The 72,089-nt window shown below is 40.0% G+C and overlaps 2 protein-coding genes across 2 annotated transcripts; both read right to left on the bottom strand.

Moving 5' to 3' along the window:
- Positions 1-22,219: 22,219 nt before the first annotated feature.
- Positions 22,220-27,541, bottom strand: LOC131687764 (uncharacterized). Its single transcript, XM_058971858.1, has 2 exons — positions 27,437-27,541; positions 22,220-27,370 (listed from the first exon to the last, which is right to left on the bottom strand). Exons 1-2 carry the CDS (start codon positions 27,539-27,541, stop codon positions 22,220-22,222), a joined length of 5,256 nt encoding a protein of 1,751 aa, XP_058827841.1.
- Positions 27,542-59,194: 31,653 nt separating this feature from the next.
- On the bottom strand, positions 59,195-69,884 carry LOC131687763 (uncharacterized). The gene is made up of 4 exons (XM_058971857.1): positions 69,878-69,884; positions 66,441-67,543; positions 65,675-66,379; positions 59,195-62,446 (listed from the first exon to the last, which is right to left on the bottom strand). The coding sequence occupies exons 1-4, from the start codon at positions 69,882-69,884 to the stop codon at positions 59,195-59,197; spliced, it is 5,067 nt and encodes a 1,688-aa protein (XP_058827840.1).
- Positions 69,885-72,089: the final 2,205 nt, after the last annotated feature.

Genomic DNA, 72,089 nt, shown 5'->3' with positions numbered 1-72,089 from the left:
TCATGAAAAAATGACACTGTCCAAATTTGAGCGAAATCGGTTAACCCTAACCCCTCCCCCAACGAGTTCAAAGTTTGTATGGGATTTTTGGCCAAAATGTATGGGGAAACACTCACAGTTCACATTATCGCCCCTAGAGGTCGCTGTAAACTTCCGAACACGGTCCTAGGAAGAAATTAAGCTTTTGAAGATATGCCGAACAAGTCGAAGACTACAAGACAATCCAACCAACCGTTAAAGAGTTATTAACGTTTAAAGTTGGATACTGCTGCTTAACATTCGCAAAGGGCGTACTCCGCTTATCTCATATATGTGAACCACATGCAAAGGTGGGGCAAGGTTAGGAAAAACTCATATATCTCTGAAACGACGAGAGATAGAAAGTTATGATGTTCCACAAAGTTGTAGAGAAATAAAAGGACTTTTTGATTTCACTGGAAAGTTTCAGGATTTCTCCGCATGGTAGCGGTAATGAGCCAAGCAATCTAAAGGGAATGCTCCTATCTGTACAACGCTAAGAGATGGAGCATTTAGATGTTCTACAAAGTTGTAGAGTAGCAAAAAATACTTTATTCTTTCATTTGAAAAATGCAAAATTCTACTACATGATGGCGCCAGTGAGCAAAATTAATTCCAACTTCCAACTTAGTATCCAACTTTAAACGTTAATAACTCTTTAACGGTTGGTTGGATTGTCTTGTAGTCTTCGACTTGTTCGGCATATCTTCAAAAGCTTAATTTCTTCCTAGGACCGTGTTCGGAAGTTTACAGCGACCTCTAGGGGCGATAATGTGAACTGTGAGTGTTTCCCCATACATTTTGGCCAAAAATCCCATACAAACTTTAAACTCGTTGGGGGAGGGGTTAGGGTTAACCGATTTCGCTCAAATTTGGACAGTGTCATTTTTTCATGATTTGGAACGACGCTAGGGGGTGTAGATTAGTAATTTCAAAAATGGTCGTTTTATTGTCACCCTAATGGGCATCTTATATAACCGTTTCAAGTATAAAGTACAGTGGTATTGACTAACTTTGTGCTTCGGTTGACTTCATGAAAAGCAAACCAAAAAAAGCAACATTTTCCAAACACATTAGGTACGTTCTTAAGTCCATCAGCACCTCATCGGTATTTTGATGACTTTTTGTTGCGGGAGAGTAAAGCGACGCGCTGTGACACCAGTGTGCAACATAAACAAAGCTTGATTATGTTGCGCGCGCGCGAGAGAGAGAGAGAGAGAGAGAGAGAGAGAGAGAGAGAGAGAGAGAGAGAGAGAGAGAGAGAGAGAGATCATCACATCAGACAGCTCAACAATCCACCATACGGTGAGGACCGATGATTTGGTCAACAAATGGCATCGAGAGGAAAGAGACTTTTATCGTACACATACCAATACACCAGTTATTTTGCATGCGCTAGTATTGAATTGCTGGTGAATAAGTTTCACTTCTGTGATTAGCACTGCGTGTCAGTCGAGTAAGCAGTTTAGAAACTGATTGGACTTGTGCCTGTCGTTTTTTCCTATTTTCTTCTTGGGCAACTTATGCACATCTTATGTACAGTTTAGTTAATAAATTGCTTATCCTAAACACTAGTTGCGCACGCTGAAAATAGGAGAAAAAACAAAGAACAAGTTCACTATCTCGCTTTTCAATTGCAATTAGAACACTCTTCCTTGCTTTATGGACTATACTTTAAATGCATTTTTTCAGCTTCCTACGACTAATTATATAGCTATTTCGTGTTGGGTCTACTAAAAAGGTCTATATGTACTCGTCTCGATGCTTCAGGCATTATTTGAAATGAAACCAAAATTGTTATTAGCATTTATAATTTAAGTTTGATTCGGTGGTAAGTAGTTCCTTCAAAATCGTTCGTGCTTTTGAAGATTCAACATTTGAATATCTCATCTTCAATTCGGTATTTTCCGCACAGCTGAACGGTCAGTTAATTTTTTCAGCTGATAGCTCAGCTTCAATTTACTGATTTTCAATGATATATTTTCAGAGTTTCAGCAAAACAACCGTCACTTGTACTGAGATTTTGGTTAGCTGAGTGCTCGGCTGCGTAAAACTTGGTAAAAGTTGCGGAAAAACTGAGAGTCGGTAGAACAAAATTAATGGTGTAGCTTCAAATCTGCTTAATTCGTTGACGTTGAAAAATGTCTGTATATGTATAGCACCCAAGCCTAAACAAACAGCCATATTATAGCCATATACTGTTGGAAAATAATTCAAACAATAATACGTTCAATGTTGCGGCTGTATACCAATCACTTAAGGGACCATAGATGTTTTTCTACGTTTTCTGTCCCATCTTAAAAAAATCATCGAACACGAGAATGTAAAATATATTGAGGTCTCTCGCGTAATTAAAAACACACTTTGGTGTTTAAATGCAATATTTAGCGACAAATGCAAAAACTGCTTTACTGCCCCTCTTCGGTACCTTGAAGTTGTTGTGGCAAAACAGATGAACAGCGTAATAATTGCAATGCGAATTTTGAAAATACTATCGAGAGTCCACAGAGTTCCAAAACAAAGAATAAGCCAGCGGTCACTGCTTGATGAATGTAAAATTCACAAATTTTACATTGAATGCGGTGTTGTTTTTGTCGAAAGTAACTTTTTTAACTTTAATTGGAACGAATTGGAACTTGAATTCGAGTTTGTGTAAAATGTGCAAATCCTAGAACTTATATGGACCTTAATCCAGTCACTAGTATATATTAATGTCAGTAAATCTACTAAAAATGCTTTCGAAAAAAACTCTTAGTTTTATCACTGGATTCATGAATTTATCAGTTATGCAGATGCTCTGGATCTCCCGGGAGATTCGGATGTAGCTACGAAAGTGAATATTTGAGTGAAAGTTTCAATCTTATTTTAGTTGTGATTTTCTACATGCTTTAAAAATTATTACAAAGGTTTTGAATCAGTTTTATTGATTGACCACATTATCTTTGTACAGTATTATTGAGGCCACACATGATCCATTTCGACACCGATTCCTGTTGGCCAACCGAATCAAAGACAGTAATATTTACCAAGTTCTGAATTTCTAACCAGGCCCGTAGCCAGGATTTTGTTTCGGGAGGGGCTTGAAAATTATTGCATAAATGTATAAATTCTGATGACTTGAGATAGTCACAGTAAACTGAATGTAATTATGAAATGTTCTTAGTGAAAACAATTCCATAACTAAGACAATAGACACTAAAAACTCTAAAAATATGTTGTCTGTTACAAGCAAAGCTATAGTGCATCGACGAATTAAATTTGATTATTATTAGTTTATAAGTTAGAAATTTCTCTCAAGATTCATCAAGAGATCAAAGTATTTAGGGCTGATTGAAAATGCTACGCATTCTAGACTACACGTTTACAAGGTGTAGAAGACGCTAAATTGGAATGAGTACAAAAATATCCAAAAACCCGCCTAACGAAACTTTACACGCATTTGCTAAACAGGAGAACGAAACTAACGTCAAAGTTGTCTCCATGGATAGGAATATATCAGTGTGAAATCCAAGTTTATCGCTGCAAAGAATGTCCGAACAAAGTGAACTTCAACTCCTATTTTCATGATCAGGCTACTATTACTAGTTCTGTGACTTCATCGAAGTATGCGTTAACTCAACTTTATGAAATTTCTGTTTAAATGATACTGATCATGTCGTAATTATAATCCTGAGAAAAACACATGTTTTTTCATTTGACTCTCGTGGGGAATGGGTTAAACGCTATCTTCGACAATATTATCAGGCAACTGAGAATAACTATCTATTTATTTATTTAAGTAGATTCTTTTTAGATACTTTCATATCATTGGACTTACGAATTAAAAATATCGTAGACTGATTTTCCTAGATCCCTGAAACTATAGTAAAAGTCAAAATGTAAAGTGAGTGCAAAAAACTACTGATTCCACTACAATGCAAGAATAAGATCATTAGCTCATTGACGTTCAGAATTTTGCAAAACCGTTGGAGCTTGAGAAGATTACCTAGATTAAGTAAATATTATATTTGAACATTTGAAGGTATTATTTCGGATTTCATGGGTTTTTGGACAATGTAAAATATATATTTCAATGATTTAATCTACTAATGAAAACTACCCAGAATTTAATCTACTGAGCGAAACTGCTCAGAACTTGTTCACTAATCGAAAGAAAATTACTTAGCACTGATTCTGAATGTGTTACCGAACGATTGAACAAGGCTCATACGGCAGAACCGACTCATTTGCTGGTATCGCAGGGTCGGCTAGCTACCGGGTAATCAAGGGCTACGCGGATCAAGAACAAAAACCTAGAACATTCACTTTTCTTATCACTGTTTTTATTGAGGTATTTGTTGTGTGTGGGTGTGGGATGACATATACAATTTGTGTTTTAATGTGGCGTGTGCACTACTGCTATCACTCAACGTACCGTACTTTTACTGCTGCTGTTGATGTGCGTCGCGACGCTTACGATGCCGACGGGCGAAATCCCCTCGCGGACGTCGGCGAAACTGGCCGGATGAAGGCCCCGGTACGATGGTGATCTGGATTGCAGTTGGACGGACCAGCGGGCGTTGCTAGCTTGGATGCAGGCAGGCGTCTTCCCTCCTTGGCGAGCATCGGCGTGACCGCGGCTAACCGCAATGGCCACCACCGAGAGGGGACCCTCCTTTGCGATTAGGGCCTTTGCCCGAGGGTATGAAGCGGAGGCGCGCAGCGCCGGATGACGAACGACGGTCCTTTACGATTAGGCGCGGAATCCTCCCGGATTCGCGTGCCGAACCGTGTGCTGAACGATTTGATGCGGCTAAGAGGCACTAAGAGGTCCTGAACGAATCGAAACACTTTAAACAAACTTCCCGCCCCAGAAGGGGGGGGGGGTATATTACACTTCACCAGTTAATATAAAACTTCAGCACACGGACGCCTGATATTAAAAGAGACCAGAGTTTGAAACTGCTGGCCCTTTTATAATAATTTTGAGATGCATTTCCCTCCAATTTTTATCCCAAAACCATTTTGAAAATTTCAGCATCGCGCGTCTCCAGGCTGGGTGGTTCAGCTACCCACCGAGACAAGCTGACAGTTTGCAGCGGTACGCACCCTTTCACTATCCTGCTTACTGTTGTTGTGTAAATTAGTACAAGAAACGTAAAAGTTCTACAAACAAACAAATAATATTTACAACAAATGGAACCAACGGTTACAAATGCTTCTAATTTACGTAAAATTAGGTAAATATATCACCACCAAAATAACTAGAAACTATAAACACAGGTGAGCTTAATAATTTCAGCATCACTTGCTTCCGACACATGGAAGAGAACATCGCACTTACATCTAATTTTCAAAAGAGGCTTTCTTTTAGAGTTGTCTGTTTTCAAATCACAGCAAATTATCCGTTTCCTGTGAAACTTTTGCAAAACTTTATGTCAATTCGTCAATTTTGCCTTTATGTTTGCGAATGTCTGATTTGTTCCTTGCTTCTCGCTCTGAATAATTATCCTTCCGAAAGGATTCCATTTCTCCCAAATATGACATGAATTTGCGAGTAAGCGATATCCGATCTTGTAGCGGAACATTGATGTTCTCATCGTCCATATATAGGAGGATCTTAATTATAGCATTGTCACTTTCAACCATGTGTTTTAAGTTGTTCGAAATGAATGGTTTCATCTGGGCTAATTTGTTGAGCGCTAAATGCCTGACATGGTAGAACTCGCTTCCGAAAGTCCAACCTCCATTTACACCTTCAGGAAATGTTCCACATTATGAATACTCGGTCCTAAGCGAATCATCAATAATTTTATAATCACCGTATTTGGCTGGAGAACCACTTCTTGCTTCTCGACAGATTACTACAGCAACAATTATAGTAACAGTTTCTTTTATTCTTTAGGCAAGACACACAATATAAAAGTTACTATTTTTATCGTTCGCGTCGCACTGGCTCGAGCAAAAGCATAAAGTGACTGAATTTCGTGACCATTGCCTTTGGTGGTTAGAAATAGCCTTCTTCAACTTTTTCTCAAAGATTTGTTCAAACCAATTGAGCAACAAATTTTGTAAAACATCGCCGGTTTTTGAAATTCATTTTTGAAAAATTTCGGGAGGGGCTTTAGCCCCCTAGCCCCCCCTCTGGCTACGTGCCTGTTTCTAACAAACAATTTTGTTTCAAAAACATTTAAATATGGCTTAAAATAATTTCGAATCCATTCGTTACAAAAATGTTACACCTAACGAAGGCTAACTTTTTCTCGTTGTTTCACTTCATATAGTTCCGTAGTAGATAGGGGAAAGTGGTCGGTTGTCGACAATTGACTCGTAGGTTCTGTACTACAACAATATTTGTTGAACAAGTGAAAACTTGCTTAAATTTTTTTTTGATCATTTGCTTAGTGTTATAGAAAGAAGCAGATCGATCGAAAAAGTATGCCCATAGAATATTTACGAAGTGAATTAATTTTATATTGTGGTTCAAAAATTGAATTCCACCGAAACGTTCGCCACAATTGTTTTTATTCTGTTTTTAAAAAGATTACTAAATCGGTTGTGCACCACATTTTTGTGGCAAATGCTTAATTCTCTCTAACCTAATCAATATGGGTATTTTCGGAACAGGCTTTACGAGTAGATACCAGAGATCAATTTTGGACGCAATTCTGAAAACCAAGATGGCAACTTCCGGTGAACTGTTTTTGATAATTTACACGGAAAAAGCCTATGAGTCGTGTTTTCACCGCTAGGTAGCACTGTATACACCAAATTGTCACGAACAGAGAGACAAGGGGCCATTCATAAACCACGTAGACCAAAATTTGAGAATTCGATTGCATTGCTTGAAAATCTCCCATCACGGTATTACACTTAAATGAGAGTAACAGGAGCACGTCTTACCTGTGAGGCGATCGTAAGCAAAAAGATGGCCGGTCGAGGTTGCTGCGATCAATGAGCCCTTTGGCTCGTCGTTGCTAACGCTGGTGTGCGTATACGAGCAATGATTTAACGGCTCAAAAAAATCGTGTTGCTCAAGGCATTTAGCTGAATACACTGCGGTAGTCCCGATCTGCCATGTCAAGCTTTATAGTGGTAATATTTTATGCTGGCGGCCATTTTGTTTTAGTCTTATGATTGATTATATGCAATTTTGCGATGTCATTATGCTAGAACAAAAGGAAAACTATTTGTTTTGTGATTTGAATATAATGTGGTTGTCCCGAACCGTCATGCCTAGTTTTCATTGCGGCAATGTGTTTTTTGCTGATATTTATGCGCGAGCGTTTTTATTCAATTGCGATGTGGCGTACTATAAGGGGCCATTCATATACCACGTGGACAAAAAACCTTTTTTTCTGACCCTCTCGTGGACAAGTGTGGACAATTCCTAAACCCCTACCCCCTCGCTAAACCGGAAGTCGCCATCTTGGATTTCAAAATAGCGTCAAAAATCAATTTCTGGCACCTACTCTTCAAGACCATTCCGAAAGTACACATATTTATTGGGTTATAGCAAATTTCGCCAAACAGTAACATACATTTCTGGCACCTACTCGTCAAGACTATTCCGACAATACCCATACTGCATGGGTTGAAGAGAATTTCGCTAAACCGGAAGTCGCCATCTTGGATGTCAAAATGACACCAAAAATCAATTTCTGGTACCTACTCGTCAAGACCATTCCGAAATTACCAATATTGTTGAGGTGCGGGACATAAGAAGTCCAGACCCGTCTCTTCCATCTTTCCGAAAATCTTCTAGATCTGTTGCATTCAAAAGGACTAGGCATATTTTTTGCGATAATTGCGAAATCCGTGCAAAAAAAAAACTTTTAAAAATATAGGGGAGACTGAGGAGACTTGATCCCCGGGGAGACTTGATCCCATCATTGTAACACAAAGGTGGATCAGAATACATTAATCGAATATACTAGAAAGTTGCGCAGTTTTATCTAAACATATGTTTCTTTAACAGAAAAAAATAAATTGGACATGTGTTACTGAATTTTTACCGATTCAAAGAAAAAAATCTCGGAAGAACTGAAGAAGATTTATTTTCTAAATTTTCAAACTTTTATACAATTGATAAAGTAACCCACTACATACTATATTTTTGCATACAGAATTACAGGAGAATGTCAATTATATGAATACGTTATAGTTGAGCTGATTTTTTTGTTCAGCTACACTTGTGCTAAAATTTGCTGAAATAGATGCTATGGGTTCACTTGATCCCTTCAAATTTGTGGAGATTTGATCCCCTTCGCCATGCTTCATACACACCACTGAAAATAACCAAATCCACACCAGAACAATTGGAGTCATTGTTGCCATAAAATAACAAAAAATACTGTCAAAATGAACGCTTCATCGTACAGAAACTTAACTGTAATTGTTTACTACAGTATACGTAGCAACCATGCATCCCATATTTGACGTTCCTCAACCATAATAACGACATTGCACAGAGATTTGCACAGAATTCGTAAAAAAAATCTTGTGAGAGATGCGTAATATGTAGTAACAAAAATAGTAATATGTAATCACAACAATTTAATCAATACCCCAATACATTTATAACATTGAATGGGGTTAGGTACCTATTTTTGTCCTATTAGGGAGAATACCACATTATTTCATTATTAATTTTATTATTTCAGCTTCTTTGCTTTGTTATTAGGAGCCATTTTTATTTCGATTATAGAGGTTTTAGCCTTAAGGTCATTCGCCTCTTATTAAGAGCCAATATAATAACAAAATTGTGCTGAGAATGGTGAATATCTTCTGTTTGAGCGCAGCAAAAACTCTAATCGAGTACCCCAATAGGGATCTTTAATTTGGAAAAATTGTGCCAGTTTTTCAAATGTATTGGTAGCGGGTGTCCTTACGAGTACACTCATATCATTCTTAAGCCTTAATTATTCTTTTATGATTTTTAAATTTAAAAAAACCAAATTAAATTCAACCAGCAAACTGACAGTTGTCCTACTAAATGACGTATCTGCTAATATCTCGTTCGCCTCATTGTTAACCGGGACAGCACCCCACACAGCATGATCTGGTACTTTGTCAATCCGCTAGCAGCCTGCCATCCCAAGTTTAATCTGCAAACTATGGTAGATCTGATAAGGCAACCTATAGAGTCGTGCAAGTCTCATGAGTTTGGATGTGTTATTGTCCTAAAAGGAAACAAACAAAAAATGTTTTTTTCCATTATTTTCGGGCCAAAAAATTGAAAAAGGACTGAGATATTAACTCACGGTACTAATCTGCATCAGAATATGCCTTAACCCGCACACCCCTAAAGATCCCTATTATCGCAACACCATTTGAGCCAATGCGTTAAGCAAAGATGGCAGAAGCTGCTCTAACCAAAGGCTTCAGATAGGTAGGATGATAATAGAAAAAGGGTAAAAATAGGCTTGCTACCCTACATGCTCTTTTAAACACGTTTTCAAAAAATAATCAAGTGTCCCCAAATTAGGGATCGAGTCTCCACTAATCAAAGAATTTTCCAGTTTTTTGTTGTTTTCCAAAAATGCTCATAGCTCATGTCCAGTATAATATTTCCATGTAATTTTTTTATGATTATCAGTCAACCCTAGAAACAATATAAAACTACAAAAAATACATAGTTTTTGTATCATTCCACGGAGTAGGATTGAAAAATAAAAAAGGGGATCAAGTCTCCTCAGTCTCCCCTAAGTCTTGTGTTGAGAGTTTTTTTATGCGGACTTTCAAATTAACGCGGTTTTACGAAGATTTTTGAATTACGCGGTTTTTACAATTAACGTGGTTTTTTACGCGGTACGTATCCCCCGCGTAAAAATCCTGGGTGTAATACATTTTCATTATACATGACATGACAACTATATTCAAGAAAAGAAATCAATATTCGAGTTCTAAAATTTTGTGAAAGAAAAAGACCAAATCGAAAACTTGAACCAGTAATCAGCGGTTTGAGTTTGGTCGTCTTGATCAGCTGGTAGGAGAAGCAGGATAATGTTCGCATAATGTATAGGAAGGATACTTTATGCCCAAATAGTCTAAACACCAAAAATGGTTTGGTTAAAATCTCGATGTTTCATGCATTTTAAAGATATTTGTCATCCCAAATTCGAATTCGATTTCTTAGAATTTTTTAGTTCCTTCTTATATGGGAATTTCATGTGACCGGACGATTAACAGTTTATATTTCCGGAACCATATAACCGATCCGTACGAAATTTTGTTGCAGGAAAATATACCTTTAATTTGAGGCTTTTGTGATAATCGGCCGAACCATCACCGAGAAACTGATAATAGCAAAAAATAACCCGAGAATAGTGATAAACCGTATTTGAGCGCAATGAAATCATACAACTGCGCGTCAATTAGCAATTATTACCATCCTGCCAGATGCGAGCCAACGAGCACACTGACGCCAAAACTTCGTTGACGGAAATCGTTAAGATAAACAAACGGATTTCTCGAAAGTTGTTAATTGACGATATTTGAGCTCTTACGGTGGAAAAAATAGTGTGCAATGGATTTTTGTCGTATATTACGCCATAATTACACTAGGCACAGTGGATAATCAGTGCATCTATGTGATTATTAGCGTAAATCGGGAATTTGGATGCATACCATAGAAAACATATCCCACCGTAATTTTCTGATCATAGCAAAGGTTTTGGACATCCGCATAGCTTCTTTGTGATTTACCAGCTGCCGATCATTCGTTAGCAGCAAACAATATATGAATTTCATGTAATTGTTTTCGCCGACGATTTCTATGACGCGCTCTCGTCAAATGTTTACACTCTAACGAGCTAGCCTAGTATATGTAAGCCGTGGTTGACGGTCCACGCATTCTCGAAAGAAGCTTATACAACAGGTAAAAGAAGCGAAAGAGATAGCATGTCTGGGTGCCGACCACGTGTTGTGAGAATGGAAATTTATTTCAGCCAACTGCATGCCCCACCATCATGCCAAGAATGAATAGACTTTTCTACGGCTCATGTACATACACGGCACATGACACAAACACTACATCACTAGCTGGTGGAAAATAATAAACAAAGACGGCAAAATCAAATGGGATTGTTTTCAACCAGGAAGCTGCAGAAGTGTTCGTGAGACCGGGCGACAAGAACTCAATGAGAAGCGCGATTGACAGATCTGTATGCGTACCGCGCAGTGCTACCACAAGTACAGATTTTTCTATATTTGCAGATTATTTGAATTGTATAGGTACAGATTAAAATGATGTCTAAGGAAACTACAGCATGGTACATATTTTTGGAGATAGAATGGTAAAACAATAGTTTTATTTGACATTTCTAATACTAAGTAATATTGAGAAGTTGTATATAGGATATATGAATTTACGGAAACTGTTTTTCTTTGGTGTGTAATACAAATTTATTTTGTAGTTTGACTATTCCAAACAAATGATTTGCTGGTGAATGAACTTATAATTGAAACCTTAACAATAGAACAAGTGATTTTTGCACTTAGAACTCAGTGTTCTTTGTATATTATTGTCGGAAAAATAAAGCAAGATTGGATAGGTTGATGTAAAAACGGCCAAATCAACCCAACATTATTCAACTAGCAAAACGTTTGCATTAACTTTCTTATTGCTGTAAATTTCGGTACAAATTTTCTGAAAAAGCAGTGCGATTTTTTTATTCCCGGTAAATAATATAAAATGTGGCATCACTGGTACCAGCTTTTTTTAGTTTCTCTGTGCTGCTCAGCAGCGAGGGGGGAATGGGTGGCGCAGCTCTCCAACGTGCAATGTTGCATTCGAAGCTTTGTATCACAACAGAGCAAAACTTTCTCTTTTGCTCACCGAAAAAAATTGCGGCAGCCATGTTTAACTCAACAATTAGGTCATCGATGACCAATTGTTGAGCAATGTTGAATTTCGAAACACGCCTATTGTTTGATAAACCATTCCATATTCGTTGTTCGAGAGTGAAACGATTTACTATCAGATTTGAATGATTTTTCTTCGAAAATTCAGTATATGCAACGACGTTGTTATATCGTCGCTGTTGTGCTATCTTATGACAAGCGCCATTTAGCACAATTCGAGAAAAACATTTTTTTAAGTTTGAGATTGAATATCTTGGAACTTATAAATGATACAAATAATTCAAAGAAGACAATTGATTCTTCTATCTATTCTGTATTAATCTTTCAAATATTACGAAGATCGGTTGACTATACGAGTTTTTACTATAAATATAAACAAAAGTCGCACTCACACGTGTCATAGGTGTGTATTGATGACAAAATTTGTATGGCCTGTCTAGGGTTGCCACCTCTGGAGAGGCTTTGACCCGGAGATTTTCACTGATCGGGGGGGGGGGGGGGGTGTATTTTGAGTAGAACGAGACAGAAATTGGAATCCAAGCGATTGCTCGGCATTTTAGAGCAATTTAATCGCTGTAAAGCTGTATTTTTTGACGGTTGAGAACGGTTTTATCGGTTTAATGTGGTGTAGTATTTCACTTCCCCGACTAAGTGCCAAGAACACAAAAGCACCAGCTACTCTCACTGTAGAGGATAAGTTGAACGAGCATTGCTCTCCTCCACAATTAACAGGAAAAGGAGAGCAATGGAGGCAGAGCTGCAGCATCACACTATGTGGTGTCGGTTATTCATCACCAACAAATTTTCATTTCGCAACAAAGGTGCAAAACTCACCTCCCTAGCCCAGTTAAGGATCGCTGCCGGAGTAGCAACAACACCGAAAGAACTCGTTTGATGTTCATCTAGTCAGTTGGATTAGAATATAATAAGCACCACTATGAGTGAAATGATTTGGTAAAATTGCAGCAAAAAAACTTTTTACACCATTTTGAACGACTTAGTGGAATGCAACATTTCAATTGTAGCATATGACGAAATATTACTTTCCTTAACCCTCCGGAAGTCGCGCATATGGCCTACCGAACGAGCAGCCGCTGGTAACCTAAGACGATTTCGCTAGATTTTCAGAGCGCGACTGCCGGAAGGTTAATTTGTAGTAATTTTATTTGTTTTTCATTTTCATTGCTTTGTGAAAGAAATTATTAATATTTGGTGCACTCATCTTCGCCACCTTGAAACGAAAGGTTAGTCGGGCAAAATAAATTTGAACCAGAGTAATAGTTAACTTAGACTTTTAAATGTTTTGTAAAGAATCAATTAATTCCAAAAAAAAATTCAACCTATGCTTCTTCCCACCAAACCCGGAGAAATTGATGTAGAATCCGGAGACCCGGAGATCGCTCCCGAAAACCGAAGTCTCCGGGTCAAACCCGGAGGGGTGGTAACCCTAGGCCTGTCATAATCGTGCATGCAAAATATTCCAGAGAAAAAAATCATCAATTATTAACTTTTATTCATATCATTGGCTTCTCTCCTTTTGTGGCACAGACCTGTTGGTCTATATTTATCATTGGCTTCATATGGTCTATAAGCAAGAGATGCATTTTGAAGGAAATGAGTCAGGGAATTAAGAAAAAATAGTTAGTTTTTGTTACAGTGTTACCGAATACGCTATATTTCCAGTTGAAAACTTAAGCTGCATTTTTCTCACAATTCTTGTATTTTTCTTTTGAAAATGATTATGTCATTGTGTTCTTAGATAGTTTTACACATAAAAATATCTTATACATCAAGATAACTTGAGCCGATTCCCAGACACAGTCATTTGAAGCAAAAAATTAAAAAATTCTCAGTACGTTTCTTGCTATATCTCAGTAACCAAGCAAAATGTCAAAATTCTGAAAGTGCCACGTTGTAAATTTTTTTGACAAGTGATGTGGCATATCTAACTCAGTTTACCCCAAAATGGCGTTTGTCATAAGACAGCACAACAGCGACGATATGTCTTATACTCTGAATTTAGCATATACCCCGATATTTTGTCAAATATCGTTCTATCTGTATAAAATATTAGATAATTGCCAACTGTTCAACAAAACCGGAACATATATTACTAAGATTATTTGGCGCTTCAACAATTTGTTTAGTTTATCTTTTTTGAGCCACATTTCTTGAAGCTATGGTTGTCAATTTTCTCTTGACCAGACTTTTAATGTAGGAACTCTGTACTGTCAAATACAAATTTCCGTTTGTCAGTACATGTTACTGATTTTTGTGTCAACTCTCTAATAATCTCTTGCCAAATCTAAAAATAGAGCGTTATGTCAGATTGTCGGTGGGTAAACTTCACCACAATAATTCAGTGCCACAACGAGACAGAAAGCTCGTTGGACAAACACGTAATTTTGTTTTTTGTCGGGATTTCACAAAAGTGTAGCTTTAAAGCGCCTTAGGTTATGCATTTATTAGGTTTTCAGAACAATTTTTCTGTTTTAGATTAGAAAGATGGATAGGACAGAGACATTACCGTAAGGGGCCGTTCATAAACCACGTAGACTCATAGGGGGGACGGGGGGGGGGTCTAGCAAAAGTCTACGTTTGTCCACGAGGGGGGAGGGGGGTCTTTGAAAAAGTCTACGTAGACTTTTATTTTTTGTTAGTTTCGTATCACTATAAATGGGATTTAAAGAGAGTTGTATTCAAAATATCGGTCTATTCAGTATTTATGACACTTCAAAGCTAGTACACTATTCAGGTAACTACTCGTTAAGTGACCACTCAACCCAGAACCCACGATTTTTTGGACAACCTCACACGTTATTGATTCTTGCGTATATTTTGATATAGTTTTGATCTAGGAATAATACAAAATGACAGTTCCAAAGACGATCGCCCAAAATTCCTCACGACGGAAGATTTTGACACTGAAATCATCTGAGACACCACTAGTTAGCAGACATGCATGGACCATTAAATGCATGAACCATAAAAGTTAAAAAATGGTCAAAGTTAAGCATTGTAACAACAAAACACCCGATTTTTAACAATAAGTGGATTATTTTTTTAGTTTTTATTTATTGATTTCGTTGGTTAAAGCAGTAGTGTAGTTAAACTTCTACAACAAAGTGTTTACCCGAGTTAATCAGTTTCTCTTGCAATCATTTACACTGATTTCAAAATCTTTAAACACCCGTTAAATTTTACGTCTTGACCCTACGCAACTCCGTGCAAACCGGTTCTACTCTATTTATCTTAGAAAATATTCGGAGTTAAACTGATACTTTTCGATAATACTCTAAGGTGATACGGCTATTAAATAAGAAAAATAAATATTTTTGGGAAGATTTAAATAGCTTCGTTCCCTTAATCAAATAAGCCAATTTAGATTATCTTAGAAATATTGAAATTTGTTCACGAAAAGTGAAATTTGTGTGCATGTCTAGTTTATTATTTTAGTCTAGATGATAGTACACATCAACAGTATTATTTTGTAATTGTTTCTTATAATTTAACAATTTTGAATGCACCAGTAAGGCTCAAAAAGTGTTTAGCAATTCTGCATTGTTGGTGTAGGTCGTACTTCGGCCAAAATTTGAACTAGTTATAGCAATATATCTTTTTACATGTACTTGATTGACTAACCTTGGAAAGAAGTATTCCGCTATACAAACGTTGGAAAGCCCCTTGAAGTGGTATTAATTGATTTGATCAGTCATAGACAAAAAACCATTCCTTAATATTTAAAAAGCTTGAAATAAATCTGAACGCTTATTTTTAATTGAACATTATAATGTGCTTCTTGCTAATTTCACATTTCCAGCGAATGAAAAAAAATTAAAAGTCTAATACGAATGCTACAATTTTTACTAATTTGTGAAAGGTTATATTAAAATATGCTATTTCGATATTTCTAAGGGAAATAGCTAAATAACGGTACAAGTACCCAGTCAAAAAGGACAAGTTGCTGGCTAACGGGGGGCTATTTGCCAACTCGGATGCGCTAATTACCCTTCAATTTGCCAGCAAATTGCTGGCAATTAGGGGGCTATTTCAAATGCAACATTTGGGCGATTTGCCGCCGTCATTTTTTAGCCGCCCTACCCGCCCTTAAATCGCCCTTAAATCGCCCAGGGAACGCGCCATTTAATCGCCCTTAATTGCCTAATATGAAAATTACAAATAATACTTATTTTCGGATTCATTAGCTACTCACATAAACTTATCACTACACTAGGTAATCACCACCAAACTATAGGAAGAATCAATGGTGAAACTGACATTGCACACCAAAACTTACCACAATCTGACTTTTATTAAAAGTTTAGGTTAGATATCTTGTTCCACTATATTTACACACTATTCCACAATTTCCCACATTTGTTGGTTAAATGAAGTGCACTAGACAAACAAAATACAAGCGAGAACACGCAAATCGTTTAAAAAAAACTATTTTAAGCATAAGCTAAACATGAACCGCCATGTTTGAAAAACGCAAAAACAACCAAATCCTTTTCAGCCGCCAGAAAATTTGTCTAAGTGTTGAAATTGCCTTTAAATCGCATTCGCACATTGCATTTGTTCCTAGGGGCAATTAGCACAGGCGAGTTGAGTTAAACGTCAAACTGTTTAAATCGCCTGACCATGTTCGTCCGCAATTTTTTTGACAGGGTTCACTTTCATCAAATCCTCTTTTCAGGGTTATCATATAAGGATAAATATGATATTTAAGATTTCGATGTACGTGTACCGATATTTCGGTGTTTCCATTAGATCTCACGAAATAACTGGTTTTAGTAAAACCGATCAGAAAATAGTCAAAACTGTGCCATTTGTATTAACTGCCTAAAGTGTATTCGGCTTCAATCCGTTTATGTCTCTGACATTACCCACCCTTCTTTTTTTGACGTCACTCTTTGCGCAACTGTTCTCTATCAACTGTGGTAAACCCCTATTCCCTTTTAAAAAAGCTACGCAGCCTCTTACCCCCCTGCCGTCACACATCATCACAAAATACAAAACTACCCCTCCTCCATATAATGCTACGTCATTTATGAATGGTCCCTAAACATTATCGTTATTGAAGCACAATATGCAGATTGTAATTAAATCAAAACAAACACCAATCAATATTCTCTGTTACACCAAGTTTAAAGTTTAGGAAACGGGTCACGGGATTTTGCACGGAATTTGGCCAGGGGAAAACCTAAAGCTCTGCCACTCTAAACAAATACCAACAATATCAAAATAGCGACGAATTTTAAACCTTAACGTTTTTTTTTCGTTTCGACGTACGCGTACGGCGTATTTTGCTATCCTGAATGAGCAAAGCATGTTTGTCAAGCTTCTCCATCAACGAGTTTGACAAACTTCTCCATCAACAAGTTTGACAAACTTCTCCTTCAACAAGTTTGACAAAGTGCAGCGTTACGCTGTTACGCCAGTACACAACAGTTCAAATTTATTTCACGAAAGATATCAAATATTTGACGTTATGACAAACAGTGTACTGGTAGCTTTACTGCTGGGGAAACGAAAATACACTAGCAATGATTTATTTATCGATATTCGATTCTGTAGATTTGCGAGCTAATGATGCATGCAGAAAAATATGTCGTAGTTAAAATGAAAATCCAAACTTTATATCAAAACGCAATAAAAATATTGATACTATCTAGAAAATCATTTAAAAAAATTATTTGTCATTTATATATATATATATATATATATATATATATATATATATATATATATATATATATATATATATATATATATATATATATATATATATATATATATATATATATATATATATATATATATATATATATATATATATATATATATATATATATATATATATATATATATATGGGGCATTCCACGCAAAATTTGCCACAAAAAAAATTTTTGCACAGATAATTTTTTTTTTCGGTTTAGTAGTCAAAAATATTCGACACGTATTTTTTTATTTCAACATAGTAGGCGAGACTTTCGAGATTTTTTGTGTTTAATTTCACCGTTTGAAAAAAACCTACTTTTTTCAATCGCTCGTACTGTCAAAAGTAAAGAAGGTACCAAAAAGTGCCCAAAACATGAAATCTGCGCCTTTTTCATAGTTTTCGGATGAAGTATATTAATACCTACTCAACGTATTGGTTTCATGGAAAATATTGAAAAGTTTTAAACATATCGATTTTTTTCAAACGTGGACATGATTTTTCTTTCTTTTTTTATTGGATGAAATGGGAAAATCATTTTTCTTGATGCCATAAAAATTTGGAAGTGGGAAATTAAATACTTACGGAGATATGAATTTTTCAATAGCGCCTTGCGCGCGAAAAACGTACCGCCACGCACTTCGCTCGTACTCAGGTTTGACTGTATGAGATTTTACACACTACCGCGTTGTGTAAAACACACTTGCAATTAACTTCATTATTTATTAGAAATAAATAAAAATAAACAATAATAATTATTCAACGGATTGACTTGATTTTTTTATGAGGATGCATAATATGTGTAGCCAGTCGATGAACCACGGAAAACTGAATAATAAAAATTCTCTCATTATTTTTAAGAAAAATGAATGAATTTTACATAAAAATATCAGATTTTTCGGATTTTATAAGGCTATTCCATATTCCAAAATTCAAACCATTTTATATTTTTTTTGTTAATCGAGTAAATAATAGTCCAAATTTTAAAAATCTTATTGAATTTCCTGTTTCAGTCAATTTTATCAAGAGTTATCATATTCGCCGGGGCGCTCCTCGACGTGGAAATGGTTAGACGTCTACTCTTGGAACGCTTGTGTGGTTCTGTGTGACTGAAATTTTTTCTCGTACATAATGAATGTATAAATAAACCTTAACATTACAAAAGCGGTCCATTGTTGCCTCACCTACAAAATCGTAAACCAAAATCACTTTCGGTTTAAGCACTTTACATCAGACGCCCCCCTAAAGGAAAACATACACAGCTAATGCGTTATGTTTGTTTTAGATTATTATTGTTTTATACTCAATGTTGTAGTTGATTTTATAATATAAAACAATTGGGAATATCTTTGCATGAGATAATTTTTAAAATGATTAAAATATGATATTTGTATTCTGGCGATAAATGATTGCTGAAGAGAGATTCTTGCAGTTCTGCAAAAATTTTGAACGAATGCTTTTCAAGTTTCTGGCGCTTTTTCAATCTTGTTTTCAGTTTAGTTACCAATCGTTTCTACGTCGTACTCTTAACTCCATTCTTTTTGAAAACCTTCAATGTTTGCATTTATTTTTCTGATGGTGTTCGTCAACATTTTAAAAATGTGAAACGTTGTACTAATTTTTTTCACCACAAATCTGACTGCATTCACCCCACACAGTGACATTTTCGCCCAAAAGCCCATGGAAAAGGTGCTTGCGACGAAGCCATTATTTGTCGAGCCAGTTTACAAATGATCAATGATGATCAAATGTGGACCGCAATTGAGTCGTACGATGTGGCAAGGAAAGCTGCTTTGTCACGCAATGTTTCAAGTTCAAATCTCAGAATAACATAGGAAACGTGCCAATCGAACCAATTTATTCTGATACAAGAGCAGAGAAAAATCCACAGAATTGTTTCGAAAAATGCCATACCTGGACCACAATCATTTCACTATGTTGAGACGAACGTGGACTTCAAATTAAAACTGAAAATCTTTTCTTCCGGCAACACTTTTGAATCATTAAGACAAAATAAATCTGAAATTAAACATACATCTAAATGCAATAAATAGCAAAGTTAATCGCAAGTGTGTTTTACACAACGCGCTGGTGGGTAAAACTTCATACACCCAAGTCTCAGTACGAGCGAAGCGCGTGGCGGAATGTTTTCGCGCGCAAGGCGCCATTGAAAAATTCATTTCTCCGTAAGTATTTAATTGCCCACTCCCAAATTTTTATGGCAACAAGAAAAATGATTTTCCTATTTCATACAATAAAAAAAAGAAAAAAATCATGTCCAAGTTTGAAAAAAAAATAGATTTGTTTTAAACTTTTCAATATTTTCCATTAAATCAATACGTTGAGTAAGTATTAATATATTTCATCCGAAAGCTGTGAAAAAGGCGCACATTTCATGTCTTGAGAACTTATCTTTTTTAGTTTTAACAGTACGAGCGATTGAAAAAAGTAAGTTTTTTTCAAACGGTGAAATTAAACACAAAAAAACTCGAAGGTCTCGCCTACTATGTTGAAATAAAAAAATACGTGTCGAATATTTTTGACTACTAAACCGAGAAAAAAAAATTATCTAGGCAAAAAAAAATTTGGGGGCAAATTTTGCGTGGAATTCCCCATATATATATATATATATATATATATATATATATATATATATATATATATATATATATATATATATATATATATATATATATATATATATATATATATATATATATATATATATATATATATATATATATATATATATATATATATATATATATATATATATATATATATATATATATATATATATATATATATATATATATATATATGCTGTCAGTGATAAAAAATAAAACGATTCATATCAATTAAAACACTTTTTCGAAACGACTGTTTATATTTTTAAAATAACAATTTTTCATGTCGTTTCAACACAATGCTTCATTACACCGTTTCTTTCCATTTGACATTGCAAAGTTGCTTCTGGTAGAGAATTTTTTATCGACAAGCTTGAAATGCAGCAGATTTCTGGAGCAGAAGTGAAGTGTTCCGGACTGCGTTTCATTTGTCATCAATTATTTTGGAATTTTCGGTAAGCAGGTAATTCATCCGTTATTGTTTCTTCTACCGCCGAATCAACGCTAATGTTTTTTGAGTGGCGGGCAAAGAAGAAACTATTTCCCACTTCGTTTCTTATAAAACGAACAATATTTGTTTTATTTACACTGTTGAGCGGAGAAAAAACAGATTGGTCAGAATAAAAATATCTATCTCGATCCTAAATCTAATAATTATTATATTTTTACAAGAACTGAACACTGTGTAAATCGCTGAATCGATGGAAATATGCAGATATGCAGGACATCCGTTTCTCATCAGGATTGGATCAAACAACATGACTTACGGGTCCATCCTCGGAACTTCAGGTACGGGTTTTGCAATTTCAATCAATAAAATCGATGTGAAATAAATAAATTAATGTCAAATAAAATACCTACCAATATTTCAAAAGCATTATTATTTATTGCAACTAATATATTTATTGTTCCGAATATTTTTGACAAGCCATTTCAATTATCAAATCTGTGCTTTCAAATATTTAACCTATTATTGGTGTTACCTGTATTGTTTTTTGATTCAAAGTAATTAACTTTATCAAAACAAATAAATTTACTTTGATCTAAGCACGAAAACTGCGTTGAATTATTTTTTTTTAGTTAGATGCCCCGTCCTGTCAAAAATGCCAACAATGTTGAATTGTTTTATTTCTAGCAAAAATAATTGTTGTTTCAACAAGAAATCTGCATAAGCCATAGAACAAACGTAAAACTTGTTGTTTTACGTTTGTTCTATGTTTGTATTAACAAACTTTCTTTAAATTCACAGTGTTGGCTCCTTGGTCCTAGCCAACACCGAAGACGATCGAAACCCACCTTTGGTATCTGCATGCAATCAGCCACAACGGGTCTGGTTGAAATTTGGTGATGAAACTGGCTCTGACTTAATACGGTCTAATTTTGCTCAGCCATGTATGCATGCATCTTGGGTTGTCATACGACCAATAAAATAGGCGCCCACGAATTGTTCACACATCACACAACACCTTTATTATACATATTAGATGGACTAACGACTATTTATTAAAATATTAACATCTAACATAAAATTTATACATCTGGAGTAATATCACATGGGTCCGTTGGACCGTCTTCACCGGAGATTGAAATGGCACTGTCCTGCACGTTCACCACTAGGCTAGCCCGAAGCAATGCAGTGTGATCTGCGATGTTTTCCCAGGCACTCTCTCGATCAGGCGATCTCCTGCTCTGGATTGGTGTATGACGATCGTGGACCACCACATGCTGATAACGTAGTGCAACCACCACTCTTATCACTGCTGATGGCACTACCACTGACGATGCGCTGCTGATCTCACTGGTGATCTCACTGATGGTCGTAAACGACGTGATATTGTACCGATCGGATGTGTTGGAGAGTAATGGAATGTTTGGACTGTTTATTCCAGGGATGTAGTGGAGGGTGGATGGTGCGACTCCTAAACATCCTCACCCACCCAGAAATAACAGCATTTCTGAAAAATAAAGAAAAAACTCCTCTTCGACAAGGACAGGATGTGGGAAGTGTGATCACTGGGGTTCTCCTTCAGTAGAATTATTGTCCTCGAAGCTTTCTGCAATAGGCAAGATGCACAGTTTCTCAACTGGTCGTGTCAGCAACCCAGTGGCTGTTTTCAGGGTCACCACTCGTACGACACCGTCTTCTCCCGGATGAACGACTTCGATTCTTCCCATCTTCCATCGGAAAGGAGGCTGATTATCGTCCCGAATAATGACCAACCTTCCGACTTCCATTTGTACCGGTGGACGCCAACGTTTCACTCTGCCTTGTAGCTGGGACAGGTATTCTCTCCGCCACCTCGTCCAGAAGTCTTGTAGCTTCCTTTGCACCAGTTGCCATTGTTTCAGACGATTTGTTGGAACATTTTGATAGTTAGGCTCCGGGATAGACTGCAACGAAGATCCTACCAGGAAGTGAGCTGGAGTTAATGACTCCAGATCGTTGGGATCATCGGAAACAGCTGTGATTGGCCGCGAGTTCAAGCATCCCTCGACTTGAACCAGCAAGGTGTGCATATCCTCAGGTGTGATTGGACTGTCACCGATGACCCTTAAGAGATGATGCTTGGCTGAACGGACAGCGGCTTCCCACAACCCGCCGAAATGTGGTGCACTTGGGGGATTGAAGTGCCAGTGTATTCCTTCTTCCGCACAATACCTTGACACCTGCTCGCAATGCTGCTTGTTTTTAAAAAGAGAGAAAAATTCTTGGATCCTATTGCGAGCTCCGACAAAATTTGTGCCATTGTCGGAGTATATGTCGGTGCACTTGCCCCTTCGTGCCACGAACCTTCTAAGTGCTTGCATAAACCGATCTGTGGACAAGTCCGACACCAACTCGATGTGTACTGCTTTGGTGCAAAGGCAGATGAATATGGCGACATATGCTTTCACTGCTCCTCGTCGTGGTACTGGTCTCAAGTACACCGGTCCGAAATAATCCACACCTGTTTTCGAAAATGGCCGAGAAACTGTCACGCGAGCTGATGGCAATTCTCCCATGAACTGCTGTACCGGAGTTGGTTTTGCACGAAAACATCTATGGCATTTGTGCACAATATGTCTTGCCATATCTCTTCCACGCAAAGGCCAGAAACGAAGCCTTACGACACTCAAAAGTAGCTGTGGTCCAGCATGAAGCAATCGCTCGTGGTAATGTTGTAGTAGCATCCGAGTGAAGCGATGACGAGCTGGAAGAGCTATAGAGTGCTTGGTATCATCCGATTCCTGTGAATGTTTTAGTCGTCCACCAAGCCTAATAAGACGATCTTCTGCGATACCAGGGTTGTACAAACGTAAAGTCGATTGACCTGATACTGGCTTACCATTCGTTAGAGCCTTCCACTCATTAGCAAACCCTTCCAGTTGTACACGACGAACAAGGGTTTCCTCTGCTTTCCGCAGCTCGATAGTAGTAATAAAACCAGGTGGCTGATTTTTCTGAGTGCGTAGTAGTTTAATGAGTCGCAACCAAATAGCTGTACGTCGAACCAGATCTGAATAGGATGAAAACTTGCAGATGTACCAATCGTTGAATTCCTTTACTGAAGAACATGTTGTTGAAACTACTGTGCGACGCCTTTCTTCGTCCCCTTCCTCGCTGTCACCATCGCCATGAGACTGAGGCCACAGTTCTCGAAATTCTGCCAACCAGGTGGGGCCCTGCCACCAGAAGGCGTTACTGAGAATGTCCTGTGGAGAAACTCCTCTGGATATTAAATCTGCAGGATTGTTTTTGCCAGGAACATGACGCCACTCCCATTCTTCTGTTAAGTTCTGGATCTTTGCCACCCTGTTGGCAATAAACGTGCTCCACGTCGTCGGAACCGCGTTAATCCAACGCAATACGCAGGTAGAATCAGTCCAGAAGTAAGCAGGCATTCTAATTCCGATGGATTTCGGAACCTTTTCGAACAACTGGGCTGCGAGAAGCGCTCCACACAACTCCAACCTCGGAATTGTCTGGCTTTTCAATGGAGCAACCTTTGATTTAGAGGTTAACAGTCGAACCGCTACCTTCCCCTCTACATCCTGGCTGCGAATATAAAGGCAAGCCCCGTATGCCTTCTCAGAGGCATCCGAGAAGCAGTGTATTTCTGAGGATACGGCACCGGGTAGAATTACACTTCGTTCGATGCGTATATCGTTGAGTAGCGGCAATTGCAAATGAAATTTCCGCCAACTCTCACCCACCATCGGTGGTAACGATTGATCCCAATCCAAACGATTTCCATCGTTGTCTCTAAGAGTCCATAAAAGCTGCATGAACAGCTTGGCGGTCGTGATGGTGGCGCCTATAAGTCCCAAAGGATCGAATAGTGTAGCTATTATCGATAAAACCCGACGTTCTGATAGTGCATCCGTTTCATCCGGTGGTGGAATGTTGAACTGGAACCTGAAAACATCAGTATTCGGTATCCACGTGAGCCCCAATGTCTTCACTGAGGGATCTGGGTCTAAACTTATTCCCTTGGTATCACGAATTGCCAAATCATCGTTGGAAATGCCTTCCAATACTTGCGACGAGTTCGACGCCCACTTCCTGAGCCGAAATCCACCACTATCCAGCAGTTCGTTTAATTGAATCCTTAGCTGCATCGCCTCATTCACATCATTCGAACCTGTTATCACATCATCCATATACGTGTCCTTGATGACTGCCCTTGCAGCCAAAGGAAATCGATACTCTTCATCTGTCGCCAGTTGTTGCAGCGTTCGAGTTGCCAGGAACGGTGCTGGTTTGGTACCATAGGTAACCGTATTTAGCTCGTACGTTGATACCTCCGCAGTAGGTGACGAGCGCCAAAGGATGCATTGCAATGGTCTCTCCTCCGGGCTGATCAAGATCTGTCGAAACATTTTTTCAACGTCGGCCACGAGCATTATCTGCTTGGTCCTGCATCTCAAGACAATCGACCGTAGATCCTCCTGGATTACTGGCCCCACCAGCAATACATCGTTTAACGAGATGCCCGACGATGTGTTACAGGATGCGTCAAAGACTACTCGAACCTTCGTAGTAGTGCTCGCCTCCTTAACTACAGGATGATGCGGTAGGTAACATCGTCTAACTGGATCACTCGCCGTTGCCTCGACCCTTCGCATGTGTCCTAACCGATGATATTCCTCCATGAATGAAACGTACTGTTCCCGTAGACCAGCGTCCCTTGCCAGCCTTCGCTCCGTGCCTAAGAGCCTTCGGAATGCGATGTCCCTTGAATCGCCCATCCGAGCAAGGATTGCTTCGTCCTTTGGTAGAGAAACAGTATACCGCCCATCTGCACCACGCTGAACTGTTTGGGCAAACAATGCCTCACAGCGCGCCTCATCAGGTGAATAATTTACCGTTGATTCGATTCCCTCGCAATCCCAGAATCGTTCCACCAGTGCTTCCAAACTATCCGACGTGGAAACATTGCAATTAATCTTTAGTGACTGAGTGGGGTTTGATAAGCCGCCGCAAACCACCCACCCAAATACCGACTCGTTTAACGCTGGCATTTGCTCGCCAAGTAATATTTTCCGACCAGTTACGAAGAAGTCGAAAAAGGTTTCAATGCCGAGTACCATGTCCACACCCTTGGACACACAGAATGACGGATCGGCCAATTTAATACCATTTGGAATTGCCCATCCTGCTGCGTTGATTGTGGCTGTCGGTAGATTTACCGTCACCTTTGGTAATACGAGAAAGCTCATTTCTCGTGAAAAGTCAGAAACGCGCGACCGAATCGTGGTTAAAATCCGCTGCTTGACTTTAGTGGCGGTCTGACCTATTCCGAGAACCGAAATTTCTACCTTTTGTCGTCCAACCTTCAACCTTTGACTCAATCGCTCCGTTACAAAATTGCTCTCCGACCCCGAGTCTAGCAGGGCACGAGCGGGGAAATGTCTGCCGTCATCATCCTCGATAACGACTACTGCGGTGGCCAGTAACACCTGCGATGAAAATTGTTGAACTGTGTTAGATGCTGACACATCGGTAGCTGCTACGTTGGCCACTTGAAGAGATTCAGGTGCCTGAGGCTCCTTGGATGTAGATGCGTTCTCACCATTAGCAATTTTTGCTCCCTTGGCATTATTTTCCTTCTCTCGTTTGAAGCAAACCATCGTGTGATGCCGACCCTTACAATTTCGACAGGAAAATTTGGACTGACAATCCTTCGCCTGGTGGCTCTGCCTAAAGCAGTTACGACAGAGAAAGTGAGTCCGAAGTAGTGCTTCCCGATCTGATACCGACATCCGCTGGAATGCACCGCACTGATACAGCAGATGGTTCGCCGTGCATGCCACGCAACGTCCCCCAGACGATTGTGCTGTACTGTAGCTAGTCTTCACAACAGGTGGTTTCTGTTTCGAAGGCACTTGTGACTGCTGGGTGCCCCTGTTGTCCACCGACCTTGGTGGTAGCGACTCCAACACCTGCACTCGATGATGAAGAAAGTCTGTGAGATCCTTCAGTGTATCCACTTCCTTGCTTGACGAGCACTCTTCCCACCCCCTACGAGTCACTGGGTCCAGACGCGCGGTGAGAAGGCTAATGAGAAGAAGATCCTTGTAATCTCCAGGTTGTACAGCTTGATCGAGAGTTTGGACAGCCCTCTCAAAACTCTCCAGAAGAATGTGTAGCTCTGATGCGGACTCCTTCAAAAGGCTAGGCAACTTGAACAGCGACTCCACCTGTCGCTTTCTCAGCAGCTTGCTGTTGTTGTACCTTTTTAACAACATTTCCCAGGCAATTGGATAATTTGCCTTAGTGATCTGCAAAGGGTCAATAAGGCTCTTTGGTTCACCTTGCAGACACCCCTTGAGGTAATGGAACTTTTCAACTTCGGGCAAGTCCGACTTCCAATGGATGAGTGAAGTGAAAAGGTCCCGAAAACTAAGCCACTCGTCGATGTCACCGTTGAAAGTCTGCAGTTTTATCTGTGGGAGGCGTACGTGATCCAACGTGCCATGCATCGACGTCTCTCCGACACGGATGGACTGTTCCAAAACCGAATGTTCCTGTCGCTCCTTGACCCTATCTACGAGAAACGATTTTGCCCGGTAGTAATAGTCACTAAATTCCTTTCGTTCCTTCTCGTAACCATCACCATCGGCAGGAAAATCATCGTGGCATTTTATCTCGACTAGGATATCACCAAACCTTTCCCACAGCTAGTCGAGTTTCTGCAGGCGTATTTCCGCGTCGGTGATAGTAGTTTCTTCCGTGCAGTTCTCTACAAACTGCCATATATCGTTGAACGAGGACTGAACACCCTTTAACCTCGTCGTCAGCGTCTTCAGGGATGCTCCTTTCTTGGCAGCGGATGATGCAGTAGGAGGCATGGTGGTTGTTCGTCAGAAGCGAGAGGAGATGAAATTGGTGTAGTATACTGCGATTGGTCCTAGCCTCGCCAGGCATATACTATTCTGTATTTTACCTGGACGAAAAAATGCTGCGCAGAGATCAAATGCAGATCTCAAAGTAAAATCAGCAGTGGTACTCCAATGTTGACCTTGTATTCGTTAATATTGCTCAGGTGCGCGGCGAAAATTATTTATTGCGAGAAGAGGAGGAGAATTCTGGTGTAGTATCACTAAACCTTGGCCACGGCTGGCCATATACCACTGTATCTCACCTGGAGAAACAAGCAGTGCAACCGAACATCCCAATCCCAGGTAAAAGAATCCAAATAGTTTCGTGCAAACTCAATCCAGGGCTCAACAAAGGTACAAGAACACAGTCGAAGAGGATAACAATAATCAAGATGTGTATTTTCCGAATCCAGCCTCGGCTGACATATACTCTATTCTAGACTAACCTGGAAAACCTTGATGTGGCGCTCCCTCTTCGAATCACGTCCTTGATCCCGATTTAATTGATTGTCGAGAGTTTCTGACAAAGTCTTCCTTGACACTGGTTAATGATGATGAAACGCAACCGACGTCGATCACGTAGTAAATAATTTCGCCAAACTCCAACCGATGATCGAGTGCCGATGTTCATGGAAACGGCAACCGTAAATGAAACACAATTCCGATGATATCGATTTCATCTCCCGCAATCGAGAAACAATTTGGTATCCGAACAACAGCAAGAAAAATTGGTGTTAGCACGAGTTTGTGTGCCAGCTTCGGCTGGACATATAGTAGCGGATCAACTCACCTGAGAAAAATCCTTTGGCGCCAATGTCCAGGCGAAAAGCGATGGCGGAATTTGAGCGTCGATCCAACATGCGATGGCCGATCAGGTATTGTGTAATTGTTTCCTTTGGTAGAGCAGCGATGGCGGTTTTTAATAGTGCCCGCGATGACAATGGCGCCGACCCAGCATCGACGCGTCCGCTGGTAGGTTTCTTTGACGCCAGACCCGGTCCGGGATCCGGTTCGAAGGACCAAAATGTTGGCTCCTTGGTCCTAGCCAACACCGAAGACGATCGAAACCCACCTTTGGTATCTGCATGCAATCAGCCACAACGGGTCCGGTTGAAATTTGGTGATGAAACTGGCTCTGACTTAATACGGTCTAATTTTGCTCAGCCATGTATGCATGCATCTTGGGTTGTCATACGACCAATAAAATAGGCGCCCACGAATTGTTCACACATCACACAACACCTTTATTATACATATTAGATGGACTAACGACTATTTATTAAAATATTAACATCTAACATAAAATTTATACATCTGGAGTAATATCACATGGGTCCGTTGGACCGTCTTCACCGGAGATTGAAATGGCACTGTCCTGCACATTCACCACTAGGTTAGCCCGAAGCAATGCAGTGTGATCTGCGATGTTTTCCCAGGCACTCTCTCGATCAGGCGATCTCCCGCTCTGGATTGGTGTATGACGATCGTGGACCACCACATGCTGATAACGTAGTGCAACCACCACTCTTATCACTGCTGATGGCACTACCACCGACGATGCGCTGCTGATCTCACTGGTGATCTCACTGATGTTGTACCGATCGGATGTGTTGGAGAGTAATGGACTGTATGGACTGTTTATTCCAGGGATGTAGTGGAGGGTGGATGGTGCGACTCCTAAACACACAGTATTTTTTTCTGCGTGTGGTATTGTAAGACGGAAGCCTGATCGGCAGGTATATTTTTCATTTTAACTATGTTCTAGTAGCATTATTAGATGAACATTGCATTAATTTCATTTAATGAATGAGAATCGCAAATTACTGAGCATGCATCAAAACGAAATTGAAATTTCGGATTGTCATAGGAAAACGAAAGTCGCTGCTGCTGCTACTCGTTTTCGTAGAATCGAGAGAGGAGGGGACATCGCCTTTATTGTTTTATTTTTTCATGCATTTAGCGACGAAAGAGGCAAGGAAAGGACGAAGATGAATTCTCCGAATTTCGTCATTCATTAGGCGTGTTTTGGAATTCAACATTGCTCAACAATTGGTTATCGATGACCAAATTGTTGAGTTAAACATGGCCGCCGAGAAATTTTTTTGAGCGGAAGAGAAAACTTGCGCTCTGTTGTGATACAAAACATCGGATGCAACATTTCATGCTGGATAGCTGCGACACCCATACCCTCTTCATTTTGAGCGACAAAGAGCATTTTATTTACCTCCTACCAGGGTTACCGGATGAACAGAATTTTTATAACATTGCAGATTTATTTAACCATCCCTAATATTACATAGGTATATTTGGCAGGTTAAAGTGGGAACAGAAATTCAAAACCAATTTTATCATTTTTGATTACTTGAAAAAATGTTCCACTGCTTTTCATATTAAAATTCCTTCCACACATTTGTTTGTGAACGAGGATTTCTTTTTTTTTTAATTCTTACTGACACAACAGACCTGGCACCACTATCTGTCATACATCTGATTATCATCATGACATCAACGTTATCTTCAGCTGGGCAACTTAATAAACTTAGGTTTTAGAATTTGTTTTTTCCTAACAACACATATATTCGCAGGCGTGAAGTTCTATTACCGATGTGGTCATTATCACCAGGCATGTGGAGAAGACTTTTCACCAAATGGCTGTCAACATTCGGTCAACACGGTTCCGCCAGTTCGGTTCACGGAGACCGGATGACAACGGTGTGCTTTATCTGCTGCAGCCAGTTACGGGTTTCCATACGAATCGAGCGAAGGTTCTCGGTCGACCCAAGCATAGTGAAAAGTGGTTCCAGACCAGCGAGACCATAACGAGCGATAGTATAAAGATGTAGAAAATTACGCCGAAGACGATCTCCGAATATAAAGAAAATTTGTTACAGGAGTTGAAGAAGGATTATCAAGTGCGTTTTACATCTGTAAACACCCCCATTAAGCCAAATCAAATGCAGAATACCAAGTACTATAACAAGAAAGGAATGAAGCCTAATTACCCAATGCAGATACGGTTTGTGCATCCGTCGAGGGATCTATATGGGTGCGGTGGCACTTGATGAAATATGTCGATGGTAAATAATAACGGCTCTTAAATAAACCATTCCTAATTTGTTTGATCTTACAGCACATAGCGAGATTACCTTCAACACTATCTCATTTAATAGTCGTGTGGGGAATGCCTGCCAGAAATGCGAAAGCTCTCTCATCTCAGCTGTCCCAGTATGTCTACTTCAAAAACAAAAACGTCCAACGGTCAATCCCGCCATCAGACCTACTTTATAATGGAACATCGTCCGATTACCCCAAATACTTGTTACCCATGGGTGGTTCAACGCAACAAGCTAGTCTGTGGATGTACTACTATTGCTGATCAATAAAGATTATGGTTACTGCAGTTTCTACATAATTCGACGCAAAGTTCTTCCAATAGCTCTACAAAAAATTTCAGAAAACAATTAATTTTAATGTGCTTAAAAATGATACAGTACATTATCAGGACACAGAATATAAATGGCTCGATTCGCACGTCCCCTTGTTATGCGGAGACTCGTGCCTTACCAAGTCGTAAAAGGGAAAAAGGGTAAAAGGGAAAGGGAGGTCAAAAAAAGTAGAAAAAAGGAAAATGACAACACAATACAAGAATAACACAAAACAATCAACCGTCTGGATTCATCACTCCCTAAAAAATAACGAACACTAGTGATATAGCCTATAGCTCTGTACCACACTGGGTTAGGAATAATATAGAGTTTTAGCTCCCTGTACATCGGTTCATCTATGTATGAAGAACCAAAAATCCGAATAGGCAATTGCATTACTGCGTAGTAGTTACATGTCAAATGATATGAAGTTCCGTATTCCGATTCACAAAGATTCAGGAATCAGAATATATTGGCTCAAATCGCACGTTCTGTGTCTGTAGTCGGGGATTTGCGCTTTGCCGTGTTTTTTCGTCATTTCCTAAGCGGAAGGTTAGGAGAAGGAGGAGGGAGAAAGTAGAATTGGAAGCGCAGGAAAAATAACACATACACAAACAGCAGGTAAGTTAAACTCACAAGCTGTTCAACTCGCCTGCGAATAAGCCTAAAGCTCTATCACATTGGATAAAAAACTATAGTATGTTTCTAAGTTTCGGTCGGCAATACATGGTGTCGTTTATGTAAGGCGGGCCGAAAACTCGAAATCGCAATAGCGCTACCACTGGACAGTTGCATATCAGATGATATAAGGTTCCGTAGTCGGATTCACAGTTGCCTTGTGATAATTAAGTTTGCAGTGGACAGTTAAAGCCCTGGTCAGTATGCCACAGTGGATGGAGCTTCGAAAAATGTAGGAGATTTTTCTAAATCACTGGGCACGGTTGTTCTAGAAACGCCTTTGTGTGGTGACACGTTTTTAGATTTCTCCAATAATTGTAGTGCTCGGAAAAAAACCCAGGACCGTATTTTTTCTCTTATCTAACTTGTCGAAATTGGCAGGGCGGGCTCAGGACCAATGAAGTCAATCGCCAAACCTGCCTGGCCAAATCGTCAGCCCATTCATTTCCAGTAATACAGAAATATCCGGGTACCCAGACGGGATAGATAGTGTTGACAATGCTTAGATCTTCGATATGGATTTAGCAATCGATCACTACATTGGACCGTGATTTGTCTGAGCTATGAGCTTTGATTGCAGCCTGAATGTCAGAGCAGAAGTTAATAACTTTACCGGACAAGCTTTGTTGAAGGACCGATTGTACCCCGCACATAATCGCGAAGATTTCTGCTTGGAATACAGTACAGTATCTACCTAGTGAGTGAGATTGTTCTAATTTCATTTCACGACAGTAGACACCAGCACCAGCACGTACCTCCATCATAGAACCGTCAGTGTAAAAGACCACTTGCGTTTGTAGTTGTCTTTCCATATAGCCAGACAACCACTCCTCTCGAGAGGAAAACTACATGTGGGTGTAATATCGCTGGGAGCAAGAATATCTTCACCCCATGTAGCCATTTGTGATCACAGTCGTGTATGACTGGTAGCAAGATCAACATGGTTACTGTTCCAAAGCCCAGTAACCTGCAGTCTGTACACACGATAGTGCTTCTTGTTTGAGGTGTATGTGAAATGGTTTGATATTAAGAAGTACCTCAAGAGCAGTAGTCGGAGTCGTGGTGAAAGCACCGGTCAATGCCATGAGCGCCATTCTTTGCAGATGGTTTAATTTTTACTGGACCGCCATCACGTCTCTCCTCTACCACCGCACAAGGCATCCGTAGAACAGTATTGGACGTACAATTGTCGTGTAAATCCAATAGATGTATTTAGGTATAAGACCATAGGTCTTTCCAAAATCTCGTCTTCACTGCCCAAAGGCCATGCACGCTTTCTTGAATCTCAACTAATTGTGAGCAGACCAATTCAGTTTGTAAACCAATACTTCCTTGACCTGATTCAAAGTCTGTACTAACAGGTTATCGTGCTCAATAAAATTACAAATTACAAAATTACCAACGAACCCCGGTTGTTATTCGCTTCTTCGTGAAGAGAACCATTGAAGTTTTGTTTGGGTCAACTGATAATTTGACTTGTCGGCACACATCACTGTTCGACAGCTCTTAATGCTTGTTGCTTTCCAAAAAGAGGTCCCAGTTTCTAGATTTAGGATTACGATATGTTATCACATTGAAGGTGACATCAAAATGATCGAAAAATATATATTTATGATCGGATAGAGACGGTTCAGCTTCATTTGGAACCTGGCAATTTCCCAGCTCATGAGAAATTCTTTCAAAGCAAAGCGTTATATCTAACACCTCTCTCAAACCTCGCAAAAGTTGGTCGATTTCCCACATTCAGAATATGGAGATTTGTACTACTTATGTACTCCATCAGTTCAGAGCCTCTCAGATTGATGTCTGAGCTGTCCCAAATGATGTTATGAACATTTGCATTACAGCCCATAATGCGCGGAAACCCATTTCTGCTACAATATGATGCAACGCTTTTGAAATCATCACAAGGAGATGATTCGTTATGCGGTAGATATGATGAACAATATAAATACTTTTTGTCTATGTTACCGATAGTCAGTGTAACTGATTACACAGATATCGTGAGTTTTTAGCTCCGATATGAAACACGCGTCAATAGCCTTATTTGCAAGAATGCAAGCACGAGGCATTTCACGTGGGTTGGCCATACCTGTCTTATTGTAAGCAATGAAGGCAGTGTTAAGTAACTTTTCAATACAGAAGTTTCCTTTATGGAAATACGGTTATTGAACTAACGCTATGGAAGCTTTACCTTCCTGCATGAGTCGAGATAAATTCATAGTTGCTGTACGTTTATGCTTTGAGATTGATTTGTGCAATTCTAATCATTGTTGATTAGAAAAAAACATTTCGTTTCCAACATAAATTGCACAACAATTAGAGGGCACCAAGCAAGTTAGTATGTTAACGCATATAGCGAGCCATATTAGGTTTAAATGGGACACGATCATTTGATTCCCACGATTAGCGAAGAAAAATAATGGTCCACTGTGTCAGAAATTCTCATAACACAGTAAGGGCAAAACCCAAAATTCTCCATGCGCGACTGGCATATTTTAGACCCTCCAGTCATCAAGTCCTCGGCACGGAACTACACCTTGACTTAGGGACTCCTACTTTCAGTCGCCTCCTACGACATGGGAGTCAGAACCCAGTGGTTGAATTCTTGGCCGGATACCACACGGGCTCTGGGCAGGTTTGTCTGTACACATCGAAATTTAATAATCGATACCCAGCCAAACTTCACCGAACTACAATCAGCCGAGAGTCTCAGAAAACCACCACCCAACAGAAATTCGGCAAAATTAAGCGGATCATCGGTGAAAGAACTTCGGTCCGTAAAGCGAACGTTCCGCTGCGTGATGTAGCATAGTGGGGAGTTCGTCCAGCTCTTCCCTGGCTCTGTTCGCCATTGAGAATATTTTAACAATTTTACCTTCAACAATTTTACCCATAGCATGGGTCGCATGACACTATGGAATTGGGGTTCCCTGTTTGGTGGGTTCTTACCACCGGAACAGATAGTCCGTAGTATAATTCTTAGCCGGTTGAAACTACTACCGACACTACACGGCTTATCTAGGCTGTTCGGAGAAAGAAACTGACACTGAAGGACAGCCCATACATGGCCATTGGCCAAACAAACAATAAAGAACCAAAAATCCGAATACGCAATTGCATTACTGCATGGTAATCACATGTCAAATGATATGAAGTTTCGTATTCGGATTTACAAAGATTTCACCCTCACTATTTACTCAGCACGCTGAATAGAAGCCATGTGATAATTGAATTTACAATGTCCAATCAGTACTCTGGCTAGACTATTACAATTTTGTTTAGAAAAATGCAACAAATTCTTAGACATTTTCGCACTCACATCCGACAGGAAAGTTTATGTTTAAACACAAGGTTACAATCTAGGCATGTTAGGATGCAGTCCAAGAGCGAATCCTGTACTTTTTTCAATTCGTTTATTTGATTGGGCATGTTGCATGAGCTGATAGGAGCCTTAGGTTTTTTATATAGTTACAGAAAAATACTATTTTAATGTGCTTCCATTGATTTCTTCGCACGCAATTTACCTTTGCTTTGAGATTCTTGCTAAAGCGAGCATTATCGGCATCCCTGACAATGCCGGGAGCTCATTCAGTCTGCTACCTTGATCGTCGCTTTCGTCCATAGTATCATTGCTGCTGTTGTCTTGAAGGTTACGGTTAATAGTTTTGATACACTTCTTCATTTTGCTGGCTACGGTCGTGAAGCATACTTCCTTGTCTACATTTTATTTTGGCGGTGATGTTTGTTCACCGTCGCATCAAGTTGGACAATTGTCTGTGTATTAGCTGTGGGCGTTGAAGTCTGGATAGTTGTGTTGGTTGTAGGTGATATTTTTTATTCTGGATTTCCACGCACGGTTTTCAATAATGCACAGATTTTTCACTGAAATAACACGTGCAGTTTGTTGGTCATCCGTGCACAGTGTGGTCTGTGCTTAGAGAGTGCCGTGTTCCCTGGTCACAAACGAAGGTTTGGGGTGTTTCAGTCGTATGGTTACCGCCTGAAGGCCGTTGGAAATGCCGGGGAACAAATTCCTCGAATCAGTGACGTAGCCAGAAATTTGATTTGGCGGAGAGTTTGATGAAAATTGTTTGTTTTATGAAATTGCTTGAATTTAATGTAAGTTTGATAAATTAGTAAAATTTCAGAAGCAAAATTAGTTTCAAATATGCCTTGTGATAATTTCTTTTATAATATATCAATGTAGTCAACGAATGCAAATACAAAGTACACTTTTAAAGCGGACTAAAGGTTCAAAAACTTTTCTAAAGGCCAAGATCGCATAACTTCGAAACCATCAACTTTGAAGGTTAACCAACCGCAAAAAACTTGGTCCTATGTCATTTGATTCGTTTGGTTCATTTGATTCATTTTAATCATTAGATTTATTTGAATCATTGGATTCATTTGATTCATTCGATTCATTTGATCCATTTGATTCATTTGAATCATTTGATTCGTTTGATTCATTTGATTCATTTGATTCATTTGTTTCATTTCATTCATTTGATTCATTTGATTCATTTGATTCATTTGATTCATTTGATTCATTTGATTCATTTGATTCATTTGATTCATTTGATTCATTCGATTCATTTGATTCATTTGATTAATTTGATTCATTTGATTCATTTGATTCATTTGATTCATTTGATTCATTTGATTCATTTGATTCATTTGATTCATCTGATTCATTTGATTCAATTGATTCATTTGATTCATTTGATTCATTTGATTCATTTGTTTCATTTGATTCATTTGATTCATTTGATTCATTTGATTCAATTGATTCATTTGATTCATTTGATTCATTTGATTCATTTGATTCATTTGATTCATTTGATTCATTTGATTCATTTGATTCATTTGATTCATTTGATTCATTTGATTCATTTGATTCATTTGATTCATTTGATTCATTTGATTCATTTGATTCATTTGATTCATTTGATTCATTTGATTCATTTGATTCATTTGATTCATTTGATTCATTTGATTCATTTGATTCATTTGATTCATTTGATTCATTTGATTCATTTGATTCATTTGATTCATTTGATTCATTTGATTCATTTGATTCATTTGATTCATTTGATTCATTTGATTCATTTGATTCATTTGATTCATTTGATTCATTTGATTCATTTGATTCATTTGATTCATTTGATTCATTTGATTCATTTGATTCATTTGATTCATTTGATTCATTTGATTCATTTGATTCATTTGATTCATTTGATTCATTTGATTCATTTGATTCATTTGATTCATTTGATTCATTTGATTCATTTGATTCATTTGATTCATTTGATTCATTTGATTCATTTGATTCATTTGATTCATTTGATTCATTTGATTCATTTGATTCATTTGATTCATTTGATTCATTTGATTCATTTGATTCATTTGATTCATTTGATTCATTTGATTCATTTGATTCATTTGATTCATTTGATTCATTTGATTCATTTGATTCATTTGATTCATTTGATTCATTTGATTCATTTGATTCATTTGATTCATTTGATTCATTTGATTCATTTGATTCATTTGATTCATTTGATTCATTTGATTCATTTGATTCATTTGATTCATTTGATTCATTTGATTCATTTGATTCATTTGATTCATTTGATTCATTTGATTCATTTGATTCATTTGATTCATTTGATTCATTTGATTCATTTGATTCATTTGATTCATTTGATTCATTTGATTCATTTGATTCATTTGATTCATTTGATTCATTTGATTCATTTGATTCATTTGATTCATTTGATTCATTTGATTCATTTGATTCATTTGATTCATTTGATTCATTTGATTCATTTGATTCATTTGATTCATTTGATTCATTTGATTCATTTGATTCATTTGATTCATTTGATTCATTTGATTCATTTGATTCATTTGATTCATTTGATTCATTTGATTCATTTGATTCATTTGATTCATTTGATTCATTTGATTCATTTGATTCATTTGATTCATTTGATTCATTTGATTCATTTGATTCATTTGATTCATTTGATTCATTTGATTCATTTGATTCATTTGATTCATTTGATTCATTTGATTCATTTGATTCATTTGATTCATTTGATTCATTTGATTCATTTGATTCATTTGATTCATTTGATTCGTTTGATTCATTTGATTCATTTGATTCATTTGATTCATTTGATTCATTTGATTCATTTGATTCATTTGATTCATTTGATTCATTTGATTCATTTGATTCATTTGATTCATTTGATTCATTTGATTCATTTGATTCATTTGATTCATTTGATTCATTTGATTCATTTGATTCATTTGATTCATTTGATTCATTTGATTCATTTGATTCATTTGATTCATTTGATTCATTTGATTCATTTGATTCATTTGATTCATTTGATTCATTTGATTCATTTGATTCATTTGATTCATTTGATTCATTTGATTCATTTGATTCATTTGATTCATTTGATTCATTTGATTCATTTGATTCATTTGATTCATTTGATTCATTTGATTCATTTGATTCATTTGATTCATTTGATTCATTTGATTCATTTGATTCATTTGATTCATTTGATTCATTTGATTCATTTGATTCATTTGATTCATTTGATTCATTTGATTCATTTGATTCATTTGATTCATTTGATTCATTTGATTCATTTGATTCATTTGATTCATTTGATTCATTTGATTCATTTGATTCATTTGATTCATTTGATTCATTTGATTCATTTGATTCATTTGATTCATTTGATTCATTTGATTCATTTGATTCATTTGATTCATTTGATTCATTTGACTCATTTGACTCATTTGATTCATATGATTTGTTTGATTTAACGGTTAAAACCCAAAATAAACAAAATACAATGAACAATTTATTTGATTCAATTTATTCATTTCTTTAATTTTTTACCTTTCTTTTTTAGTCATTCTTTTTCATTTATTTCATTCAATTTCTTTAATTTTAATTTATTCTTTTAATTTTATAACTATTTTTGAATATTGCCTAATTTTTCATTCAATGAGACAATTTAGTTTGATTTATTTATTTTAGTAACCCTTAAAAAGGCAAGCTAAAATTGTGACTTCAAGAAGTATTGCTCCTAAGACACCAATAAAATCAGAAGTCTTTTTTTTGTCGTTTTATCAGAGAGAGAATCGACAGTACGAAAACTTTCGAATGATCGAAAGTTTTCGTACTGTCGTATTTCAAATTACAAGTTCATTGAAACTAGAGAACTGTAACTAGCCGGGCCTCTGAGATCCGTTGCATTTTTGAGGGTTAATTTGATTTATATTAATCGTTCTACTCATTTTATGAGTTCTTTATTTTTATAATTTAATTTGTGTTATTTAATTTCTATAATTTATTCAGTTTATTCGTGGTTTTATTTGTGCAGGACTCAAAACTGTGATCATCCCGTCTCTTGGGTTAAGTGCCTACTTCGCATAAGTTCTGCAAACTAATAAATGATCGAATAGCGATATGTGTAAGAATTGTCTAATCGCACTGCTAGGTGGATTAAGTTGGTTTTTACAAAGATCTAGCACAGGTGCACAAAAAGCTGTCTTTTTATACAATTCTCCGGTCAACCTTAAATATCTAATATAACAGACCGGTAATAAAAATTGAAACATGCGCATGAACTGAAAAGTGTTTGAATACAATATGCGATCTACGGCCACAACTTAGTAAAAAAGCTATGCGTTGATGGGTATAGACCAGGTAATTGACATGTCTATCTCTACATATAGAGTTTGACAATAGGCAACATCGTTATTCCAACGATCGATGGGGGTCAGTTTGACAACAGCAAAATCGCTTAAATTGTCATCAACAAACAGCATTAGCAGCAAACAAAAGAAAACAACCATCACTTTCACTGATTTGATGCAAACTATAGTGATTCTCGTTCGCATTTAGAACAAATTTCGTTCATTTTGTTACAACCAAGGTTCTTAGGTTGACTACAATAATATGATGTCATGCCACCATCTTGGTATAGACGAAACTCCAAACCGTGTACCCCATTCAACTGTGAACACTGCATGAAACGAACTTCCTTGTACCCGTGTACCGCGTTCAGCAAGGAAAACTGATCTTGACTGTAACGGATCAAAACGAATAACTACAATATCCAACTTACTCCTTCTGGCTACTTGTCTCAATATGTATTAGTCTTGCTAATTAAAATTGCTTTGTGAATTTCTTTGACGGTCTGGTCTAATTGGATGAATATTTGAATTGTGTAATGTAATGAACCAACAACCGTGGGATACTGCATGTTTCTGGGTTAGTTGAACATTAACAGCAAACGTAATTCAACCTGCTAATCAGTCCCTTCCCTTTCATCCGCCACCGGAATCACGCGCCGGTGGTCTACCCAAGTTCAAGGACCACCAGAATTTAGGAAATCAACTCTACAAATCCCTAAGCATTAGAATTCATACACAATGTCACCAGCCCGCGGAGAATTTCATATTTTGTTTTGTAGTACCAAAAACTTTCAATAATTGATATGGATAACAATGAGAGAAATATAATTATAATAAATTTAAGTTTTCTTAATCGTTCCATTTATTATAGATAATCACCTAATGGATTTTTTGTTCCTGGCGCGAGGGGTACCATACCATCGCATTATTCATAATTGAACTTGCTCGGTATCCTAGGCCAGTCGCTCAACCGTATCACATCGCTTCCAGGCAGAACGCAAGTGATGTAATTTCCAGGCCCATTTGTCTACCGTTTCCCAGCAAACTCAGCCGGCAAATAAGTTGAAATTCTGGCTGGCGCTAGTTAGTACTCCGGCCACAGTGTCACTAGAGTCGTATACCAGCTAGAGCCAGCCAATCTGGATTCTGGATCAATTTCAGCTGAACTTTACTTGGAATTATCACGCAAGGGATGTACGGTTGGCTGTCACTAGATCGCATTGATAATACATGCGATATCGACTTAGCAAACAGGGATAACAGCTTCCATACATACATCTGCTGTGCAGGTTATATGGCATGCAATGTAATATAGTTGCTTGATGATCGTCACATAAAAACAATTCACAGGGAACCATAAAAGCTCTGAAACAAATGAATAAACTTTATCAAGAGTAGCCACAAATTTCGTAAAAATTTACTAACCTTTCGTATTTTGCATGCCGTTTAGCTTCGTGTTTTTCCAACTCATGCTGTTCCGGATACTATACACTTCCGAGAACAGCGAGTGCCTGGATCTCAGTCGAATTGATGTCCACAGACAATCTTCGTTTTTTTTCCACTGCATGTATGCATGACTGCTTTTGCCGCTGCTTGTTGAACGAACTAGAAGTGCTCTTGTATGTATGAAAAGGGCAGGGATGCCACTTTGAAATTTATTCTTCAATAAAAAAAATTATATTTTAAAATTACATAATATTCTGTAAAGTCTCCAAGTTCTCCGGTGAAATATCAGGATATTTAAAATTATCTTTTCAAATCTTTCAAAAAATGCAAAGAATCTGTCATTTGTGAAAAAGAAACCTGTGTCCAAAAGTGATTAAATGCTCTGCGATATTACGCGAAAATCTGTGAATGTGGCAACCCGAGTAGGAGGAAATATAAATTCTCTTTGTCGCTCGAAGGGAGAGCATGATCTGTTTGTTGACCAAAGCATCGGCCGTCACCTTACGATTAGTTGTTGAGCTCTTCGGTGACTCTCGCGCAACATAAGCAAGCTTTGTTTATGTTGCGCACTGGTGTCACAGCGCGTCGCTTTACTCTCCCGCAACAAAAAGTCATCAAAATACCGATGAGTTGATGGTGGATTTAAGAACACGCCTATTGAATAGGTATGAGAATTTTAGGCTCTGATTACAGGACAAGGAATAAACGCTGGTATCTCCATGGGATGCTGGCCGATAATATTTCAAGCAGAAATATATATCATTCTAGAATGCACTTGCGTATAGCTGAAGAGAAAATACCAGTATGCAAATAACATACATTTTCTTAGACATTCAGGCTGCGCTCAACGCATAAAGGGATCCTATATGTCGTTCAAAACTAGTATGGGAGTGTATTCTTTTGAACTAGAATACTTTTAACGTTTCAATATGGGGTCCCGTTTCAAAAATTTCAGTTGAGAAATTTTCCCAGGATTGAAATGGGAATATCTTCCGTTCTACTGATCGAAATCGCAATATTTTTGCACTATCTGATCGGAAATTCGTGCACGTATTTCGTATTAAATTTCGGAAGTCGTGAGACTACTATAAATAAACCAAAACAAGGATTTTTAGAGTATCCTTCGAAAACTGCGAGGAAAATGTGCAATATGCAAGCATATCTCACGCAGAGCCGTCAAAAAGGAGCATGTAAGCGTTTCATTACATACGGGAATGTTATATACAGGTCACGCGAGATTATTTTGTATCAGTGGGTGCTCGCTTACCACACGAGCAACATGCTCGTCCGGACGGTACAATGAGCGGTATCATTTTTGCGTTCCCATACCAAGCGTCATCGCAAGGTTCATCGTGATAAAATCCAGGAAATCATCAAATCCGGCATTCGGCGTCTGGCTCGTCGTGGTGGTGTAAAATGCATCTCCGATTTAATCTACGAATGCTTATGGTGTGCAGGGAAATGTCATCCGAGATGCCGTGACCTACACTGAACACGCCAAGCGCAAAACCGTAAAGAATGTCGTTTATACTCTGAAGCGGCAGGGACGCACTGTATATGGATTTGGAAGTTGAAAAGGTAGAACTCACTTGTATCATTATAAAAAAGGCCCTTTTCAGGGCCACCAAAATCATTTCAAAGAATAAGTTTGCATTTACTGTTTCATGGTCTGTTTCTCCCTGGAGACCAATTTGGGTTAAACCCTAAATTATGATTTATTTCAGTACGCAAATTGCAAATATGGTCAGAAACAAACTGGAGTGAAGTGGAAAACATTTTACTAGTCGCATCCAAAAATGGTTTCAGTTCTCAAACATTTTAACAAGGTGCCGTATTACATTACTCTCTTTACCCTGAGTGTTCGATAATCTCCGTATTGGAAACACAATTTCAATTTTGTTCTTTATCAAAAAATATGTGGTCGTCCTGAAAACTAACGGTTTTTACAAGAGCATTTCTTTGGTAAATCTCAGCGTTCGATTTATGCTTTCTTTTCGGTCTTCTTGGGAAGCAGTACGGCTTGGATATTTGGCAACACACCGCCCTGAGCAATTGTCACTCCGGAGAGCAGTTTGTTCAACTTTTCGTTGTTACGAATCACCAGCTGTTAAAGACGTGGGATAATTCGTCTTTTTGTTGTCACGGGCAGCATTTCCTTCCAATTTCAACACTTTAGCAGCAAGGTATTCCATTACAGCTACTAAGTAAACGGCACTCCGACGCGTTCATCACAGATTGCTTGTGTATCGACCAACGAAGGGGAGAAGTAGCGAAGAATTCATATTGAGGACAACACAATAAAGGACGAGCTTACATTGTGCTGTAGTCAGGTATAAAAACTTAGCATGTTGCTGCTCAGTATCAGTTTGTTTGTATCGTCGTACCATATACGTCGATGTAAATGTTTCCGAACATTGTCAAAGGATACAAGAAGAAGCGGCCGTCCGTTTACAGCAGTCTGAAAAGTTCGCCAAGCTCTCCATCTCAGATGGCACAAACACCCCAGCTCCAAGTAAATTCCGAATACTGCCTAAACTAAAGGCCCTTTTCAGGGCCATCAATTTATCAACAAAGAATCGAATTGAAATTTTGTTATAACAAGCATCCGAAAGTGGCTTGCCAAGAGTGTTCGATGGTAAGTGAGCTACTTGTGAACAATATCGTCGATTTCAAGTAGAATGACACAAAATAAAAAGTTATCATTTGTGTGTTTGTTTACAGTTTCGTGTTTACTAGGCGCATTCAAAAAAGGTTTCAATTCTCAAACATTTTACCAAGGTGCCGTATTACATTACTCTTTTTACCCTGAGTGTTAGATAACCTCCGTATTGGAAACACAATTTCAATTTTGTTCTTTATCAAAAATAGGTGGTTGACCAACCAAGGGGTGGAGCTACGAAGAACACATATTGAAGACAACACAAAAAAGGACGAGCTTACATTGTGCTGTAGTCAGGTATAAAATCTCAGCATGCTGTTGTTCACGATCAGTTCGTTTGCAGCATCATAAACAGATTTATTAGACATTTTCGAACAAGGTGTCCCGCCTGACTCATTACAACAAGCGCTTGGCAATAACCCCCCGCGAAACTCAAACCGAGGTCCGTTTGCTGCTGTCAGAAGAGTTGGCCAAGCACGCCGTCTCATATGGCACCAAAGCTGTTTGCATATACACCAGCTCCAAGTAAATTCCGAACACTGCCCAAACAAAAGGCCCTTTTCAGGGCCATCAATTTATCGACAAAGAATCGAATTGAAGTTTTGCTATTACAAGCATCAGAAAGTGGCTTGCCAAGAGCATTGGATGGTAAGTGAGCCCCTTGTGAACAATATCGTCGCTTTCACGTAGAATGGCACAAAATAAAAAAGTTATTTGTGTGATTTGTAGACAGGTTAGTGTAATGATTCAATTTACAAAAATCGAACGTTTTCTAACGTTTCGATATAGGTGCTCCGTTTTAAAAATTTTCGGCCAGAATATTGCCTGTTTTTCTAAAAGTGAAAATCTGCTGTTGTACTGAATGAAAACCTTCGATTTTTGCGCTGATTGGAAATAGTTGTGACTAATTCTGTAGAATGTACAATTGCTGAAAATAACGGATTTTGTGAAAGTAGTGGTTGGTCCGTACAATTCGATTCCAAGCGAGCCAGACTAGTTTTCGTTGGAAGGTCCACCTCTGACAATAGAAGTAAACTATTTTATTTTGAATTCAACTACAACTTTCTTGAAAACAACACAGCTAAAAAACTTTTGGGAACAACGCGCAAACCTAAATTTTCCACTATAATGGAAACTGCCTGTGCCCCCGCCGCACAGCATCATCAAGATTGATAGTAATTCAAGCCGGGTGAAAAGGGGGAGGGAGGTTGTAAGGCAATGGAAAACGATAATTTCATTTATATCTATCTGGAATATAATTGGCTGGTCCTGAAAAGAACTTGTTGGTTTGTAGTTTATTTTGGGTCACAATTTAGGCCCGCTCGATTGCTAACAGCTGTGAATTTCTCGCATGGCGACAGTTTCTGTTCGGTAGCGATGAGGCTTCTTAACGCCAACCGTGACTGGGGCACTTTTAAACGGCCTTCGTTGCTTATTGCTTGCGGGGAGGCTTTCCTCCGGTGGACTTACGAGCGGTCTGTTTGGTACGAGCCATGTAGCGAAAAATGCTGATCTGCTACTTCTCTGATGCTGGTAGTAGGACGACGGTCAAACACTCGTTTTCGTGCCTTCATTTATAAAAGTTCAACAATAATTTCAAAGAATGTTGCAAATTGACAACTTGATAATTCCAAAAATACTCCAAATAAACTATGTATGTGCAAAGACAACAAAATCGCAAAGAAATTGCTGTTCCAGCACAGAGTTGCCTGTCGGAAAATGGAAATTGCTGTTCCAGCACAGAGTTGCCTGTCGGAAAATGGTTTTTTGGCGGATAAATTTGCTCGATAGAAATGCAGTTCGTCGATTGGCCCATTCATATTCGCAATTTCAGTTTTGTTCATAACCAAAAATGTGTGATCGTCCTGAAAAGGACAGTTTTTACAGCAATATGCATTTCATTTGCGAGTTTCAGCGTTCGATTTATGCTTTCTTTTCGGTCTTCTTCGGCAGCACTACTGATTGGATGTTTTGCAACACACCACCTTGAGCAATGGTCACTTGTTTGTTCAACTTTTCGATGCTACGAATCGCCAGCTGTTGAAGACGTGGGATAATTCGTCTTTTTGTTGTCACGGGCAGCATTTATTACCAATTTCAACACGTTAACAGCAAGGCATTCCATTACAGCTACTAAGTAAACGGCACTCCGACGCGCTCAACACAATTTGCTTGTGTATCGACCAACGAAGGGGAGGAGCTACGAAGAACACATATTGAGGACAACACAATAAAGGTCGAGCTTACATTGTGCTGTAGTCAGGTATAAAAACTTAGCATGCTGCTGCTCAATATCAGTTTGTTTGTATCGTCGTACCATATACGTCGATCCAAATGTTTCCGAACATTGTTAAAGGACACAAGAAGAAGTGGCCGTCCGTTTGTAGCTGTCTGAAAAGTTCACCGAGCACCCCGTCTGCCCAAACAAAAGGCCCTTTTCAGGGCCATCATTGATCAGCAAAGAATCGAATTCAAATTTTGTTATTACAAGCATCAGAAAGTGGCTTGTCAAGAGCGTTGGATAGTAAGTGAGCCCCTTGTGAACAATATCGTCGGCATATCGTAGAATGGTACGAAATAAAAAGTTATTTGTGTGATTTGACAGTTTCGTGTAATGATTCAATTTACAATAACATTCATTAAATGCTCTTTTTAGGATTACCATATAGATAAATATGTTCGAATATTTTAGATTTCGATGTACGTGTATCGATATTTCAGTATTTCCATTAGAAATAACGAAATATCTGCTTTTAATACAACCTATCAGAAGATACACACCTAGAAAAAATAGTGTAAATTTACGTCTCCTGACCCTGACATATACGAGCATCAAATATGACTTAGTTTTACGTTTGATTTAAATTTTACATGACGTTTAATTTCGTAAATCATGTAATTTTACTCCACATACAGCGTTTGTTCTGAATGGTAGGAAGTGTAATTTTATGTCATTGCGCATGTAAAGTATATGTTTCATGTAAAATTGAATGGAACACGGTAATGTTCCGTCATTTCGTAAATTACGGTTTGTTGAATTGTGTCATGTTTTCAATTACGTCAAAGATAAAATTCAGATTTTTTTGGTGTGTAGTCAAAATTGTAGCATTTGTATAACCAGACTAAAGTGTATTCTTCTTCATTCCGGTTATGTCTCTGACATTACCCATCTTTTTTTATTCATTTCGTTTATTTGATAGACACAAATGCGTTAGCTAGGCGGTGCCAAATTCTTTTGTTTTTACATTTTGTGTATTTTAAAACTAGAAGGTTACAATGCCAAAATATTTTTTTTATTTAAGGAGAAAATTTTTACAGCTATCTTAAGACTAGAAATAAGATTCTATATACAAGAGAGGGGGCAAAAGATTTTTTTATGCAAAATTTTAAAACAAGGAATTTAATAGTAATAATTTTTTAGGATATATTTACAGTTATCTTAAAACTAACAATATAGTTTGGTACACGAAAGAGGGAATAAATATTTATGAAAAATTTCACAGGTGTTTTAAAACTAGGGATACAATTCTATTTACAAGATGGGGGACAATAATTTTAACAAAGAGGTAAAATTACAACTATCTTAAAACTAGGAATACGGAATACAAATTTAAACTTGTTTACCGGAGACTTATGCTTGGTCAAGATATTCAGAGGGGGGCTTATTTCCAAAAGAGGAAGGGGAGAGAAGGCGTAGATGGTGACCGAGAGAGAAGAGCAAAACTTGCATCTTTCGGGCAAACAGGATATCAGCGAAACAAATTAGCGCCTCAGTCTTCGGACCCGCGGGGAATCCTTCAAAAGTCATCGGACCTCGAGTCGCACTCGCTTCAGTTTCCGTAGTGGTAAGAGAGAGCTGCTAAATTGGGATATTTATCGTTTTTATGAAAGTATAAATAAGGGACATATAGGGGAAATCACGATTTGCCAGCATATCTCGGACTGGGACATTGGGTGGTCTACCTCGGGCCCGAAAGGAATCCTTTAACTGAGACCTGGCGTCCAAATACCCGGCGCATACCCAGACAACGTGCTCGATGTCATGATAGCCCTCGTCACAACCGCACAGACTACTCTCCGCAAGCCCAATACGCCGCAAATGCGCATCTAAGGTGTAGTGGTTGGACATAAGTCGGGACATTACACGAATAAAATCCCGACCCACATCCATCCCCCTGAACCAAGGCTTCGTTGATACCTTTGGGATAATCGAATGTAGCCATCGTCCAAGTTCCCCATTGCTCCACGAGGTTTGCCAACTGTTGAGTGTTCTCTGACGACAAATACTAAAAAATTCGTTGAAGCAGATTGGTCTTTCGTATATGTCACCATTTAATGCGCCCACCTTTGCTAATGAGTCGGCCTTTTCATTGCCCGGGATAGGGCAATGAGAGGGGACCCAAACAAAGGTAATTTGATAAGATTTTTCAGATAACGTATACAAGGACTCCCGCATCTTCCCCAGGAAATATGGGAATTGCTTTTTGGGCTTCATCGCACGAAGAGCCTCGATAGAGCTGAGGCTGTCCGAAATGATGAAGTAGTGATCTGTGGGAGGAGTGCCGATGATCCTAAGGGTGTACTGAATTGCAGCTAACTCTGCGACGTAAACTGAAGCGGGATCATTGAGCTTGAGTGAAGCGGTGATAGAATTGTTGAAGATACCGAAGCCAGTGGACCCATCGAGATTTGATCCGTCAGTGTAGAACATTTTGTCACAGTCGACTTCTCGGAATTTATTAAAAAATATATTGGAGATCACTTGCGGGCGTATATTGTCCGGGATTCCACGAATCTCTTCCTTCATGGATGTGTCGAAGAATACAGTAGAATCAGAAGTGTCTAGGAAACGAACACGGTTGGGAGTATATGAAGAAGGATTAATGCTCTGTGCCATGTAGTCGAACTACAAGGCCATAAATCGGGTTTGAGAATTAAGCTCGACGAGCCTCTCGAAGTTTTCAATCACCAACGGGCTCAGAATGTCGCATCGGATGAGCAACCGATTTTAGAGATCCCAAAATCGATTTTTCAGCGGAAGAACGCCCGCCAGCACTTCGAGACTCATCGCATGGGTCGAGTGCATGCAACCCAAGGCAATGCGCAAGCAACGATACTGGATTCTCTCCAGTTTGATGAAGTGTATGTTCGCAACGGAGCGGAAACAGAAACACCCGTACTCCATCACCGATAATATCGTTGTTTGGTATAACCTGATCAGGTCTCCTGGGTGGGCACCCCACCATGTTCCAGTTATTGTTCGAAGAAAATCGATCCTTTGTTGGCATTTCTGTTTCAGATGTTACCTGATGTGACATCCCCAGGTACCTTTAGAGTCGAACCAGACCCCGAGATATTTAAATGTGAAGACCTGATTGATCGTTTCACCCATTAATAGAAGCTGGAGTTGTGCCGGCTCACGCTTTCTAGAAAAAACAACCAACTCAGTTTTCTCCGTGGAGAACTCAATACCCAGCTGAAGAGCCCAAGCAGACAAATTGTCCAAGGTATTTTGTAATGGTCCTTGCAAGTCGGCAGCTTTGGGCCCTGTAACAGAGACCACCCCGTCGTCTGCAAGTTGTCTTAGCGTGCATGAATTGGCAAGACAATCGTCAATGTCATTCACGTAAAAATTGTAGAGCAGGGGACTTAGACATGAGCCCTGGGGAAGACCCATGTAGCTAAATCGCGATGTTGTTAAATCGCCATGCGAAAAGTGCATGTGCTTTTCAGACAACAGGTTTAGCAAAAAGTTATTTAAAATTGGTGAAAGACCATGCTGGTGCAGCTTCTCTGACAGAATGTTGATAGAAACTGAATCAAAAGCCCCCTTAATATCCAAGAAGACTGATGCCATCAGCTCTTTGTTAGCATAAGCCATTTGGATTTCTGTAGAAAGCAACGCAAGGCAATCGCCTTTGCGGATGCCAAATTGTGTATCTGACAGTAAGCCATTTGTTTCAACCCAATTGTCGAGGCGAAACAAGATCATTTTCTCGAACAACTTCCGAATACAGGACAGCATTGCAATCGGTCGATACGAGTTATGGTCGGAGGCTGGTTTTCCTGGTTTTTGGAGGGCGATGACCTTCACTTGCCTCCAGTCATGAGGGACAACGTTACCCTCAAGGAACTTGTTGTCAGGCAGATTCTTCAGCAAGTTGAATTTTATTCTGTCTAACCCTGAAGCATTATTGTTGCATGATAAGAGAGCAAGTGAGAACTCCACCATCGAAAACGGTGTTTCGTTCGCGGTATCGTGAGGGGATGCGGTGCGGCACGTTTTCTGTACCGGGACAGAGTCCGGACAGATCTTCTTGGCGAAAGCGAATATCCAACGGTTTGAATATTCCACGCTCTCGTTGGTACTATTACGGTTACGCATACGTCGAGCCGTATCCCAAAGAGTGCTCATCGCTGTTTCTCTCGTTCGGGGCCAATAACTGCGTTTTTTTGGCTTTCATTAGACTCTTCATTCTCCTTTCTAACGACGCGTACTGTTGATAGCTAGCGGGTAACCCGGAAGGCCTTATATGTAGTGGACTTTTCCGCGTACAGCTCTGAGCACTCTTTATCCCACCACAGGGTGGGAGACCGTCCATGGGTATTCGCGCTGGGTACTGGTTTAGTCTGAGCTTGATTCGCACTGTCGAGAATCAAGCCAGTTAAAAATCTGTACTCTTCCATCGGAGGAAGTTCTTGAGTGGATTCGATTTTAACGGATATCGCGGTCGCGTAACTCTTCCAATCAATGTTCCGTGTGTGGTCATACGAGACATTGATTCTTTCCGATGGTTTTGAACCGTTAGCAATTGAAATAACGATAGGCAAATGATCGCTACCGTGGGGATCAGGGATCACCTTCCACCTGCAATCTAACTGTAGCGATGTCGAGCAAAGCGATATATCCAACGTGCTGGCGCGTGCTGGTGGTGTAGGAATCCGCGTCATTTCTCCCGTGTTTAAGATGGTCATGTTGAAATTGTCGCAAAGATGTTGGATTAATGTTGATCTATTATCATCATGAAGACAACCCCATACCGTACCTTGCGAGTTAAAGTCTCCCAGAACTAGCCGCGGTGCCGGTAAGGATTCCGTGATATTACAAAGCGTTCAGTGCCCTATCGAGGCTCTAGGAGGAATGTAGATTGAAGCAATGCAAAGGTCTTTACCTTTGATTACAACTTGACAAGCGACAATTTCAATGCCTGGTGTCGAAGGAAGGTTAATTCGGTTGAAAGAATAGCACTTTTTGATCCTCAAAAGTACTCCTCCATTAGGGTTTTCTCGATCCAGACGGATTATATTAAAGTCGTGGAAGTTGAGATTTATATCGGAAGTTAATCAAGTTTCACATAATGCGAAAGCATCACATTTTAAACTGTTTAATAAAAATTTGAAGGAATCGATTTTCGGGAGGATACTTCTGCAATTTCACTGTAGGACAGTGATCGAATCAGTGACCTCGTTTGATGACTTAGCCATCGAAGGATACGATCGATGCAAGGAGGGGCCATTTAGCAGTCAACTGTTTCAAAAATATTTGCACTATAGGGAGAAAATGTATCAGAATGCTTTTAAGAGGATCAGTAACATTAAAAGATGTGAAAATTAAGTCCACTATGTCAGAAAATTTCATTAGTCCGCTACTGGACTGAGTATCTGTTTGAAAAAAGGGAACACTTGGGGTTTTTGGTGTCCCTGGAAGTGGTGGATACTCCTTGTTAGAATTAAAATTTCCAAGTCCTGGAGCAAATTGCTTCGGCTTTAGTGCATCACTTCCGTTGGATTTATTGATTGTAGTTGGCGCACTCTGAGTGGACGACACCTTGGCACCCTTACGAGGCAATCCAGGGGAAGCTAGATTTCTCTTCCCCTGGGTTAACCAAAGATGTTCCCTCTTGTGGGTCGTCAGATTCTTGCTCAACGCCAGCCAAAAGAGCAAAGGAATTTTCGGAAGGGACAGATGGCGAAGCATTCTTAAGAATTTCTGCATAAGAGCGCTTCGAGCGTTCCTTAAGGGAGCGCTTAATTTTATCCCCCCGCAGTAAATACACTTTTCAGTTTCTTTGTCGCAAGAGTCATCCTCATGTTCTCCCTCGCATTTGCCGCACCTTTTCTTATTGCCACCTTTTCTTATTGCCACTGTGTGGCCCAGCTGCTTGCAATTGCTGCAGTTCATTACCCGCGGTTCAAACAGGCGAACAGGTAGACGAACCTTATCCAGGAGGAAATAGTTGGGGAGGGAAGACCCGGAGAAAGTCACCCGAATCGAGTCTGACAATGAATAAGTTGTCTTATTATTCTCAGTTTTTGCTGAATACAATTGCTTGCATTCCAGAATCTTCACATGTTGAAGTGAGGGGTCCTTAAAGCAACCAACTCCATACTTCAACACGTCTTCGCACTTCAAACCCGGTTCGGCGACGACCCCGTCGATCTCCACTGCCCAACACGGTATCTACGCCTTAAATTGCTTCTTAAAACGCTCGCTGCGAGCAATCTGGTTTGCCTGATCAAGGTCATTCACTAATATGCGTATCTTATTAGCTCAAACACGTGTTATCTGAGCTACGGCCGGGTAGTTAGCAGTCAGCTCCCGTGAGATCTCTAAAATATTAGGCGATTTCGTGATGGGCCGGAAATAGACCACCCAGGGTCCATTTGAACTGGGTGGGTATGTTTTAATACGAGGAGGACTGGGAGAATCAGGGGAGGGAGTAATTTCGGGTTTATCCGGTAAATCCATGGGAATATCATTCCCATCCAATGTTACTTCGCCCTCGGCCATTTAGGCACGAGGATAGCACGTGGTGTAAACGAGAGATGAAACTTATATTCAGGGGAAAGGGATCTAATAAGTAGCGACAGATCGGAGGAAAGGGAAATGAGAAAAAAAGATTCTTAGCTTATATAGCGGCTTGTCCGGTTATTGAACTATTCACTTCACAAACCTAGACACTATATATATATATATATATATATATATATATATATATATATATATATATATATATATATATATATATATATATATATATATATATATATATATATATATATATATATATATATATATATATATATATATATATATATATATATATATATATATATATATATATATATATATATATATATATATATATATATATATATATATATATATATATATATATATATATATATATATATATATATATATATATATATATATATATATATATATATATATATATATATATATATATATATATATATATATATATATATATATATATATATATTGATTTACTCTATGCACAGAAAACAAGAAAACGATCTGCTTCGATCGAGAGCTCAGACGATTGTGGGAGTGTATTCTTGCACTCCGATAATTGGCAGAGAAAAATCAAATTAATTTATACTGGGTTCCAGGACATTGTGGAGTTGCATGGAATAAAAAAGCCGATGAGCCAGCAAGAAGAGGGTTCTGTGGAGTCTCATTGAGTGCCCTCACATAGAATTGAAAAAGTGGAAAATCACAGCTATAAAGAACAAATGGAGTATCACACCTAGTCTACAACAATCTAAGAAATTTATCTCATCCAACGATAAAAAAGCCTGCAGTTGCTTAGACTAAACAAAAAAGACCTACGCATCATGACAGGACTACTTACCGGACACTGTCCGAGTAAATATCATCTTAAAAAAATGGTAAGCTTACAAACGATACAAGAGGCTGTTAGGCCATCTACGGAAGCTGTCCTTCAATGTCAGCTGCCTTATCCGAACAGCCCAGATAAGCCGTTTAGTGTCGGTAGTGGTTGTTTCAACCAGCTAAGAATTATACTACGGACTTCCTGTTCGGGTAGTAAAAACCCAACAAACAGGGAACCCAAATTCCATAATGCCATACGACCCGCGCTATGGTTAAAATTATTGAGGGGGTTTAAAATATTCTCAGTGGCGAACGGAGCTTTTACCGACTATGGTCCATTAGGAGATTGATAACAGTCTATTATCTTTCTCCGGACAAAACCAGCCTAGAGGCCGTGTGGTATCCGGCGGGTTCAAGTATTTCAACCAAGAATTGATCCACTGGGTTCCTGTTCCCATGTCGTAAGAGGCGACTGAAAACAGAAGTCCTCAAGTCAAGGTGTTTCTCCCTACTGAGGACTGAATGGCTGGCAGGACTAAAATATGCCAGTCGCGCACGGAGTGTCGTGGATTTTACCCTTGCTGTGTTACGCGAATCACTGACACAGTGGATGTTTGTTTCTTCGCAAATCGTGGAATTCAAATGATGCTCATGTCCCTAATACCCATTTCAGAGTTCGTTATAGGCGATTATAAGCCAACGTGTTTAGTATCTGCTAGTTGCTGTACAACAAATGCTGATGATGAAATATGTACTTCTATAATCAAGTATGGTTAGAGTAGCACAAATTGATTTTCAGCATAAATGTACAGCAACTATGAATCTATCCCGCCTTGTACAGGAAAGAAAAGCATAGCTTTGGTTCAAGAACCGTATTTCCGTAATGGAAACTTCTGCGCTGGAAAGCTACTTAACCTCGTCTTCGTAGCTTTCAACAAAAATGGCATGACAAATCCACGTGAAATGCCTCGTGCATGTATACTAGCGAATAGTGCTATTGACGCATGTCTTATATCCGATCTCACAACTAGCGATATTTGTGCTGTCACGGTAAATATGACTGTTGACAACATAAACAAGAAATATGTCTATTGTTCGGCATATTTGCCGCATAATAAACCATCACCTTCTGATTATTTCAAAAGGGTTGTAACATACTGTGGCAGAAATGGGTTACCTCTCATAATCGGCAGTGATGCAAATGCCCACCACATAATTTGGGGCAACCTATCTATCAATTTGAGAGGCACCAGATTAATGGAATACTTAAGTAGTACAAATTTGTACATTCTTAATGCAGAAAACCGCCCAACATTTGCACGAGCTGGCAGAAAAGAGGTGTTAGATATAACTCTCTGCTCTGACGGTATTACGCATGAGTTGGCAAACTGGCTCGTACCAAACGAGCTCGAACCGTCATTATCGGATCATAAGTGCATTGTCTATGATCATTTAAACGTCTCGTTAGATATCGTCACATATCGTAATCCTAAATCTACGTACTGAGACCTCTGCGAAGAGGGTTTGGCGACTAGCTTTATGGGTATCCTTCGACGATTGAATCTCCAAGTGACTTGGATGAGGTCGTGGATAATAGTAGCAGCATACCACGAGGCTTGTCTGCTTCGAGTTATGCGTGCTTCTAGAGGAACACCTTGGTGGAATACCGAACTTGTTCGACTCAAAGAGTTATGTAGAAGAGCTTGGAATCGTAGACGCAGGGACGGGTCGGAGGCATTTAAGTTGGCTCGTAAAGCATACAGAAGTGCCTTTCGATCCTCTGAACTAAGTGGTCGGAAAAGCCTCTGCACAAATGTCTCAAGTCTCAACGAGGCTAGTAGATTAAATAAGTTACTTTCGAAACCGAAAGACTTTCATGCCAATTCAGTTAGAACTGCTGATAGTGAATACTCGTCTGACGAAGATGTAGTACTCAACTGTCTTCTTGACACACACTTTCCAGGCTCTACGGAGCCATCACAGCACCTGAGTTCTTTTCAGGTAGTTCTGATTCTTGGGCATTTGCTCGTAGAATTGTGACAACCGAATCGATCAAATGGGTAATTGAAAGTTTTGCTCCGGAAATTGGTGCTGTTGCCGAAGCCCGGGAAGCCGCCAGGCGACCCATCGGCGTACAGACCAATCTGTCTGATCGACACGACTGGCAAACTGCTTGAGAGGATCATCCTCAACAGGCTAACCCCGTACGCGGAAGGTACGGACGGTCTGTCAAGCAACCAGTTTGGCTTTCGGAAGAGTAAGTCCACAGTGGACGCTCTCAACTCAGTGATAAATACTGCCGAGATAGCGATCCAACGAAAAAGGCGAGGTATTCGATACTGTGCGTTAGTGACACTTGACGTGAAGAACGCATTCAACAGCGCAAGCTGGGATGCCATCACGCTCTCTTTACACCGGCTTAGCCTACCGGTGGGTCTGTACCGGATCCTGGAAAGTTACTTCCAAAACCGCGTACTGCTATACGAGACCGATGCCGGTCAGAAAAGGGTTCCGATTACCGCCAGAGTCCCGCAGGGCTCGATCCTAGGTCCGGTGCTATGGAACCTCATGTATGACGGGGTTCTGAGATTGAAGTTCCCTCCTGGGGTCAAGATCGTCGGCTTTGCTGACGACGTAACCTTGGAGGTCTACGGGGAGTCAATTCCTGAGGTAGAACTAACCGCAGAACACGCGATCAGCACGGTGGAGGAATGGATGAGCGCGAGAGGCCTGGAGCTCGCTCATCATAAGACGGAGGTAGTTATCGTAAACAACCGCAAGTCGGCACAACATGCAGTTATCCATGTGGGAGAAGTCGTGATCACTTCACAGCGAAGTCTGAAGTCTCTCGGAGTCATTATAGACGACAAGCTGACCTTCGGCAGCCATGTCGAATATACATGCAAGAGAGCGTCGACTGCTGTTGCGGCTCTATCGAGAATGATGTCCAACAGCTCAAAGGTGTGCGCCAGTAGACGTAGGTTACTGGCAGGCGTTGCCGTATCTATCCTCAGGTACGGCGGCCCGTCATGGTCAAGGGCACTGAGGGTAACCACTTACCTACAGAAACTGGAGAGCACCTACCGCGTGATGTGCCTCAGAGTGATATCTGCCTACCGCACGGTATCACACGATGCATCCTGCGTGATAGCGAGCATGATGCCAGTCGGGCTGGTCATTCGGAAGATGAGGAGTGCTTCGAGCTACGTGGAAATAGGGGAGCTCGTGAGCGCAGCAGGGTGACCTCGGTCGCCAGATGGCAGCGTGAGTGGGACAACTCCTCGAAAGGTAGGTGGACCCACCGGCTGATAGCTAGCATATCAAGCTGGGTGGGAAGACCCCATGGGGAAGTTCACTTCCACCTGACACAATTCCTGTCAGGCCATTGCTGGTTCCGACAGTACCTCCACAGGTTCGGGCACGCGGAGGTGTTAGTCTGCCCAGACTGCCCAGGTGTAGACGAAACTGCCGAACACATACTGTTCGTATGTCATCGGTTCGACGTCGAAAGAAGAGCAATGCTTGACGTCTGTGGCTGGGACACAACCCCTGATACCCTTATTTAGCGGATGTGTCAATCGGTGGAGAAATGGAACGCAGTCTTGGCTGCTACCATCCAGATTGCCAGTAGGCTACAGGTAATCTGGCGAACCGAGCAACAGACGATGGGCACGGCTAACTAGTGATTGGTTAGCTGGAGCGAATAAGGCCAAGCGCAAAAAAGGGAGTGAATGGTCTGTTCATGGCGAGGCAGGTTTGGCGCAGCGACTGGCAACCGCGTAAGGGGTAAACCCAGCCACCCCGAAGCAAGACAGAAGAGTGAGTGTATAGGCGTATAAGTGGACTGCCTCATGCCAAGACGGGAGGGTCGTAGCGTAGTATGTTGGGACTTAGCTATCGATGCCTCATGGCGTGGCAGAGGAGTGAAAGGGTGAGCATCCAAGTCAGTCTCACACGGCATGTTAAGGGTGAGCACAAAAGTCAGCCTCAATGGTATGGTAGAGGCTAGCACAAAAGTGAGCCTAGCAAGGAATGAAAAAGGTGAGCACACAAGTCAGCCTCGCATGGTATGTCAGAAGTGGGGCCTAAGAAAAATGTCCCACATAGGATGCCAGGGAGAGTGACAGAGGTACAATAGAGTGGCACGATCGAGAGTGAATCAGGTGATAGGGTGAGCACCCAAGTCAGCCTCACATGGTATGGGTGGGGCGAGCACAAAAGTAAGCCTAGCAAGGAATGAGTAAGGTGAGCACACAAGTCAGCCTCGCAAGGAACGAAAAAGGTGAGCACAAAAGTCAGCCCCATGTGGGAGTGTTTGAGAGTGAATCAAGGTGCGATAGAGAGAGCACCCAAGTAAGCCTCATACGGGACTTATGAACGCGTGAGTGAGAGTGAATGAGTACATTATGTACAGCCATCCCCCCAGAAGTAATACCGAGAGGTAGTTCCTGGGAGGAATGATGGCGGAGCCCAATGGAGTTTAGTCGGTATTAATGGCAGCGTCACCATTCGAGCCCGAAACGCCCCCAGTGCACCCCGTGTGGTAGATTGGACCCTACCAATAGCACGTGTACTGGGCTAGGACGTAAAGGTCTTCTCCATTGTAAAAAAAAACACAGACATTTGCCGAACTCGACGAACTGAATCGAATGGTGTATGTCACTCGGCCCAATTTTCAAGATAACATAAAATCTCGACGTTTCATGCATTTTAAATATGTTTGGCATCAAAAATACGAATTCGATTTCTGAAATTTCATGGAGTCCCGCCCTTGAAAAAAAAAAATGAGTTGCGGTTTATATGGGAATTTCATTTGTGACCGGACGATTTAGTCTATATTTCCGGATCAATATAAGTGATCCGTACGAAGTTTTATAGACATCTGTGGAGATATTATAGCTATCATATGGAACTACGTTTGTGAAAATCGGCCCAACCATTTCCGGGAAACTGATGTGAGTTCGTAAATTTTGAAAGATGGCTACTTTTCCCGGGCACTTCCGGAACCGTCTCTGGTGGTCAATGTAGACAACGAAAGTTTGGTTGGCCGTCGGTGACCTAGAACAGCAAATTTAAGTTGTTTGAGAGACATTTTAGCGAAATTTTTACCTTTTTTGCTTTCATCGGAGTATCGGTTTGAATCACAATTTGCTATGTGATCGCACGCCACAACCTGTAACTCCGGAACCGGAAGTCGGATCGGGATGAAATTAAATAGCCATTTACGGGGACGCAATACCTTTCATCTGAGACCAAGTTTAGTTGAATCGGTCTAGCCATCTCCGAGAAACCCATGTGACTGTTATTCTGAATTTAGATACTCCCGCCGGGGCTTCCGGAACCGATGATGGTGGCCAATGTGGCCAAATAGACTTTGAATGGATGTTAGTGACCTAATACTACAAATCGAAGCAGTTGTGGTCATAGTTTGGAAAAATTTTCACCTTTATACATTCATTGCAGAATTTATTAAAATCGACATTCTCTGCGTGTTCGTACTTATTACCCTGTAATTTCGGAACCGGAAGTCGGATCCATCAGAAATTCAATAGCAGCCTATCGGAACGTTGCACCTTTCATTTGAGACTAAGTTTGTCAAAATCGGTTCAGCCATCTCTGAGAAAAATGAGTGACATTTTTGGTCACATACACACAGACGTACATACACACACATACATACATACACACACAGACATTTGCCGAACTCGACGAACTGAATCGAATGGTATATGTCACTCGGCCCTCCGGGCCTCCGTTAAAAAGTCGGTTTTCAGAGCAATTGCAATACCTTTCTATTGAGAAAAGCAAACAGCTTGTCCAACGATAGCTCAATTTAAAACTTTGGCAGGAAAATCGGATGGTTCGGCAGACTAAATATAGCGAACAAAAAAAATTTGCTTCCGTCCGTTACAATGATTTATATATTTCTGTTTTTTAGTCATTACAGTGTTGCTAGTTTTCAAATTCGGGCATTGGGTATCCGGAACAACACGACAAATCAAAAATACCAAAAAATACAAAAGAAATATTTCACTCATTTGCATCATTCATTCACCCCCCGTTGATAATTCAGTTTCAACCGTTTCACCCGTTTCAACAGAAGGCATCAAAGCAACCTTCGCTACTCCTCGTTTATACTCTCCGTTTACCGTTTTAACTGTCACCACTCGAACAATATTGTCTTCGCCGGGATGTACAGCAACAATGCGGCCTCGTTTCCATTGTTGCGTCGGTAAGTTTTCTTCCACTAACAAGACCATCGCACCAATCTTGAAATTCGAGTTAACCTTCGTGTTCCACTTTTGGCGGCCTTGCAAATGATGAAGGTATTCGCGCGACCATTTGTTCCAAAAATGTTGATTCATCAGCTGGAGATGCTGATACCTGTTGAGACGTCCTACCCGTTCATCATCATAAGACGGCATAGGTAAACCCACACCAGAGCGCCCGATCAAGAAATGGGATGGCGTCAGAACGGAATAGTCGCTGGGGTCCTCTGACATTGGGCACAATGGTCGCGAGTTGAGAATGGCTTCCGTTTGCGCAAGAAAGGTGCTCATTTCCTCAAAGGTAAGTCGTGTCTCACCTACAACCCTCTTGAGATGGTATTTCATAGATTTCACACCCGCTTCCCAGATTCCACCAAAGTGTGGGCTTCTGGGGGGAATGAAATGCCAGCGGATGCCCTTAGTACTACAGAATTCCTTTACCTTTAGATCATGCTGCTGGTCTTCGAAAAGTTGTTTGAGCGCTGCTAGTTCATGGTTTGCACCAACAAAGGTAGTTGCATTGTCACTGTATATATCACTCGGCAGTCCACGACGGCTGGAAAAACGTTGCAGAGCTGCTATAAAATTATCCGTCGACAAACTTGAGACCAACTCGAAGTGTATAGCCTTTACTACCAAGCAAACAAACACGACAACGTATCCCTTGTATAGCTTCGTACTTCGGCCTCCGAGCTTAATCATAAACGGACCAGCGTAGTCTATTCCAACCTTAGAGAAAGGTTGCGATGGATTCACTCGAACTCCTGGAAGATTGCCCATGTATTGTACACCCGGTTTCGGACGCTGTCGAGCACACACCTGACATGCTGAAACAACCTTCTTAATCAGCTGCTTTACATGGACCGGCCAATACTTCTCACGAACGATAGCTAATAGTCCATTTTGACCAACGTGGAAGTGCTCCTGATGCAAATCTCGCACAATCGTTTCTGTGATGTGATGTTTTTGTGGCAACAGCACTTGATGTTTACCATCGTACGGAATAGCTGAATATTTCAAGCGACCACCGACTCTGATTAGACCATCATCACCAACAAACAGCGCCAGATTTCGATACGATGTATGCTGGGCAGAATTTGTTTTTAATGCCTTCAGAACGTCACTATATGCTTCACGTTGTACAAGCAATAAAATTGACCTCTCTGCCCGTCTGACTTCATCGGCTGTAATCTCACCAATTTTATGTATTTTATGCACCTTATAATCGATGTACCGATGAACGTACACCCACGCTCGTTTGATCTTTTTATAATTGCTTAGTCTATTGAGCACTATCGGTTGGCTCGAACTTACTACCGTTAACACTACAGCTTCAGGTAGTTCTCCTCTAGATATCACATCAGCAGGATTATCTTCGGATTGTATGTAGCCCCACTGATAGTTCTGCGTCAACTCTACAATTGCAGCAACACGGTTGGCAACAAATTGATTTAGTGCGAGAGGAGACCTTTTCAGCCAACATAAAACTATTTGGGAATCACACCACAATTTGACAGCATGGAATGAAATATTCATCGCGGAAACCACTTTCTGTACCAGATCGGCCAACAGCCTTGCACCACAAAGTTCGAGTCGTGGAATCGTTGTCGGTTTGAGTGGAGCTACACGAGATTTGCTGGCCACCAAGTTAACGTCGATTGTACCATCCACAGCTACGCTTCGAACATATAGAACGGCTCCATAGGCGCGCTTGGAGGCGTCCGAGAAACCATGCAGCTCCAGAGTAATCGCTTGAGCTTGTGTCACACAACGAGATTTACGCATTTGATTCACAGCCAAAAGTTGCTGTCGAAATAAATTCCATTTTCTCATTAGGTCCCCTGGCAGCTCTTGATCCCAATCAAGACCAAGGCGCCAAATGTCCTGCATTACTAATTTGGCATATACAATAATCGGACCCAAGAAACCGAGCGGGTCGAAAAGCTGTCCGATTTCCGATAACACCTTGCGCTTAGTCGGCACCACTCCGCAATCCTCTGGAGCCACACGGAACATAAAGTAATCATCCTGGGGGTTCCAGATCAACCCCAACGTCTTGATACTGTTGTTTATACCAGATTCATCAAAGCTGACTTGTTTCTCTTGTAGTTCCTTAGGAATGGCTTTCAACACGTCAATGCTGTTTGAACAAAACTTATGCACTTCAAAGCCACCACGACGTAGCAGCTCTGATAATTCCGAATAGATACGAATGACTTCTTCAATCGACGAGCCACCAGTCAAGAAATCGTCGATGTAACTCTCTTCCGTAATAGCCTTTCTTCCTAGCTCAAATTCTTCACCTTCGTCAGTGGCCAGTTGAATTAATACTCTCGTCGCATGATGAGGTGAGCTAGCAATGCCATATGTGACTGTTTGCAGTTCGTACACTTTTAGCTGCCCGTTATTATCCCACCATAGAATTTGTTGAAATTTGCAATCATCCTTATGTAGCCTTACTTGCCGGTACATTTTTGAAATGTCGGCAGTTAGCACCACCGGGTGGATGCAGAATCGGAGTATGATCGAGACGATGTCATTTTGCACCGTAGGCCCAACCAATAGCGTGTCATTGAGGGATAGACCAGTGGTGGTTTTTGCCGACGCATCGAAAACCACTCTTGTTTTTGTAGTCGAACTCGACGCCTTATACACGGCATGGTGGGGAATGTAGTAGCCACCACCATCCGTGCACTGAATAGCCTCCGACATATGACCTAAGGCTAAATACTCGGACATAAAATTGTAGTACTCATCACGTTTGACTGGGTTTTTTGCTAGTTGAATCATTAGCTTATTGAGGCGTCTTCGAGCAGCATCGTAAGAATCACCAAGTTGACATTCCATGCCATTGAATGGCAGTCGCACTACATATCGACCGGAGTCGTCACGGTAGTGTGTGGTTTTGAAATGATTCTCAACCACATTTTCAGCTGTTGTCGTAGTTTTCTCTGGGTGAACGTTTTCCAATTCCCAAAACTTCGCCATCGTTTGATTGAGCATCTCTTCATGGCGGTTAAGCTGGTATACCTGAGAATATTGCTGGGTGTTCTTGATTGGTACCGAACCTGCTACGACCCAACCTAGTTCCGTTTCTGCTAACGTAACACCGTCGACGCCAGGCACGTAGCCAGAGGGGGGGCTAGGGGGCTAAAGCCCCTCCCGAAATTTTTCAAAAATGAATTTCAAAAACCGGCGATGTTTTACAAAATTTGTTGCTCAATTGGTTTGAACAAATCTTTGAGAAAAAGTTGAAGAAGGCTATTTCTAACCACCAAAGGCAATGGTCACGAAATTCAGTCACTTTATGCTTTTGCTCGAGCCAGTGCGACGCGAACGATAAAAATAGTAACTTTTATATTGTGTGTCTTGCCTAAAGAATAAAAGAAACTGTTACTATAATTGTTGCTGTAGTAATCTGTCGAGAAGCAAGAAGTGGTTCTCCAGCCAAATACGGTGATTATAAAATTATTGATGATTCGCTTAGGACCGAGTATTCATAATGTGGAACATTTCCTGAAGGTGTAAATGGAGGTTGGACTTTCGGAAGCGAGTTCTACCATGTCAGGCATTTAGCGCTCAACAAATTAGCCCAGATGAAACCATTCATTTCGAACAACTTAAAACACATGGTTGAAAGTGACAATGCTATAATTAAGATCCTCCTATATATGGACGATGAGAACATCAATGTTCCGCTACAAGATCGGATATCGCTTACTCGCAAATTCATGTCATATTTGGGAGAAATGGAATCCTTTCGGAAGGATAATTATTCAGAGCGAGAAGCAAGGAACAAATCAGACATTCGCAAACATAAAGGCAAAATTGACGAATTGACATAAAGTTTTGCAAAAGTTTCACAGGAAACGGATAATTTGCTGTGATTTGAAAACAGACAACTCTAAAAGAAAGCCTCTTTTGAAAATTAGATGTAAGTGCGATGTTCTCTTCCATGTGTCGGAAGCAAGTGATGCTGAAATTATTAAGCTCACCTGTGTTTATAGTTTCTAGTTATTTTGGTGGTGATATATTTACCTAATTTTACGTAAATTAGAAGCATTTGTAACCGTTGGTTCCATTTGTTGTAAATATTATTTGTTTGTTTGTAGAACTTTTACGTTTCTTGTACTAATTTACACAACAACAGTAAGCAGGATAGTGAAAGGGTGCGTACCGCTGCAAACTGTCAGCTTGTCTCGGTGGGTAGCTGAACCACCCAGCCTGGAGACGCGCGATGCTGAAATTTTCAAAATGGTTTTGGGATAAAAATTGGAGGGAAATGCATCTCAAAATTATTATAAAAGGGCCAGCAGTTTCAAACTCTGGTCTCTTTTAATATCAGGCGTCCGTGTGCTGAAGTTTTATATTAACTGGTGAAGTGTAATATACCCCCCCCCTTCTGGGGCGGGAAGTTTGTTTAAAGTGTTTCGATTCGTTCAGGACCTCTTAGTGCCTCTTAGCCGCATCAAATCGTTCAGCACACGGTTCGGCACGCGAATCCGGGAGGATTCCGCGCCTAATCGTAAAGGACCGTCGTTCGTCATCCGGCGCTGCGCGCCTCCGCTTCATACCCTCGGGCAAAGGCCCTAATCGCAAAGGAGGGTCCCCTCTCGGTGGTGGCCATTGCGGTTAGCCGCGGTCACGCCGATGCTCGCCAAGGAGGGAAGACGCCTGCCTGCATCCAAGCTAGCAACGCCCGCTGGTCCGTCCAACTGCAATCCAGATCACCATCGTACCGGGGCCTTCATCCGGCCAGTTTCGCCGACGTCCGCGAGGGGATTTCGCCCGTCGGCATCGTAAGCGTCGCGACGCACATCAACAGCAGCAGTAAAAGTACGGTACGTTGAGTGATAGCAGTAGTGCACACGCCACATTAAAACACAAATTGTATATGTCATCCCACACCCACACACAACAAATACCTCAATAAAAACAGTGATAAGAAAAGTGAATGTTCTAGGTTTTTGTTCTTGATCCGCGTAGCCCTTGATTACCCGGTAGCTAGCCGACCCTGCGATACCAGCAAATGAGTCGGTTCTGCCGTATGAGCCTTGTTCAATCGTTCGGTAACACATTCAGAATCAGTGCTAAGTAATTTTCTTTCGATTAGTGAACAAGTTCTGAGCAGTTTCGCTCAGTAGATTAAATTCTGGGTAGTTTTCATTAGTAGATTAAATCATTGAAATATATATTTTACATTGTCCAAAAACCCATGAAATCCGAAATAATACCTTCAAATGTTCAAATATAATATTTACTTAATCTAGGTAATCTTCTCAAGCTCCAACGGTTTTGCAAAATTCTGAACGTCAATGAGCTAATGATCTTATTCTTGCATTGTAGTGGAATCAGTAGTTTTTTGCACTCACTTTACATTTTGACTTTTACTATAGTTTCAGGGATCTAGGAAAATCAGTCTACGATATTTTTAATTCGTAAGTCCAATGATATGAAAGTATCTAAAAAGAATCTACTTAAATAAATAAATAGATAGTTATTCTCAGTTGCCTGATAATATTGTCGAAGATAGCGTTTAACCCATTCCCCACGAGAGTCAAATGAAAAAACATGTGTTTTTCTCAGGATTATAATTACGACATGATCAGTATCATTTAAACAGAAATTTCATAAAGTTGAGTTAACGCATACTTCGATGAAGTCACAGAACTAGTAATAGTAGCCTGATCATGAAAATAGGAGTTGAAGTTCACTTTGTTCGGACATTCTTTGCAGCGATAAACTTGGATTTCACACTGATATATTCCTATCCATGGAGACAACTTTGACGTTAGTTTCGTTCTCCTGTTTAGCAAATGCGTGTAAAGTTTCGTTAGGCGGGTTTTTGGATATTTTTGTACTCATTCCAATTTAGCGTCTTCTACACCTTGTAAACGTGTAGTCTAGAATGCGTAGCATTTTCAATCAGCCCTAAATACTTTGATCTCTTGATGAATCTTGAGAGAAATTTCTAACTTATAAACTAATAATAATCAAATTTAATTCGTCGATGCACTATAGCTTTGCTTGTAACAGACAACATATTTTTAGAGTTTTTAGTGTCTATTGTCTTAGTTATGGAATTGTTTTCACTAAGAACATTTCATAATTACATTCAGTTTACTGTGACTATCTCAAGTCATCAGAATTTATACATTTATGCAATAATTTTCAAGCCCCTCCCGAAACAAAATCCTGGCTACGGGCCTGGTCGACGCCGAACTTCAATCGACCCTTTTTTATTAGGTCAAAAAATACCTCATTTCCGATGATCATGTCTATTTCACCTGGCGAATGGAACTTAGGATCAGCGAACCGCAGGCCGGATGGAATCGGCCACAATTGGGCATCAATCTCAGCAACTGGAAGATTTGAGGTTACTCGTGGAACGACCAGAAAATCAAGCATGGCCGAGGTAAACGAATTGGTGCAGGACCGGAACTTTGTTGCTAATTGATACTTGACTCGTGTTTCGATGTTGTTCAAGCCGCTGATAAGAAAATCTACCAGAACCATCCTCAATTGCAGCTTTTCTGCTAATTTCTCACTTATAATGTTACTGTCGGATCCAGAATCCAATAGAGCACGACACTTCACGACCGAATTGCCTTTTCCGGTAACCAATACTTGGGCCGTCGATAAAACGACTTGCTGTCTGGCACCACCAATGTTAGCACAAAGAGTTGTAGCACTGTTTCGCTGTTCAGGAACCTTCGGCTGCTTCTCAGATTGTAAATCGGATTCTGCTTCATGTTCTTCGTTGTTTGCGTGCTTGTCTGGACTTGCCACACCGAGAGTGTCATTGCTGTGAAGCATGCTGTGGTGCCTGCGACCGCAACCTTGCGTTTTACAACCTTGCTCCGACGGACATTTGCTGACTCGATGTTTGGCCTTCAAGCAATTGAAACACAGGACTGCCTTGGCCACAAAAGCTTTACGTTCATGCAGGGGCATAGCTTGAAACTTGGCACAGCGATAGATCGTAGTGCTCTGCTTTGCAACATGGGCATATCTCCTTTGCTACCTGTACAAACGAGTTGGAAGGTACGTGTGACTTCTGATTCATTGGTTGTCGCTTATTAGGGGCTGCCTGATGTGCCGCTGGCTGCTGGGCCCGATTCGTCCGCTGCAGTACACGACCTCGCTCGCGCAAGAAATCGATGAATTCATCAAATTCAGGGAGCTCGCCACTACCCAACTTTGTTTCCCACTGCTCCTGTGTCTCTTTGTCGAGTTTTTTGTACAGCACGTTTACCAGTATGAGTTCTGCCAATCCTTCGACGGGGTATCCATGGCCGTTCAAGGCATCGGTATGTTTACCGCAAAGCTCAACTAGCATTGAAAGCGACTTGCCACGATTATCTCGAGTGATTTTCGGACAGTCCAAGATAGCGTCGATATGGGTGTCCATAATTAGACGCTTGTCTTCATAGGCATCTTCCAGGATCTTCCACGCGGTGGCATAATCGCTGTTGTTAACCACTTCTTGATCTATTTTATCTTTTGCTTCACCAGTGAGCGAGTTTCGTAGATGCAGAATTTTCATAGCATCACTTTCGTTTGTGTACTTAGCCATGATACTCTGGAATAAGCTTTTGAAGCTGTACCAGTTATCGAGAGTACCGTTAAAAGTTGGAAATGGAGCTTGGAGGTGAGGAGCTGGACTCTGCACATATACTGGAGCTATCTGTGCCTGTGAGGAAGGCAGCGAAACCGGAACATGCTGAAGCTCTTGCACTTTTAATTGCTGCTGTACTTGGTCGATTCGCGTCTGCAGCGTCACATACACATCGTTATGAATCGTTTCGAAGTTGGCATATTCAAGTCTCAAAGCATCGCGTTGTTCTTTAGTTACCAGAGAGACCATTTCGGAGTAAACCTTTTCAAATTCATCCGCTGTTCGGCGCAGTGTTTGTACGTGAAGCTTTAATAGATGAACGCTGATATTTTCCTCCTGCAACGTTTCACGCATTCGTAGCAACTTGTCTGTTAGCAGCTCCTGCCGGTCGACAAGAATCTCTAAATTCTGCGCCATAATGCGCTTTGAAATTAATGCCTGCTGTGCGGCCTTCTGCTGGGCAACGGTCGGGATACGATCCACTCCGCCTTCTTCCCTCCCGAGTGATCCTGTGAGCGCGTCGAGAATGTTTCTTCGTTGAACTGTGCTCGACGATCTACGGGGTGTTTCACTTTCACTCATCAATAATTTTCAGTCTCTTCTTATTTTATATAATCACACGCGACACTACGTCCAGTTTTTCGTGCCACGGGCACACTCTTGTCGAGTCACTTCAACAATTGATTTTCGCCAAGATGGCGTGCGTCCAATCCTTTGTGCCACGGGCACACTCTTGTCGAGCCGCGTCGACAACTACTTTTCGCCAAGATGGCGACCGTCCAATGTTTCGTACCACGGGCACACTCTCGGTGGCGGAGCGCCACCAATGCGTAATTTGGCCTTGTGCCGATATTAGCGCACGATGCAATAAACACTTTGCGAATTGCCGGAAACCATACGAAAATCCTCCAAGATCCGGGAGAACGGACCAAAATGTCCAACGATAGCTCAATTTAAAACTTTGGCAGGAAAATCGGATGGTTCGGCAGACTAAATATAGCGAACAAAAAAAATTTGCTTCCGTCCGTTACAATGATTTATATATTTCTGTTTTTTAGTCATTACAGTGTTGCTAGTTTTCAAATTCGGGCATTGGGTATCCGGAACAACACGACAAATCAAAAATACCAAAAAATACAAAAGAAATATTTCACTCATTTGCATCATTCACAGCTTTTTCACAATAGCAATCAAGTTTAGGAGTTTTTCTCGATATTGAAGGTGCTTTTGACAACGTGTATTTCGAATTCATTTTGGAAGCATCACGAGGTCATGGAGTACCTTCATATATCACGAACTGGATCCACGCAGTTCTTAGCAACCGATATCTGTGCTCATCGTTAAAACAAGTAGAGATAAGGAAACTGTGTGTCTACGGATGTCCTCGAGGTGGTGTGCTGTCACCACTTCTATGGAATCTTGTTGCCGATGGCTTGTTGAGGAAACTTAATGAGCTTGGGTTTCTGACGAATGGTTTCGCCGATGATTATCATATAATGATCACCGGTATTTGAATTAACAAACTTTTTGATTTGATGCAACAAGCCTTATGTGTTGTTGAGCAATGGTGTCTTCATGTTAGGCTATCAGTTAATCCAAATAAAACATCAATGGTGCTTTTCACTCAACGAAGGATTACAACCGGAGCTCGTCCATTGCAGTTCTTTGACTCTGAAATTATTATCGCAGATCAAGTTAAGTACGTTGGGGAAAGTCTTGACTCAAAACTTAATTGGACAGCTTACATCGATTTCAGGATCAAGAAAGCTTGCGTGGCCTTCAGACAATGTAGACGGGCTTTCGGTAAATCTTGGGGACTCAAACCCAAGTACATTTAGTGGATCTGCACAACAATTGTTAGACCAATACTGGCATACGGGTGCCTTGTTTGGTAGCAGAAGGGAGAAATCATGACAGTTCAATCAAAGTTAAACCATCTTCAGAGGATGGTCTTGATGGCGATGGTGCGTTCTCGACTACACCTACTGCTGCTCTAGCAGCACCTTTAAACATAAAACCAATATATGTGTTTCTGAAATAAGAACCACCTTATTGTGCATACCGTCTTAAGGTTACTGGGCTCTGGAACAGTAACCCAATAGATCGTGCAACCATTCAAGACTGTTGCCCCAAATTGGGATTTGGGATGAGTATTCACTTGGTTCCGAGTGACCTTACACTCACATGTAGTGTAGTTATACTGACGGTTCTTTGTTGGAGGGTCGAGCCGGTGCTGGTGTCTATTGTCATGAAATGAGATTAAACCAGAAGATACTGTACCGTATTACAAGCAGATATCTTTGCGATTTTCTAAGGTGTACTATCAGCACTTCAATAGGGAATTTGCGGTAAAAGAATCATTTTTTGCTCTGACAGTCAAGCTGCCCTGAAAGCACTTAGTTCGGCAGATTCGAGATCGAAATTAGTAATCGCATGTTGAACTCAAATCGAAGAACTTAGCATTTCAATTGCTATCTACCTTCTATGGGTACCCGGTCATTCCGGTATTACTGGAAGTGAATGGGCGGATGAATTGGCTAGAGCTGGTGCTGCGACTGACTTCGTTGGTCCAGTTGTTCTGTGTCGTTATTTTTCCTTACCCCTAACCTTACCACTTCCCCAATCCTTCCCATCAGGAAATGATGAAAAAACGATTCTTGGCAAGGCACAAATCTCCGATCATCGGGGAACGTGCCATTTGAGCCAGACGCTACTGATTCCTGATTACTGACCACACCTAGTCTACGACAATCTAAGAAATTTATATCATCGAACAAGAAAAAAAGTCTGGTGTTGCTTAAACTAAACAAAAAAGAGCTACGCATTATGACAGGACTACTTACCGGACATGGTCAGAGTAAATATCATTTAAAAAAATGATAAGCTTACAAACAATACATGCCGCGTCAGCGGATTTGAAAGTGAAACATCAGAGTATCTGCTCTGCGAATGCAGTGCATTGATACAACGCAGAGCAGGTTAAGAGTCCTCGGTAAAGGAACATTGGCGCCTTTTGATATTTTGACTGCAAATCCCTAGCAGGCAATAAACTTCATACGAAGTGGTATGCCTAACTGGGAAGATTGTGTATCTCAATAACGACAATCACTCATCAATAGTGATATATCACAGTAGATACTAAATAGTACACTTAGATTAAGGAAGGGGCATACCACAATAGATCTAAATACTGGTCGCAGTGGTTCGTCTCCACCAAAAAAAAAACTACGAGCCCGAGAGCTCGGAACATATTCTCTGCCATTGTACAGTATTTTTTATTCGAAGGGAGCGATACTTCGGAAGACATCTTATGACGCCTCACGAGGTATGGCGTACCTGTCACAGACGGATCCTTAGCTACATTAATAATGTATTACCCGATTGGGACGACACATGTGGACAAACAAACAACTCGCATCTAACTACATTGGATTCGAGTAATTTGTAACATGTAGAGCAAACAGAGGTAGCCACAAAAGATAACCTGAATAGTGGTCGCAGTGGCAAAGTTTCCCCTAACAAAAAAGCATTGATTCGCAGGTCTAGATCACTGAATGCCACTGAATATATTGTCCTCTATCGACAATTCCGGAAGTTCCGGTTTCCGGGAATATTCCCCAGTTAAAGTCACAACGATCGATGACTGAATCGATTTTCTCAAACCAAGTCTCAAATGGAAGATACAATATTCAGATGGGTGTTGCATCCCCATTGCTTATCCTTACCCCTCCCCCCTTCACCACTCTGCCCCCCTCCCCTCTTTCGACTCCTCTCATCCCAGCATTCCCTTCATCCACCCCGCATACCGAAATAAGATAATGAATTTTTGACATACTCTCGACTATCACTCTACTAGCTCCCACCCCCTCCACTTCCAAACCCATTCCCCAACATTTCAAAATATGATCACATGAAGATAACATTAAACTCATGCTGATTAAGCTAATAATATTTACTCTTTAAAATGTGGGTTGAGTGCATTATAAGAATGCAATACAAATTTTCATTATTATATTGAACATGACATGCTAATGAATCATAGTTTGAATAAATGAGAAAGACACAATCGCACCACTAGCTGGATTAAAACAGGTTTTTGGTGTGCATGGACTACTAACATCACCACCAGAAGCTCATGACCAATACCATGCTGAAAATCCTACTAATACCAATACCCTTACCAAAGACATAATGAACTCTATAATCACAATCTCCACGCTGAATTTGAACAGCAGTAACACCCGAGTGAACAAAATTTTATTAAGGGGGCAGTGGCGTAGCCAGAAATTTAGTTTGGGGGGAAGGGGTTGATGAAAATCGATTGATTTTCGAAATTTCTTCAATATAATGTAAATTTGATAAAATATTGAAAGTTCAAAAACAAAAACACTTCAGCAGTTTCCCTTCTACAAAGGAGAAAAAATAATGAACAATATCTTTCATATATTCATGGATAACTTATTTTATAAAATGTTATAAAACTTATAAACTGAGCATCAAATCCACGTTCTAATGAACGGAAATTACTTCTCAAACATAACAAATGTTCGCACCTTCCGCAGTGCGAATATAGATTCGGAATCGCGTACAGGAAGATCGGGATATCGAGGCGAAAGAGCATCTGTACAGAGTTACGAAAATTCTACGAGTAGATAAATCGTTCGAGCAAAAGCCATGTCCCACAGACCGACATATGAAGAGATACTAATGGAGACCTTCTCACAACCGAGTGTGAGCTGATCGATAAATTTATTATTACGAACATTGAAATATTCTATTTAGCAGTAGACGACGAGAGCATCGCAAGAATCAGCATGGGGACATGCGCAACCGATAACAGATTCCCAGCGCCGGATCTATCTAAGATTCTTGAGGAGATCGGACGGTTCAGGACTGATAAAGCCGCTGACAATGATCAACAGCGATGTGAGCTGCTGAAACACGGAAGAGAGGTAGTTTTGAAGATCTGGGAGAAAAGGGTGTTAAGCGGGATTGCGGCAACTAGTTACCCAGCAAGCACATTGCTGAAAACGTTCTCTCAAATTCTTTATCGCC

Source organism: Topomyia yanbarensis, chromosome 3 (assembly GCF_030247195.1).
Source record: "Topomyia yanbarensis strain Yona2022 chromosome 3, ASM3024719v1, whole genome shotgun sequence".
NCBI classification, from domain to species: Eukaryota; Metazoa; Arthropoda; class Insecta; order Diptera; family Culicidae; genus Topomyia; species Topomyia yanbarensis.
This window is presented reverse-complemented; position numbering and strand designations above follow the sequence as displayed.

What these genes read in the sequence shown, in the direction of transcription:
- LOC131687763 (XM_058971857.1), bottom strand. An exon ending in CTTCCAACTCGTTTGTACAG is followed by an intron (nt 66,380 to 66,440) that starts GTAGCAAAGGAG and finishes CGCTGTGCCAAG; the next exon opens with TTTCAAGCTATGCCCCTGCA. An exon ending in ACATGATCATCGGAAATGAG is followed by an intron (nt 62,447 to 65,674) that starts GTATTTTTTGAC and finishes CAATATTCTCAG; the next exon opens with GTATACCAGCTTAACCGCCA.
- LOC131687764 (XM_058971858.1), bottom strand. Translation starts at nt 27,541, where the DNA reads ATGCCTCCTACTGCATCATCCGCTGCCAAGAAAGGAGCATCCCTGAAG. An exon ending in TCAACGATATATGGCAGTTT is followed by an intron (nt 27,371 to 27,436) that starts GTAGAGAACTGC and finishes AAACTCGACTAG; the next exon opens with CTGTGGGAAAGGTTTGGTGA.